General features: G+C 35.3%; 2 protein-coding genes across 2 annotated transcripts; both read right to left on the reverse strand.

Annotated features, from left to right (window-relative positions):
- Positions 1 to 23,108: 23,108 nt before the first annotated feature.
- LOC143558003 (WRKY transcription factor 6-like) lies at positions 23,109 to 25,056 on the reverse strand. Its single transcript, XM_077046934.1, has 4 exons — positions 24,802 to 25,056; positions 24,541 to 24,633; positions 23,952 to 24,368; positions 23,109 to 23,855 (listed from the first exon to the last, which is right to left on the reverse strand). The coding sequence occupies exons 1-4, from the start codon at positions 25,054 to 25,056 to the stop codon at positions 23,124 to 23,126; spliced, it is 1,497 nt and encodes a 498-aa protein (XP_076903049.1). The 3' UTR covers positions 23,109 to 23,123.
- A 25,549-nt stretch (positions 25,057 to 50,605) lies between these two features.
- LOC143557993 (uncharacterized) lies at positions 50,606 to 56,408 on the reverse strand. The gene is made up of 7 exons (XM_077046927.1): positions 56,396 to 56,408; positions 55,381 to 55,551; positions 55,107 to 55,299; positions 54,761 to 55,020; positions 51,428 to 51,441; positions 51,251 to 51,325; positions 50,606 to 50,722 (listed from the first exon to the last, which is right to left on the reverse strand). Exons 2-7 carry the CDS (start codon positions 55,547 to 55,549, stop codon positions 50,606 to 50,608), a joined length of 828 nt encoding a protein of 275 aa, XP_076903042.1. The 5' UTR covers positions 55,550 to 55,551; positions 56,396 to 56,408.
- Positions 56,409 to 72,089: the final 15,681 nt, after the last annotated feature.

Below are 72,089 nucleotides of genomic sequence, written 5' to 3' on the forward strand. Positions count from 1 at the left end.
CTTTGAAAGACCTTAGGGTTATATTGAAGACAAACTTAAATTTAAATGATTGTATACATTTATTTGAATTGTTTTGTAATGTTTGTAAATGTGTGTGTGTATTTGAATTAAAATAATTAATTAGATATTGTTACTTTTATATTATGATAGTATCTTCGAGCTGTGAGCAATCGGATCACGCCCTAGCATTTTCGCCTTAGGTTGGGGTGTGACAATTCAATCCAAGGGAAGCACTTATGCTTACGCCATGGAATGGTAAGAATTTAGTGGGCATGATTACACAAAAATTTTTGCCCTAAATATGAATATGAGCAGATGAAAGAAAAATTTCTAAATTTACAAATGGAAGGATCCGATCTGAAAGAATATAACTCCAGATTCTTTGCATACTCGAGGTTGTTGGTAAATCCCGAGTCAGAGAAAATCAGTCAGTATATTTAGGTTTGAACAACAAGATTAGAGATGTGGTTAAGGCAGCAATGCTGTAACACCCTAGCTAAAGCGGAAATGCCTAAGTGTGACGTACAGATTGTTCAAAACACATGTGACACTATTAAGTGGTAATATTATCATTAATTAATTTACAAGTCAAATACACAAGTTTGTAATAAGGAATACAAAGGAAAATATAAATACAATAACACTTTGTCCGTTTGTTTAAGTAACCTAGGTCTAGTGTCTTCTCCGTGTGTCATCTTCTACTAACACCACCCGTAGCATATGTTTAAAATAATGTCAACTAACTAGATAGTCGGTGAGTTCCCACAGTTTCATATAAATACATAAAAACAGTACAATTCATGAACAAGTGATAAACGAGCAAGTAAGGTCATTTCCAGTTGGTATCAACCAATGTACTCGGATAATTGCGCAAGTAAGGTCCTTTCCAGTTGGTAACAACCAACGTACTCGGATAATGAGGCCTTTTTTCACTCATAACAAAATGGTCCTGAGTGCAAAGGGGAGCGTATGATCATACTTATTGAGTCTGCCATGTGCAAGTAAATTCGAGCAAGTAATTAAGTAACATACAAGTCCATATGGTGAATTGTAGTTTGTAAGCGAAATCATAATACTTTGAATTTGTAATAAAATACACATGCTACCCCCAAAAGTTATAAAAGCGTTAAAAGGGGGTGTGAGAAACTCACCTTGAAATTGCAGATCAACTTGAAATAAAAAGCAAAAGCGCGTTAACGAAACCGAGCAATTGAATCTCACGAACTATAATAAAATAAAGTAAATACGAGAATTTAACGACTAACTAACGGGTTTATAGAAGTTTAAATAATTTACTTTTTGTGATTATATATTATTTTATTAGCTTTCGATGGCAGTTTATAATATATTATTATTTTTAAGTTGTAACAAAATTTAACGATTTTATTAATATTTTAATATTAATTAATTACTAGTTTAATATTGATTTGAGAATTATTATAACATTTAGAAAACACGGATTTAACAATCTAACATTATTCCGAATGTCATTAACGAAATTTTAATTAAAACATTAACTAAATGAAGTTATAATATTAACGATTTTGAGGAACGAAAACAAAAGGTTGGTTTTTAGATGGAAATTGGAAAAATTCAGTTTATAATTAATTTTAGTTAATTTAAAATAATTGTATTTGTTTTAATATGATTTTTTAACAATTTATTTAGTTTATTATACATAAAAGAAAAAAAAATGTTTTTAAAAAATATACAATAAAATCGGCCAAACCCGGGTTCGAACCCGAATCTCCTAGACTACACACAAGTAAGTTAACCATATGAACCATAACATTTGTTGTTTTAAGAATGAAAACGAAAATTTATATATAATACATCAAGATCATCTTCTCCACATGAAACCCTATATTTACGAACTAAAGTTTCAAATTATATATAATACATCAAGATCATCTTCTTCACTTCTCACCCCTTAAGTTTCAAATTAGTTTTAAAATAGAATTTAAATATATTGACGAACTAAATGTGACATTCGTCAATTTTCGATTCGTATTCCTATTTGTAAACCCGGCCCGTTAGGTCGTTTGGATATTTTGTCATTATTATTTTTCATTAATAAAGTATTCCCGACATTTAATGTTCGACTTTCGTTCATTTATTTCTACGTTCAATTATTTATGAAATCTCGAAGTTTATCGATAACCCGGTTGAACGCGTATATAATCCAAAAACCGAAAACTATATAGTTTATAAAGTTTAGGGTTATAAGTGTAAACTTTAAATACTTATTATTAACTTAAAAGATATTAAGTTTCTTTTAAAATGTTTATCAAACTCTAAGGGCTAATTGTGTAACTTTTTATTTAAAATATATTATTATAATCAAACCCCAACCCTACCCAGCCCCACCCCCCTCTCCTGCCCGTTTTTCCGGCCACCGTCGCCGGTGGCGGCGCCGGAGAACCCCAAACACCCTTAAATCCTAGATCTTTGACCCGTAAAAGTTGTTTAACACGTTTTGTCGTAGGTTAACATCGATATCCATTATATTAATTATATCATAACAACTGTAGCCCCGAATTAAACCCGCGATCCCCGCCGAAAAATCCAGAAATCTAACTAATCAAATTAACTCGTGAACGCTCCTCTTACTAGTATAAATAGAAGCATAACCTCAAGCTAAACCCGCTCATTCCCGTTAATCCCCCTCTAATACACTGAGTTATCTGTAATTGGGAGACTTTCTTAAATTTTCCGGCGAGACACTTGTTCTCCGTCAAACAAGAACCTTTCGAGGTAATTAAAATATGCAATATGATAGTTTTCACACGAGGAACAAAACCCCTAACTTAGTTTGATCGCACATGGAGCGGATTCTCCAATTGGAAAACCTAGGGTTTCCAATTGGAGAAGTTGAAGTGAATGTGTGTTTAAAATTAATAATAATCATTTCTTAATTGAATCACTTGCTAGTCCAACTGGTTAACTCGTTACATCGTAAAACATGAGACCCGGGTTTGAAACCCGGGTCAAAGTCTTCTCTTTTTATTAAACTTGCATTGTTATTTTACTTTTAACCATTAAAATCATTAGAAACTGTTATTATATTTAAATAAGGGAAATCAAACATAACCTAATGTTCCTTCTAGCGCAACTGGTTACACACTGAACATGTAAACCTCAAGACCCGGGTTCGAAACCCGGGTCAGTCATATTCCTTTTATTTAATTTTTCAGCTATTTAATTTATCTTTTTAATCAATTAAAAATCAAAATAAATTTACAAAAACCTTTTTAAACGAAATAAAATTATATAAATTAACTATAAAATATACCTCACCATTTCCCACTTAAAAACCCAAGTTTCTCGTTTTCGTAAACCATTATTAAAAATCGCTTATTAATCGTAACGTAAACTTTAATTTTCCAAAAATCGTTTCTATGACTTATAAACGATAGTTCAAGCATTTCGGAAGTATAAACTCCATATTCTCGCCGTTAAGCTATTTACACCTTATTAATAAACAAGTTACCGTTAAACATAAATAATAATATAATAATCAAAGAGTCATAAGTTTTGTAATAAAATTATAATAAAATAATAACTAACTTCTAAAATTATTTATACAATTAGTCAACCATAAACTCCCGTTAGAATAGTCGTTAAAAGTCGTGTTTATTCTTATTTATAGTTCGTACGGATTGACCGCTTCGGTTTCCTTTGACGCCTTCGAGTTATTCTTATTCCTCTTTACTTCAATTACTAAGGTGAGTTTTCACAACCCTTTTTTAAACGCTTTCATATTTTGGGGTGGCATATGTATTTATTATCAAACTTCAAGATTTACAACTTTGCTTACAAACTACAATTCGTATCATGGACTTGTATGCTTACTTGCTTATTTGTTATATACATGGATTTCAAGTGGTTGCCTCAATAAGTATGATCATACGCCCCCCTTTGCACTCAAGTCCATTTGTATCGAGTGGAAAAGGGACCTCATATCCCAGTACGTTGGTAGCCCCAACTGGAAAGGACCTTCGTTTGTTCTTTACACTCAGGTCCATTGCATCGAGTGTAAAGAACCCTTACTCGCGCATTTTACAAGTTTTCATGGAATTGTATGGTTTTTATATTATATATATCAAACTGTGGAAGTCTCACCAGCTATATTTATAGCTGACCGTATTTTATACATATGTTGCAGGTACCGTGATTGGAGGATGAAGAACAAGAAGACGCTTAAAATACCTAGGTTATTTAATAAACGAGACATTTGTTTTTATTATGATTTGATTTCAATCTGTATTCTTCTTTGAACTTGTGTTAGATGATGCTTTAATGAATTAATGTTATTATGGTCACAAAATAGTGTAACGTGTGTTTGAACAATCTGTACGTCACACTCGGGCGTTTCCGCTTAAGCCGGGGTGTTACAGATTGGTATCAGAGCCGTGGCAATAAGATAGGACATTAAACGTAGTGTTCTAGGTAGCTGTAGCTTAATTGTTTAAATTTTTAGATTGCATGATAGAAAATTATGTGGGTCTTTACTTGATTGTTCGAATGAACTTATTACTATTGTACTACTTATTTCATTTACGCCTCATGTACACAAAGCACACACAAGTCCAAGGCTTATGCCTAAAAGCAAAGATTTTCAAAAACTTTCAAATCAATTTTTCTGTGGTGTTCCGATAATTCTTCTGCATAAAGATGACTCGTCATGGCGGGTATATAGTAACTGGAAGGGGGACGTGCTTGTTTCCCGAACTCTTGACACCAAGGTTCATGAAACCTAAGAATAAGCAATGCGCATATATCCAATCAGACGTCGGACCCGGTTACTTACCTGGAGAGTTCGGGAAGAGCATGAAACTTATTAGGCCAAAATGTACCACCCAAACGCCATACGAGTCACCACTTTATGTTTTCAACCGTGATCATGTCCTCTCTGTGATAAGGATATGGTTGCATCCCTTAGGATGTCACACAAGTCACGGTGGTTAATGCTACGTGTGACTCCGACCCTCTATATTTTACAATGTTTTTTAACCGAAAGTCTGTCAAATCGTGGTGATACACGAATACCCAGCTTTTGGTTCGTTTTATTTTCGAAATTTCGATTTTTGTGTTGGAACATAAGAGTTCATGGTGGTTCATGAAAACTTAAGTTCCTCACAACACTTATTATATTTATGGTTTTTATATTGTAAACAAACTTTAACAAAGAATTCTTTTTTTTATATTATGCACTATTCCGAGTCTCACGATTTCCGTTACCCTTGTTCGCAGAATGGCTTCTCGTAACCTTAAGCGTCGATCATCTGGAACCTCTAACCGCAAGATAACTTCCCAGATCACTAAGCACCTAATAGTGGTCCTCCCTAATTCATGACCCAGATGCACCAGACATCATGGCTAACGTTAACCCTCCTCCTCCTCCCCCACCTTCAGCTCCCGTTGTAACCTATAAGAACTTTACCGATGCCAAACCTACCTATTTCGATGGAACTCGAGGTGCCATTGCCCTACTTCAGTGGTACGAAAAAATGGAGAGCGTGTTTTTCCAAATTGAGTGTCCTGATGATAAGCGAACCCGATTCGCTACAGGTATGTTCGAGAAAGGCGCTCTTAAATGGTGGGTCAAGGAAAAGTCGAACCGCGATGATGAAGCTGGCATGGCCTTGCCATGGAACGAATTGAAGGATCTCATGACCCGATAGTTTTGTCCTCCAAATGAGCTTATGAATTTGGAGGCCAAGTTTTGGAACCTTAAACAAGAGGGTGGTGAGCACTCCGCTTACACCTCTCGTTTAAACGAACTTAGTGTATTGGTGCCGCATCTTGTTATCCTTACCTCGCGTGCCATCGAGAAGTACATTAGGGGATTACCGAGACAGATCCAAGACATGTTTTCAGTAGTTTGCCAAAAGAACTTGGTGACGCAATCAATATGACCGCAACATTAACCGATAACCATGTCAAAGCTGGGACTTTGACATTGAAATCAAGACGATCGATAAACCTGCTGCTGAATCAAAAGAAACCAAGCCTGGATCATCCAAACCCGCTTACTCTTCCACCCATCACCGTGAAAGTAAGCGCAAGAACTACGCGCTAAATCAACAAGCCGCACCTCAACCCCAACCCAACCCTGCACCACCTTTCAAGAAACCCTATAATGGACCCTATCCTTTTTGCAACACTTGCCTTCGACATCACTCGGCTAATACCACTTGCCGTCAATGCAACCGTTGTAACCGTTTCGAGCATTTTAGTCCCACTTGTCGTGAAACCACCATAGCGGCTCCCCCGAGGGCTGCTCAATCAAATCCCCGACCCGTGCCATATGTCCAACCCGTTAGCCAAATGCGGGCTTGCTATAATTGTGGTGACCTTGGCCACTTCCGTAATGTGTGTCCACGACTTGTAAATGTGAACTCGCTTCAGTTGGCTCCTGCTCCACAATTTCATCTCCAAGCTTATCAAGCCTACCAAACGATTCAGCCACAAGTTCCTCAATTGTTGGCTAATCAAGCTCCACCAGCGCTAGCTATTCAAGCACCTGCTCCTCAAGAGGGTCAAGCCGTTCAAGTTCCCCAAGATAATCGTTGGCGTGCCTTCATGATGAATGCCCACCAAGCTCAACTAAACGGCGATATGGTGAACGGTACGTTTCTTGTAGACGACCACTTTGCATCCATTTTATTTGATACCGGTGCCGATATGAGTTTTGTATCCTTAGAATTTGAACTGTTACTTGCTAAACCTCGGTCTAAACTTAAGAGCTCGTACACTGTTGAAGTAGTGAATGGTAAATCCGCGACGATCGATTCCATTATTCAAAGTTGCAAGACGAATCTTAATAGCCACACGTTCTCAATCGATCTCATTCCGATGCAGTTGGGGAGTTTCGACATCATAGTAGGCATGGATTTGTTGTCCTCCCACCGTGCCGAAGTTGTTTGCTTTGAGAAGTTCATTCGCATTCCGCTCGACGATGGTCAAACTCTTCGTGTTCGTGGTGAAAAGCCTTCTCCCTTGAGTCTTAACCTCATAACTTGCTCTCAAGCCCATACGTACTTACGCAAGAAGTATGTAGCGTTCGTGGCTCACGTGGTTGAAAAGAAGGAGCAAAAGATTGAAGACATTCCGGTTGTTCGTGAGTATGCCGAAGTGTTTCCCGATGACGTATCTGGTCTTCCTCCCGTTCGTAAAGTTGAATTCCGCATTGATCTCGTGCCTGGTGCAACTCCGATTGCAAGGGCTCCTTACCGTCTCGCACCCTCCGAGATGCAAGAATTGTCTACCCAACTCGAAGAACTTTCGGACAAAGGGTTCATCCGCCCTAGTTTGTCTCCATGGGGCACGCCTGTGCTGTTTGTTAAGAAGAAAGACGGTTGCTTTCGCGTGTGTATCGACTACCGCAAGCTCAACAAGCTTACGGTCAAGAATCGTTACACCTTGCCTCGCATCAACGATCTCTTCGATGAACTTCAAGGAGCTTCTTTCTTCTCCAAGATTGATCTTCGTTCGGGTTATCATCAACTACGCGTGCATGAAGATGATATACCCAAGACCGCCTTTCGGACTCGATATGGACATTACGAGTTTAGGATTGTGCCCTTTGGGTTAACCAATGCACCCGCGGTATTCATGGACCTCATGAACCGCGTATGCAAGCCATACTTAGATAAATTCGTGATTATCTTTATTGATGATATCCTTATATATTCCAAGTCTAAAACTGAGCATACAAAGCACCTTCATTCCATCCTTGATATCTTGAGGAAGGAACAACTTTATGCAAAGTTCTTGAAGTGTGAATTCTGGTTGAACGAAATTCCGTTCTTGGGGCACATAGTAAATGAAAAGGGTATTCACGTTGACCCCACCAAAATCAAAGCCGTTAAGAATTGGAAAACTCCAACTTCTCCTACCGAAGTTCGTTCATTCCTTGGTCTTGCGGGTTATTATCGTCGCTTCATCCTCAATTTTTCCATGATCGCTTTGCCCCTAACCGCCTTGACTCACAAGGATAAGCCTTACGTGTGGGGACCAAAGCAAGATGAAGCATTCCAAACTCTCAAACGTATGCTTTGCGATGCGCCGATCCTTGCTCTCCCCGAGGGCAACGAGGACTTTGCTGTCTATTGCGATGCTTCTAACCAAGGCCTCGGTTGTGTGCTTATGAAACGCGGTAAAGTCATTGCCTACGCTTCACGACAACTTTAAGTTCATGAAAGGAATTACACGACGCATGATCTCGAGCTCGGTGCTGTTGTTTTTGCGTTGAAAATTTGGAGACATTACCTTTATGGCATAAAATGTGTGGTATTCATTGACCACAAGATTCTTCAACACATTTTTGACAAAAAGGATATGAACATGCGGCAATGTCGATGGGCCGAATTACTTAGCGATTACGACTGCGAAATTCACTACCATCCTGGTAAAGCGAATGTTGTATCCGATTCCCTTAGTCGAAAGACCCATGTGAAATCTATATTGCTTCATAGTGTGACCTTTCAAACCAATCTCCAACTCCGAATCTTTGAAGCCCAACATGTCTCGGTCACTGATGGTAATATGCACGACAAAATGTCCTGTGGCGCTGAGCTTCAACTCGAAACTAAGTGTGATGGTTTGTTGTATTACCTTAATTGTTTGTGGGTTCCCAATCATGACGATCTTCGTACTTTCATCATGGACGAAGCTCATAAGTCACGATATTCCATTCATCCCGGTGCGGATAAAATGTATTTCGACTTACGGTCCACATTTTGGTGGCCCGGTATGAAGAAAGACATTGCATTGTACGTCGCAAGGTGCCTTACTTGCGCTAAAGTTAAGGCCGAGCATCAACGACCATCTGGTTTACTCGTGTAACCGCACATCCCGATTTGGAAATGGGAAGATGTGACCATGGATTTCGTATTTAAACTCCCAACCACTCGAAACCGCCACGACGAAATTTGGGTTATTGTTGACCGTTTGACTAAGTCCGCGTGCTTCACTCCGATCAACGAAAGGTTCTCGGTTGATCAACTCGCTCAGATCTATGTTCAACGTATCGTGTGTCGTCGTGGTGTACCCTTGCGTATTATTTCTGACAGTGATAGCCGTTTTACCTCGCATTTTGGTCATCTTTGCAAACTGCGTTGGGAACTCGTATGTATGATATATATAGATATATATATATATCTATATATATCATACACGTATGTATGATATATATAGATATATATATATATCTATATATATCATACATACCTATATATATCATACATACCCATATATACCTCCATATATATATATATATCTATATATATATACCCATATATACCTCCATATATATATATATATCCAAATTACAAAGTAAGCCTATGGGCCATAAGGTAATATATATTAATCAGTCCAATACATGAACTAAGTAAATAGGTCTACTCGCATTCAATTACTACCAAGCCTATTAACATCATCAAGTCTAGACCATATTCAGGTATATAACCTTAAGGAATATAAGACCATAAACGAGTCTACAATATCCTAAGGCATAAAATATAGTTCACAAATAGTTTCATAAATGCACAAATATGAATAAGGCTATGTAATACCATCCAAATAGTTGTAACGAGTAAAATCGCTTAAAATTGTATTTCGGTGTGTATGCTAGCCCAAAACGTAAAAGAGTAAAAAGGGCATCATGAACTCACCTGAATCAACCGAACACCTGCAACGAGCTAGGAAATCCCTAAGTGCACAATCACAAGCAAGGGCCTAGGAAGTTGACGGAGCACGAACTTCAATTATAACAGCCCCGAAAGATGCGAGAAAGAGCAGCCACCGGTTAAGCCTAAAACAAACTTTCTGGAAACTAGACTCAAAGTAGAACATCATGGAATCAAGAATCGATCAAAAACAGTATATTTTTATCGAGTTACAGACCCTACAATAAACGTATACGAATCTGTCAGCAAACTATTATCATCAAAACTCAACCTTAACGACAAATACGCGATGTATAAGGATGGTTTAAGGTGAAAAAGGCTAGAGAGAACATGGGACTCACCTTGAATTGGATTTTTACACCCTTAAGTTGGCTGGAAAAAAAGAAAATCGGATGGTTTGGGGGCTGCTGCTGCTGCCGATCGCAGGACATGGGATCTAGGGTTTTAGGTTTTGATTATAATATAAAATGTTACGTTCTGGCCCTTCCAAGTTGAAAGTTGTGACACTTGAATGAAACTTAAGTAATTCAACTTATGGGTATGACAAGGAGGTCCCCGAAGTAAGCCGGTTCAAACCCGATAAATATACAAAATCTACAACGTGCATGCCGATAAACGAAAATATCGGGTGCTACATACTAATATAATACTTTAAGTCGTAAGAGGGGATGTTTTGGGAAAAAGGATGGAAAAACGGACTTTTAAAACGTATTACAAGGCTCTAAATTAGAAAGATGAAATCCCGGCTTTTTGACCAACATTTATAAACGATCGAGCCGATTAACAAAATTTACGGGCATTACATATATGAAAAGGAAAGAACGAAAGATGGCTTGCGATGATTGTCTTCTTGAAGATGGGTTTTGCGGTATAAACGTTATTATGGTGGCATCGTGATTTATTAATTCGAAAGTCGTTGGCATTGACAAGGAAGGGGAGAATAAATTATTATTGAGATTCATTTAAGTTTGTGAAAATCAATTGTGAAAACATGATACTCAAAGTAAAACAATAATAATTTGCAAAGAAATCCTTAGCTAGTGTCAAAGTTTGCGAAATTTTATAAAACTTTTAGTGTAAAAGATTTTCTGTTGTGTGACGCCCTATAAAACATTATGAGGAAATCGTCAATTAAGTGACTCGTTAAAGATAAAAATTTTGTAGTGACAATATAATAGCCTTACGGGCTTAGGTCTTGTTTGAAGTAAAAGATTTTACTTTATAATTTTAACTCTTGAAAAATATCAAGAATAACCCTTGAAAAATATTATAAGCATAATAATAATAATAATAATAATAATAATAATAATAATAATAATAATAATATTAACAGTTATAAAACTTTTGATAAGTATTTAAAAGCGAAATTAGAGTTATAAAACTTTTGATATTATATTACACTCGGATAATTTGTAACTCGCTTACTTTAATAAACTTTAAACCTTAAGACGTTAAACCCCGGAGTTTCAATAACTGATTAAAATGAGTAAGAAAATGAACGAATGTTATACGTAAATTACCGTGAATGTAATGTTAACGATAAATAATGAACACGTAACGTTAATTCGGTCAATTAACAAATTCAACAAAAATCAACGAATTTAAAATACATTAAACGAAACTTGAGGTATATATAAATATGTATCTTTGTAAACAAAGCCGAAAATTTAAAATGGGTCGGGTTTCCAGGTTTGAAAAGTAACGAATGTTACATTTACACTCAGGTCCATTGTATCGAGTGTAAAGAACCCTTACTTGCGTATTTTACAAGTTTTTATGGAATTGTATGGTTTTTATATTATAATAGATTTTATCCCCTGTATTACGGGGGTTGTTTTACATTATTCGTTTTCAATATTTAGATATGTATATTTGGATTTTAATTTTATTTGTTGTAAGAAATTTAATAATTAATATACTTGAGGTTTGATGATGAAATGGTTTCACAAATAAATTATATGTTATAATCCGGTTTAAAAGCTATCTGGGTTTGGTGATACCCATTACCCATTTATTTTCTTTATTATAAAATTGTTTCTTAATTATAAATAATATATTTTTTTAAATAAAATAGGATATTAATTTTTAGTATATCCCTATTTTATAGGATTTTCATATCAAATATTTGAAAAGATTAATTTTTAATATAATGAGATGTTATAACCCGTTTAAGAGCTATATGGGTTTGGTGAGACCTTACCCGTGAATTCAAGTCAAATGCGTGAGAAGCCTTCATTTACAAATAAAGCAATCTGATGGCTTGAAAGAATGGCAGTTTTACATTTTTCGTTTTTTAATATTTACTTTTTGGATTTTAATTTTCTTTACTATAAGAAAATTAATAATATACTAAGAGTTTGATGATGAAAGGGTTTCATAAAAAAAATGATATGTTATAACCCGTTTAAATGATATATGGATTTGATGACCCATGACCCGCTTATGTTTTTTACTATAAAATTGTTTATTAATTATAAATAATATCTCTTTCTTTTTAAATTGGATATTAAATTTTAGTGTATCCCTATTTTATAGGATTTCCCTATCAAATAATTGATAAGATTAATTTTTAATTTAATGAGATGTTATAACCCGTTTAAGAGCTATCTGGTTGTGGTAAGACCCATACCCATGAATTTGGGTTAAATCAATGAGAGGGCTCCATTTAAAAATCAAGCAATCTGGTGGCTTCCATAAAAGGGGGGAGCGACCACATCGCGACACGTAGGATTTTAGGGTTTTCATTTTTATATATTATAGATATATCAAACTATGGAAGTCTCACCAGCTATATTCATAGCTGACCGTATTTTATACATATGTTACAGGTACCGTGATTAGAGGATGAAGGACTAGAAGACGCTTAGAATACCTAGGTTATTTAATAAACGAGACATTTGTTTTTATTATGATTTGATTTTAATTTGTATTCTTATTTGAACTTGTGTTATATGATACTTTAATGAATTAATGTTATTATGGTCACAAAATAGAGTCACGTGTGTTTGAACAATCTGTACGTCACACTTAGGCGTTTCCGCTTAAGCCGGGGTGTTACACTAAACCCTAAACTTTGAAATGTATTTGAAATGAAATAGAAGTTAAAAGTCTTGGAAAATTTTCATATATTACCCGATTTGTTTGCGAATTGCTTTATATAATTACCCAAAATTTCGTTTATTGGTCGAAAACAATAGAAAATGAACGAACGATGATCGTAAATCGTCGGGAATATAATATTAATGATGAACGAGTAACAAAACTATATCGAAATGACCAACGTGTCGATTTAACAAATGTAACGCAATAACGAAAGAATACATGCAATGAAAATTAATTAATAATATTATAATATGTATATATACAAAACCGAAAATTCAAAATGGGTCGGGTTTTACGGTTTGAAAAGTAATGAATGTTACAAATGCTAACGACAATGGATTCAGCTACCGAGTTAGCTGGAGTCCTAACTAAAGGAATGATGAGAACACAAAAGGAAAAAGGAAAAACAAAAAAAGGTATCTAAGAAGATGGAAGAGAGTCTAAAAGTAAAAAGTGAATCAAAGAAGTGCGATAAGAAAGCAAGAAAGAAGGTGTTCCAACCTCCAATTCCTGAATTCAAGACTTGAAAACGAAGGCATTTAGGGAAATGAGGATTTGAGAAATTTTGCAAATATTGCAGCATTTCTGGTCACTCAACCAAGGATTGCTATACAAAGAATAAAGATATCACATGCTTTGTATGTTGAGAGAAGGAACACATCAAAACAGCATGTCCAAAGTTGAACCAAGTCGGTGGAAGCGGCACCAAGATTGATGGTGGTGCAAGGATAGGAAACGCACGTGCTTTCGTTCTTAACAGTTTTGAAACAGCAGAGATACAAGAGGTTATTACCAGTTCGTTTCCTGTAAATAATACATATGCTAGGGTTTTATTTGATTCTAGCGCAAATCAAAGTTTTACAGATTATAAATTTAGTTGTCTATTAAGTAAACCCTTAAGTAAAGTAAGACCAAACCAAAGAAGTTGAAACGACAAACGAAGAACTAGTCATGATATCCGAAGCATTAGAAAATGGTGAAATTACATTGGCAGGGCATACCACTCCTGTGCGCTTATTTTCCATGGAACTATAAGGATTTGATGTAGTGCTCGGTTTGGATTGGTTAGTTAATAATCAAGCGCGTATCATTTGTCACAAAAAGATTATAGAAATTCATACACTGAAAGGAGAAATGATTCAAAATGAATGAGACAAAAGTGTTGGTTATGTTAGTATAATCTCGATGATTAAAGCTAACAAATGCCTAATAAAATAATGTCTAATGGCATGTGTGATTGAAGAGCCAAAGCAGAAAAAGATCGAGGGCGTGCCAATGGTTAAGGAATATGTAGAAGTATTTCTAGAGGAACTACCATGAATCCCTTCAGATAGAGAAGTGGAGTTTACAATTGATCTGTTGCCTAGTACAGCTCCAATTGTTAAATCCCCATACAGTTTGGCTCCAACAGAATTGCAAGAATTAAAGAAACAGTTGGATGAACTTTTGGAGAAAAAATTCATCGACCAAGTTCTTCACCATGGGGAGCACCAATATTGTTCATGAAGAAGAAGACCGATTAATGAGAATGTGCATGGTTACTGGGCCTTGAACAAAGTAACTATTAAAAATCGATACCCGCTACCAAGAATAGACTATCTCTTTGATCAACTACAAGGAGTGAATTTCTTTTCGAAGATTGATTTACGTCTAGGCTATCATCAACTATCAACTGAAGGTACAAGAAGAAGATATACCCAAAACAGCTTTCAAAACAAGGTATGAACATTATGAATTCACGGTTATGTCGTTTGGACTTACTAATGCTCCAGCCGCATTCATGGATACGATGAATAGAATTTGTAAACCCTATTTAGATAAATTTGTAATCGTACTCATCGACGATAAATAGGAAATTTCCCCCAGATAGCTATTCCATTAACTCGTAATAATTTCAAATACGAGTGGGGAACCAAGCAACAAGAGACAATCGTTATGCTAAGGCAAAAGCTTACAAATGCACCTATATTGGCTTTGCTAGAGGGTATGGAAAACTTTGTGGTATATAGTGACGCATCTCACACAGGATAGGGTTGTGTCTGTAACATTCGCTAATTTTTAGACCCGAAGCCCGGCCCATTTAAAATGCTCAATGTAATTCGAACCTTCAGTTATTATTAATGACTGTTAATTTATTGAATATATATATGATCATTATGTTGTTTATAATTATCATGGTGTTTTATTAATATTGTTATCTAAAGCATTAAATTTAAGTCAATATCAATTCAATTCATTTATGTTTTGATTACAATTCAACTATTATTCTTTCACTAATTATAATTAACTGTATATTTTAAATGATATTCAACTATATTTATTTATTTTGACCAATTCCATGGCTTTTTCCCATGAGGTTCGTCTTTTGACTTGGTTTTGAAGATCTTTAATTCACATAGACTATATTCAAATGTATAATATCTTTACCTTTCATCAATTCTCGGTCAAACCATATAATTTCATCATTAACACATGCTTAAGACATGGCTAAAGACTAGCTTGATCAATTAATTCAGTCAAGCATTGTTATTAACGACTCTTGCACTATAAATTCATGATCTACCTTTGCAAATCCTTTACCACAACCCAATTAACTCTCACTCATGCTCTAGCTCTCTTTTGGTGTTCAAGTCCATGGTTTGACTATTAAAGTCAAAATGTTCAAGTCTTACTCTTTCGTTAATCAATCATCAGGTAATGTTTGTTTTTATTTCTGAAACACAAATTGGTCATAATCTTATTGTCAAACCCAATTGACATTCATGATGACGTATCATCCTTTGTTAATCGGCCCGTCTAACGTTCGGTTATAAAAACTTTATGTTAAAAAAAACTAACTTTTGCAAGCTAATGAACAAGAGTAAACTTTTCTATCATATCACCTCAACTTACCATTTCAAACATGTTAGACACAAACCCGACTCAAACCGAGTTCATGTTCGACCAAAAACAAACCACTTGTTCAAACCGTTTTCTTGAATAATTTTCGGTTAAAAAACGAACTGAACCCATTTAAATTATCTAATAATTAGTATAAACTACTCTATTTCTAAGGCTAAAATAAATCAACTTAAAACCAAATAATTAACCTTTTTCTTTCAACTAATAAAAATATATTTTTAACAAACTTTTTCATCTAAGAATTATAAATCGAACATGTCGACCATCCTTTTTCTTATTGTCTTCAACCTCATTTTGATCCTAGTTATTTATTTATCTAAGGTCGTTCCTTGAATCAAACTTTGTTGGTTCACTCACTCAAAGTCATTTTCGCTTATTTGCTCATCTCGCTTACTTAATGGGTAAGTTTTTCATAACCTCATTTTAGCGCTTTTAATATTTTTATGGCGTAGCATGTCACAAATTTTTTTATCTCATTAGTTATGAAATTGTTTACAAACCGATTCACACATATCGTTCATGTTAATATTATTCTCACATCTTGTTTATGATTATACGTGAATTATGTGCAACGTGTTTACTATTTTTATGGTGGAAGTTATGCAAACGCAAATGCATACACATAGTGGGAGGGTCCGACGGGACGTACCTGCTCCGTCTAACGTTACGACTTCGGTTGTTTACGTAAGGTGGTTCAAATTTCCCCGACTTCTACGGCTTCGGCTAAATGAAGGGAAGGACCACACTATTTGATTTTATTTACATTATGTTTGAATATTTATTGCATGACAATCGTTTAATCGCACATTTTATATATATTTATATACGCAAAAACTTATGAAAGCTCACCAGCATGTGTTGTTGACAAAATATATTATTTTAAATGTGCTGCATGTTGATACGACGAAGTGTCAGGATAAGAAAACTAGTTATACCTTAGGATTATTTCACTGAATAATATTTGTTTCATTTAGATGTAATGTTGTTTGTCTCATTATCAAACTACTTGTGTACTTGCGAAATTATGGAATTAAATAAATATATTGTCACCATTAATAGTGCTACGAGCTTATGAGTAAACTGTACGTTGCACCGGGTATATCCCGCTTAAAGACAGGGTATTACTGATTGGTATAAAAGTCAAGGTGTTACAGTGTCCTTATGCAAGGAAACAAGGTTATAGCTTATGCTTCATGACAACTAAAAGTACACGAAAACAATTATACAACTCACGATCTAGAATAGGTGCCACTATCTCTATGAAGTTGAATTCATTGTGTAAATTGGTCATAAAAGCCTAAAACATATCTTTGATCATAAAGAACTTAATATGCGTCAAAGAAGATGGATGGAAACCCTAAACGATTATAACTGCGAAATAGTCTATAATGAGGGTAAAGCTAATGTGGTAGCCGACACATAAAGTCGATAAGAACATGAAAACCCAAGAGAGTTAGAGCATTAAGATTAGAGGTACAAACAGATCTAATCAAGCAAATAAAGAATGCTCAAAAGAAAGCAATGGAAGAAAATCATATTGCTGAAGAAAAACGAAATGGTACCATTGACTCATTAGTCAAGGGTGAAGATGATATTCTCAGACTAAAGAATAGAGTCTGGGCACCAATCATAGGAAACTTATGAGAAAAGATTGAACAAGCCATAAATCCAAATACATGATGCATCCTAAAGTGAAAAGATGTATCATAATCTTAAAAATGATTATTGACAGATAGGCATGAAGAAAGATATTGCCATCTATGTTGCTAAATGTTTAACTTGCTCTAAAGTTAAAGCAGAACATGAAAAGCTGACAGGTTTACTACAACAACCAACAGGTCTACTAAAAAGCATTCGGGCCATACGTATAGTTGGATCCAAGTTATAAACATGTTACGGATGAAGGCCGTAACATGGCTAGTAAAGAGACTCAGTTGTAGGCATATGTAAAACTACGGTTAACCTGAATAAAAAGACTAGTGTGCTCTGTGGTTATACACTCACATGAAACAATCCCGCTAAGTTTGTAGATATATTAATACAAGTTATGATTAAACGGATTTTAAATTATTGCCAACATAAACTACTTTGTGCATGTTAATGTTATTCACTTGCTTTTAACTGACATATTAATTTAAACAGTTTCAGGTAATCAGTAGTAAGTGACAAGGACAATAGAGTAACAGGGAGACAACTCATTGAAGATATAGAAGGATTTGTGGGCTTATTTTGTTAAACTTCTTGTAAAACATGATTATGTAAAAATAATGTTTTGTATTATCAAGGGTATTTAAATCCTTGTTTATATAAAGAAATATTTTGTCAAAAGAAATTTCCGCTGCAACAAAATAAACTTTGATGTATTTTCAAATCAATACCAACCATTGGCCTACGTCTAGGCCCCTATGGCCGGGTGTGACACAGACTCTCAGTCTCTCAGGGCATGAATAAGCCCGAAAAAGTTGCCCACTGGGTTCATGTCATGGATTGATCCTGGTTAAATTACACCATTAGGGGCATGGATACCATCAACTTGAGGATAAAGGCGAAATGACAAGACTCTATGGTGAGCTCCTGATAGAAAGGAAGGTTACCCCTATCAAAGAGTCGCCTCCTCGGCATATAACACCGATAATTATGGGTGGTAATCTTGGCCCAAGCATTTTAAATGGGCTAATTTAGGTTGCTTTGAAAATTATATGGGTTGGCTTGGGCCAGCTATTTTAACTAAAATAGTCAAAATGGGTCAATTAGAATTCAACCTTATTATTTTCAGGCCAAAATGGGTCGACAAATTTAAAGAAATTGGTCTATGTGGGTTGGTGTCCAAAGGAAATATGGCAGGTTCGGGTCGGAGAGATTTCGGCACAAAAAGCATTTTTGGAGAATGAGTTCAGCTCAGGTTTTGGCTCGAAATGGGTTTCGAGATGACACAAGTTTTCGCTTGGGACAAGTTCGGTTTTGGTTTTGGTTTTGGTTTCGTTTTCGTCGATTTTTCGGTTTTGGCTCATTTATGGAGGTTTTTATTAACAACGACAACAGATGAAACATTTTGCCTTTTTTACCTTTTATGTTTTTTATTTATATTTTGAGATATGATTTTTTTATTGAATATTTTTATAGGTTTTTGATCTTAACAGAAAACCCCTTAAAAATTCAAAAACAAATCATAAAAAAATTATTACTCAAAATATAAATCAAAAACAAAAAATCTAAAAAACTAAAATGTTTCCGCTGTTATACTCGTTTAAAAAAACTGTTATGACATGTTCCGATCCAAACCAAAACAACCTTTTTTTTAATTGACTCATACTTACCCTAACTCAGTTTGACCCAACCCAACCCATTTGCCACCTCTACCGATAATGGTCTTCGCTTTAAAAGCCTAAGTCCGAAGCATATCCCAATCTGGTGAGTCTTATGCATGCCTCAGTCCTCTTTGTGAACTATAGAAATACATGAGACTCACGAATGCTTGAACCATCGTCATGGGATTCTTATCTACTCGACATAATGATACATGTCTAAGTTAGCCATGAACTAGACACGTTTATTATTATCAATGTGTTTTATTTGTTTGTTTTTTAAGTCATGTTAGTGGTTAGTTTATTATGTTAGTGGGATATGCATTATAGCCATGCTCTCCTAATTAGTTGCATCACCTTAAATGTTTTGCATCTTTGTATGCCTATTTAAGGGCTTTATCATTGAGTATTAAATTAAGAAGAAAATTATGAAGTAAAATGTCTTGTTCTTTCTCTTATTTCTCTGGAGCTTGATCCACTCAACGGATTAACTATCTTGGGAGATTGACCATCTCGAATTGGTTCTATCACATAATCTGCACAACATCATCAATGAAAAACAAATCATAAAAGAATATGGTTTGATCCTGTACGACTCGTATAGAAGCTATACTAGTTGCACGACTTTTTGAGGCTCTTAACAAAATGCTTCGTTTAGGATATACAAGACATTCTTTAAGAACTATATGACTCGTACCATTTTGCTCATGTATCCTACACCCCTAGGTCTAACTAAAACACTATTAAAAATAAATTTTAAGACAAAACTAACAATAATTGAGATAAGAAACCAAAATCATACATGGTGACAAAGAAAACAACCAGAAAAATATGAGAATGTGAGCTGGGGCAAGGATGCGAGTGTTCGAATTTGGAAAGGGACGGTTTTTTGCTTGGGTCGTTTATTCGAATCTGACAAGAAACTGTTTTTTGCTTTTTATTTCATTTTTTTACAAGTATTGTAATTTGACAATTTCAATCCCTAAGTAATTACTTTAATAATTACTTTCAAAAAGTTTAATAACTTAGTTGAATATTTCAAAAGGGGTAGCGGCGCAGCTTGTTGCCCGCTTGCCTTCTGTTTTGATGTAATCTAAACATTTATATAAAAAAAATTCAGAAAAAAGTAAAATTTATGGACTATATAATTTGATTTGGTGCAACTGTTAAAAAAAATTAAATAAACTAATAACAATTAATTTTTCATAAGAATAATAATTAATTTTATAAATATTGATTTTAAATAATCCAAACTATGGCCTATTGGTAAATATCAGTCCCAACTTTACACTTGCCTGCTGACCGTCCCAACTATTGATGTATTTGTTTTTAATGGGCCATGACTAACGGATGTTAACTCCGTTAGTGATTTGCTGACGTGGACCTTCTTCTCCGGCCGGAAACCTGCAACTTGCCTCCATTCTCTCTAATATCGTCACACCGTCTCCCTCCTTCTTCAAAAGACATCGGAAATTAGAAAATGAAGTAGATTTCATCTTCTTTCATGGCCAAACCCGATTTTATTTTCAAAAATTTGAAATCAATGTTACACGATTTACAAAATAAGCATAAGGCTTTTGTTAAGAAAATAAAAACGAGTCGAATGATGTGTCAATTACCTCGAATGGTGCACGATTGACGAGGGTGGACTTCGCCGGAGACAACAATGGCGGCACGTCGGTTAGGTTTCAAATGAGGGGAAAGATAGAGAGAGATGGTGTAACGATATTAGAGAGAATGGAGGCGAGTTGCAGGTTTCCGGCAAGTTTCCGGCTGGAGAAGAAGATCCACGTCAGCAAATCACTAACGGAGTTAACATCCGTTAGTCGCGGCCCGTTAAAAACAAATATATCAATAGTTGAGACGGTCAATAGGCAAGTGCAAAGTTTGGACTGATATTTACCCATAAGCCATAGTTGAGATTATTTAAAACCAATATTCCTTAATTTTAATAAAATGAGGCATTCTGCTTTTATCAATGATTCTGCATAAATTTTATTCTAAGTTGTTTTTGTTTTATATGCACATCAGTCAATATAGAGAACTAATCAAATTTATTTAGTTAATTTTATTATTCGACTAAATAATTTTTAAAACTCAAAACTTGAATTATATCATCATCATCGTACTCAGTAAATCTCACCAATAGCAAATCTATGGTAGGGTCTGAGTATGGTAAGAAGTAGACAGCCTTACCTCTACCCCGTAGGAATAGAGAGGCTGCTTCCAGTGATACCCACGGCTCGATAGTAGTTTTGCATCAAGCATTGGACATAAGTCACATAACACTCAACCATCGGGACACCAGCCGATTGGTGCATGTACCCTTTCGGCTATCAACGCCACCACATGATGGTTGATTAACCTTCCGTCACTTTTAACGTTATTTTCACGAGATTAGTAAAATAACGTCAAAATTAGTGTAATTTCACTTTTGTCCACCCGAGTGTTAACTCATATATACATTATATTTACGCACCGCAAATAGAGCGTCAAAACTTGAATTATAGCATTCCCAAAATGGCAAATTAGATATGTTATACACATCACTTACTACGTAATAAATTAAATCGATAATAACTGAGTTTCAGCTGTGTTTCCGCCGCAACGTACGTACCTCCGGCGTAACACATGGGTTTTAAGCAACGGTTCTAAATCGATAGTATATTGTAATATGTTTTTTAAATTTAAAGTTTTCAAATTATCAAAAATTTAAAATTATGTAACTTATAGAACGAGAAAAGCCGCAAGACTAATTTTTCAAATAAATAATGCAGAGTTTTAGAAGAAAAAGAAATCATCATTTTAAATAATGTAATTTAAATATTAACTAATTATGAGCTGGATTCGGAAGAAATCAATTACGTGTCAAACAAACCAACCAACAAATTTGGCCGAAGTTGTTGACTCCAACTTGAATCTTTTAAAACCTTTTCCTTTTATCTATAAAAGAGCTTGTGACCATTCGACTTCTTCAACTTGAATTTTGTTTCTTGTTGGGATTTTCAACTTGGTTTGGCAAATACATTAAATGGAAAACAGACCTTTTATATCAATCAATAATAATAAAAATAGATACGAGTTTCTAAGTCCAAATATATATTATCCTATTTAAGCGGGTTTGATGCTATCCATTACCTATTTATTTCTTTATTATAAAATTGTTTTTTAATTATAAACAATATATTTTTTTAAAAAATAAAATAAGATATTAATTTTTAGTATATTCAAATCAAATATTTGATGAGATTATTTTTTAATATAATGAGATGTTATAACCCGTTTAAGAGCTATCTGGGTTTGATGAGATCTTTACCCGTGAATTCGGGTCAAATACGTGAGATATCTTCATTTACAAATAAAGTAATCTGATGGCTTGAAAGAATGGTTGTTTTACATTTTTCGTTTTTTAATATTTATTTTTTGGATTTTAATTTTCTTTATTGTAAGAAAGTTAATAATATACTTAGGGTTTAATGATGAAAGAGTTTCATAAATAAATGATATGTAATAACCCATTTAAAAGCTATCTGGATTTGGTGACCCATAACCCGCCTGTGTTTTTTACTATAAAATTGTTTATTAATTATAAATAATATCTTTTTTTTAAATGGATATTAAATTTTAGTATATTCCTATTTTGTAGAAATTTTCATATCAAATCATTGGTAAGATTAATTTTTAATTTAATGAGATGTTATAACCCGTTTAAGAGTTATCTGGTTTTGATAAGACTCATACCTATGAATTTGGATTAAATCAATGAGAGGCCTCCATTTAAAAATCAAGAAATCTGGTGGCTCTCATAAAAATGGAGAGCGACCACGTCGTGACAAATAGAATTTTTGGGTTTTTTTTTATATATATTATAGATTATAAAAAAGTATATTTAAAAAAAACCCATTTTTAAGGTAACCTTGATGTGCAAAATCTTGAAATATACAAGTATTTGATAACTATTTTAGGCATATTTCCACGTGGAAAAGGGGAGAAAAAGTAACGTTATTACATAATAAAAAATAAAAGAGTGAATTAAAATAAAATTGCAATTGTAAGTACTCACAAAAACGAAAAAGAAGAAAAGAATTTTGATGTATGCAATCTTCAATTCCCATGAAAATTGCTAGTCGATCTTGTGATTGTTGACAATGGGGTTGGTGGCGGCCGAGGCCGCGGTATGTGATGCACCAGTGTTGCCACCACTCATGATAGAAGAGATTGCAGCCGCAAGGGCTGCGGTGAAGTTCGGGTCTGCTGTGATGGCTGCTGTAGCCGCACTAAGAGAATCGGCTAACGACCCATTGTTGTATTGAGGTGGCGCGGCTTGTGACAATTGTAGACCCGAGAATCTTGATTGGTTGTAGCGGGCGACATTGTCATCAGCCGCTACCGATTGTAGCGGCAATGCCGCCAAAAACTGGCCTTGGTTCGGCACTTGAATATGAGTAGGGCTATTGCTTCTTTGGTATTGATTCGGGTTATGGGTTAGGTCTAGAGTAACGGTTGGGAATGGAGCGGATGCGGATATCGTGGCTATGCTCGTTGAGCTCGGTAGAATGGACCGAGCTAATATGTTTTGGTTCATCAAGCTGTCGGTACTCGACACCGACCCGGAAAGTAGCATGCTCGCGGCTGCTGACGTGGTGGACGCCATCGCCAATGCGGCTGGTGGTAAGGGGTGGTTGTGGGTGCCTTCATAAGTAGTTATCAACACGGTTTGGTCATCTACGCATCTTTGAACTTGCTTTCTAACCGGGCAACCGACCGCCATCGTGCATCGGTAGTATGCCCGCGGGCACGGGTTCCCTTTCGCCATCTTTTGACCATATTTTCGCCATTGACATCCATCAGTAATCTGTCACATAGATATCAAACAACTTTTTAATATTTATTAACCAAAACTATTTTAAACTATGTAACATAAAAAAATTAATATAACGAAACTAATTACCATGGATGCTTCTGAACGAGCCCGAACCGAGACTCGAGCTTTACGCATGGCGGATTCATTCGGCTGCTCAATGATCTTTGCATCATTCAACTTTGGTACCTTGTTGGAAACCCAAGCATCCGAATCCGGGGTATTCTCACGACCGTTTCTTTTACCATTTTTCGACAATCCAATCGCGTTTGGAGTCGAACCTGATTGAGTTCTTTCTTCCGATGACGAATCATGACCTGATCCGATGAGTTGTTTCGGAGCGATTTGGGGATCATGATGTTCAACCTTCTGAGTTTGTTGCTTTTGCATTTCATTTGCCGCATGTATTTTCAAAGCCGTGTAATTATGGGTCACTTGTGAAAGCATCCCTCTTAACCTTTGATTCTCACTATTCATCTTTTCTAGCTCCAATTGTAATATTTTCAACTGAAAAATCAACCACAGATTTGTAAATTAATTCATTATAATGATTTTTATTACTGGTTTTCACTATATTAATTATAGAGTATTTAAAACAAATTAATGTTTGTATCAGATCATATTCAAAGTTTATGGAATCAAAACTTATATCAAAGAAAATAAAATTACAAATCTTTACCTTATTTTTTCCTTGTTTATCTTCACTTGATGATGAGCCTCCATCATCCACAGATGATTGATCACTGTTGGTTGTGAGTAGATGAAGACCTGTCTATATAATATTCAAAAACACATAATTAGGTCTCTAAATTATATATAATATATTTGTTTTTAAATTTTCTTATTATATTCATCTTGTTAAACAAACTCAGATATGGGATCTCATAATTTAGAAAATCATATGTATATATGCTGCCAAAATAAAGAAACAGTAGTTTACATTTACAATATCTGAATCAGTCCCATGAGAAGTCATTTCATTCTTGACAACATGAATCTGATGATGATGATGATGATCAATAATATCATTAGGCTTGCACGTGTTGAAAAAGTCAACCTCGCTGACATCATTCCGATCATCCGCCGTGGGAGACGGCGGTGAGACGGCGGAATACACAGAAGAAGTCTTGACCGGAGACAACAAATCCATCGGCTCAGAAGTGTCTAAGGTTAATCCCCATCCAGCTTTGCCCATATATATGTATGAAACCAACAATTAATAATAATATTACAGAAAGAAAGTATATGTGTGTGTATGTATAGAATAGAAGATAGGTTTAGTTTATGCAAGTGTTTGAATGGTAGATGAAGAGGGATATTTATAAATATAAAGAAATGAAAGAGAGAAGGTGAAGAAGACCATAAGTTTGACTTTTTCTTGTTATTATTAAGGTGCTGTTTGTTTTTCAGAGGTAAAATATCAGAAGACTGCGAAACCACATCTGCCAACATCTGTAGCAGAAGAGGTGGACCAAAACTCTGCAGTCTGCAACAAAAAGACTGTTTGTTTTTTAATATCTGCAAACTGCTAAAATAAGCTGAAATTTAAATAATTAAAGAAAAATAAGTAGTATAAACGATGATGGTTCGGGTGAAATATATGACTCAAAAATCTTCAAATACCATCATCTATAAATATCAAAAGAAACTAAAACTTGAAATTCATCAATGATTTAATAATCACTATAAAGAGGCTCAGACCTATCGAAACATTGGTGCAAAAGGTTCAAAGTGCCATGGCTGCAAGGGTACCTGCCATCCTGCATTTTTGCCACGCCAGGCACATATCCTGAGCTGATGTTAACTCGAACAACATTAGATCATCACAGCCACAAACCTGATTTCATATTTCAAACAACCATCCAAAAAACCCAAATCAAATGTCAATCGACATCGACAGAGGCGGCAACCGGCGTCAGAAACCGTGGATTTAAAAGCCATCACTTCCCCACACCGGAGTACAGCCACCACACCGAATCCGGTAACAATCAGAGGTCATAAACCCTAGATTTAACAACCGTAATTTCCCAACATCGGAGAGCTGCCACCACCACACGATCGCTGCCTAGGGTTCGTAAATCAAACCCGGTAACAATCGGCGATGATGGCGGCAATCGATAGAAAAACACAGCCATAAACAAAGATTATGGTGACAACAAATGAAAAGAATAAAATGAAGAGTGAAGAATTGCTGGTGGAGTCATCAGTAGCAACTTGGCTCATCACTTCTGGGAGAAGAGGTTAAAGAAGTAATAATACCAACACTTCTGGGAGAAGAGGGCGCGCAGACGTTTTTTAATGAAACGTCTTCGAAAAAACAAACACACTGCAGAGCCCAACGTCTGCGCACCCTCTTCTCAGTGCAGACAAAAGAGGTGGAGAAGTCCTTCTGAGGAAAAACAAACAGCATCTAAGTGTGTGTGGGACCCAGAAGAGAGGAAGCATTTGGCGGACCTGACGACCACGTTTACAGATCTCAAATGTTGACTTTTGACTCCTTCATTTCATCATCAGCTGGTAAACTCCATGGAAGACGCTCATGTTTTCATTTTTCTACGCTTATTATTATTATTATTATTATTATTATTATACAAGCAAAAGTATTGTGTATTTTAATTTCGTACACACCACGATAATACATAATATTATAAGCATCATGCTAATTTTAAAAAAAGAAGAGCGTTAAAAATAGTAAGCATTAAATTTAAATAGTGTTTGGATTAGATATAAATAGAAAAAAACATGTGGATTTGTGTGAAGTGAAGAAAAAGTCTGCACGGCGTCAAAATCGTAATTAAACTTAATAGACTAATTACGTTACAATAATTTGTAAGCTAGCGTGTTAATTATCACGTTAAATATTTACAACTAACGTAATAACTATTACGTTAGTTATAAATATGTAATGTAATAGTTATTACGTTAGTTATAAATATGTAATGTAATTATGATTACGCTATATAGCATAATTACGATATCTAAAAAAATGCCATAGCTTTTTTTACCCCTTTGATTCATTTGCATCGCACCGAATTTTTGATTTGCACCTAATCCGGGCCATACATAAGTATTGGTAAGGATGTTTTAGAGTTTGAAAGAAAATGAGTGTTTTTATGCATTCGCGACTGACTGAGTATGTTTTTCAGTGCATTTCATTGGTCATGATCTTAAATTATTAAATATACTATTTATAATTTGAACAAAGGAGGTTGAATACTGTTTTTAATTATTAAAGTTTCGTTCAAATTATAGAGAGAATGAATGGACTTTATGTATATTTGTATGTCATTTTCATTAGTTAGGCATCCCATAAATATCATCGAAACTTATACAGGCATTATAATCAATTCATTTGGTTGGTTTATATAAAGACACGTATTATACGAAATGCTAACTTAAGATTGTAAGAATTAGTCACTGGGGCGTACTTAATGCAAGACTAAATTTGAAGTAAAATCCCTTAACAACATAAATGACTATCTATACCTAGTGATAACCAGTGTTGATAAGATGTCAGAGAACAAAAAGAGAGGGTTTGGTGGTTACATAATCCTATTATGCATCGCATAGTAAGTAAAATATAAATACAAGTCATATTAAAGATAAACAATAACATGTTTTAAAGAAAAGACTCAAACATTGGGAAAACACTGTTATTTAAAGATTTAAACAAACTTAAAAATTTGCAATGATATCGATTACAATATTTTTTGAAAGAGTTCATCACACGTGAGCTAGTGTATAATAATATAATGCGTAAAAGAAATCAATTTGTTAGGTCTTGTTTCCTATGAATTTTGTAGCTTTCGTTTCAAAAAAGATAACAATATCATTTTGTACCAATTTTCAAACTTCTGTTAGAAGTGTCTTGTGACTTTGATGGAACTGAAACATTGTGTTCACGAAAAATCCATGTGTTTCTTAGATGCGTCAAATCATCAACAAATTCATTTCCTCATAAAAGGAAATAGCTTCTTACAAAAATGATTCTAATACTTGTTTATATTCAATAGGTTAGGTTAAACCATTCAGTGATCAAGCTAAATGTTTGTAATAAAATTTAGTTGAACCAAAAACAACGTTTAAAACACGGACTGAAATTAATAAGCTCAAACATGTCTCATTTGTTTATTTTTGTCAAAGATATGAACCTTAATCTGAACTACTGAAACGATGTAACTCAAACACAACATTCACCCACCATGTAACTCAAATACAACATGCATAACCCTTTTAGACAAACAGGGTGGGTTGTAAATTGGTTGTAACCAGATTGTAAAGACTAAACTAATACATGATATATACAAATTTACGAGTTGTAAGTATATAGTGTAATTAAGTTGGTGTGATAAGCCTATAAAATTTGTATTATGCAGTATCTTTAATCAAGTTGACAGATTAACACGTTTAATTTAATACGACTAAATATGATTTTTATATTAAATGAATTAGACATGTAAAATTAAACACAGGATATGTCTGTTAAACGGATTGGACTAAACAGTCTAAATATTTATTATTTTCGTTTTCTTTTAAGTATATTTAATAATATATCAAAATAAATAATGAGAAAGAAAGAAAAGTATCAAAGTATGTTGAAGACTAAACCATACTTTTAGACGGTTGTTTTACTTCAGTCCCTTGAATGGAAATCCAATAATGCGACCTTTATATAAGGCAGGCAAGCTATTTTCTTTCTTAATTGGTCTTAACGTTTAGTATCCGGTTTCTAGTTGTGGTCTAAAAAAAGAGAACCAACTTTAATTAGACTTTACTCTATCCGGGCCGAGAAAGCATCAAGTCGTTCTAAAATTAGTAATAATACAAGCCAAACCAATTTGACTCGAAATTTCCCAGGAGCCAATGGCGATCAAGTTCTAAATAAACGAGCTATCTTCAAAACGCCACTCTAGCATGTATACGACTATACGAGCCATCAAGCTTGAGTTTATAACAAGTTAATTTATACGAGTTGGCAAACAAGTTGCGACACAAACTATTTAAACACATTTACCTTGTATACTATGTCATGTTAAGGATGTATTGGTTTGGACATACATTTTACACAAAATTGCATTGGTCGTAAACAAAATGATTGTATGAGTTAAGTGAATGATCTTATTGTAACGTTCGTTGTGCGCTCTTTAAGCGAATACAACTTGATCTATAACATGCTAAAATAGTAAAATTATTTAACTAGTTCTTTCTTGAAATTTTGTTTCTTTGTTCCATAGAAGTCATGATATAGTTGAATTGAAATTTTGTGTTATCAAATATACAAATACACACATATATATATATATATATATTGGAGATGGTTCAGGAGAGAAATAAGATTATTGTGAGAAATGTGAGAAATAAATATAGGTCACTAGTGTTATTTTATATTTTAAATGCTTAAAGATAAATGAAGAAAGTATTAATGCATGTCCTCTTTTCAATTAATATAACTAATAAATATATTAGTTATCTATTCAATTAATATAACCAATCAAATTATTATAATTGAAAAATAATAAGAATTCATTTATTTTTATAACTTATTATTTCTCTCTTGAATTTCTATTCTATACAAGTACAATTTATTCATATATTAAAAAAATTTTCTATCCAAAACAAATTTCTTCCAACTTAATATATTAATATCCATTAACACGTAGTTACATTATGATGAATAGTACAAAAAACTATCTTACACTTGTTTGCATTAAATATCAACAAAAAAGTACACAACCTACACAAAAACATATAACATGCACTTGTTCTAATAATAAGAAAACATATAACTCCACACACGAAAAACATATAACCGACACACAAAATTCAGCATTAATAAACTACGCACGCACACGAAAACGTATAACCTACACACAAAAAACATATAACCTACACTCGAAAATTTTATACTACACAAATACAATATATTCATATATTAAATTTTTTTTTATCCAAAACCAATTTCTTCCAACTCAATATATCAATATCAATCAATATGTAGGTACATTGTGATGAATAATACAAAAAACTATCTTGCATATGTTACTATGTTAACATTAAATGTTAATAAAAAATATAAAACCTAAACAAAAACATATAACATACACTTGTTCTAAGAATAAAAAAAACATATTACTTACACACGAAAATCATATAACCTACACACGTATAGGATATGTGTATCCATAATTAAAGAGTGATTCATTATGATTATATTAGTTGTATTAATTTGAATAGAGAGAATGCATTTATTGTTGCATTTATATTTTTTTTCATTTATTTTTAGACATTTAAAACCTAATATAAAACTAGTGGTCCATGTTCATTTATCATATTTCTCACAGAAATTTCATTTCTCTTATGAACTTAAACATATATATATATATATATAGGATTATGTTTGAATAAAAACTCACTTGAGTTGTGAAAACTCTAGAAACTCATTCTCAATCACATGTTTTTAATTAAAGATTAAAACTTGTGGTCCACAGTTAAAGTTAATAAAAAAATGTAAAAGTTAATTTACATTTTCTCTCTCATGAAAATATATATAAAAATTAGTAAAAAAATAGCAAAACATTTTTTTTATGTTTTCGATGTTTTGTATTAAATGTAACAATATATATTACATGTAACAAAAAAAACGATGTTACATATGGTTTTCACGGGTTTTCACAATTCAATTGAGTTTTCGGTCTATGCTTCCTCTATATATATATATGTATATATGTATGTATATGTATGTATGTGAGTGCAGTTTAGATGAAAATGGCTTTCGACCGTAATTATCACCTGGTTATTATTTATTAATAACAGGTTATTTAATCATATATCTATGACTAATGTAGATGTCTCTCTTTTGTTTTTTATTCAACCCACATGTAATCAAAATTCAATACCTCTAGCTAGCCATGTATTTCTCCATCCCTTCGTTATCGAATCCAGTTCGGAATTCACATTTGTTTACATGTAGGCAACTAAAGCTTCAAAAAGACTTAAATAATATGTGAAGAGTCTGGTGGTCTTCTAAAGTGCGCTATAATATGAAGAGTGATGGTCATTCTGAACCGCGCTATAATGTGAAGAATATGTTCATTTTTTTCACTATTCAAATAATACAAGCCAAGTATTTGGTTTTAATCGGGTACTAAATCAATATTTTAATATTTTGTTCAAAAAGAAGCATTTGTTAAGTCCAAATTTAACACTTACTAAGGAATTTTTATTGCAGTATGGAAAAAAATTTCTATTAAAAAAAGACCTATAGGGAATTAAGGATGCTAATTATGCTAAATATCGTTAACAACCACAATCTAATCTATTGTTTTGCTTTTGGTGTCATTTAGTGCATCTCCTTACCCTTTTTGGCATTAACAAATATGCTAATTGAAATTCTCAAGAGGATCAGAAAAGCAAATGAGGTGGGATATATGGTCTTTTTTTCATTAGAAATTTACAAAGCTAGATAGACGCTCACTCGGATATTGCTCGTTTGGGTCCGGTTTGTAAACAAGCCAAACAAGAGCAAAGGAACGCTTAGTTCGATTTAGTTCGGTTGGATCAAATTATTTTTTAATTTTATATTATATATATTATACATTTTTGTAAAACCACTTTGTGATTTCCGTCACTAGATGGAGATTGTGGGAAATGAGATCCTACATCTTAAAATACCATATTTATTAGCTACAAATGGGACGTCACTATTTAGCTAGCTACAAATTTTTATATATAAATATTTGCTACGGAAATGTCTGCTATGGATTTTTAGCTACGAAAATACTTGCTACAAATGTTTTGCTACATAAATGTTTGCTGCTAATTTTGCTATGATTTGCCTACGGTTTAAAACCATTACGTTATGGTGTTGCTAAATATGTTTTTGCTAATCTAGCTACGGATATTAAAGGGTATTCATTACGGATTTTATAAGGTTTTTGCTACACATCTAGCTATCAGTTTTGTCCAAAATTTTTCATAAATTCTTTATTTACTTTATTTTCTGCCTATGCCCTATGAACATTAAATCCAAATCTTAATAAATATATTCAAATCACACCAAAATAAGTATTCAAATCTAATCTAACTACATATTAAAGCAACAACATGATTTTTCCACATGGAATCATTCTAGGGCTTCCACATAGGATGAGCAGTTTCCTATTTTTATTTTGTAAAATTTTGAAAAATAAATTATTGTGTGATACAAGTCTCGAACCCAAGACCTCGTATTTCAAATTAAAGATGCTTACCAACTCCACTTAAGTAGTTATTGTGTTGAATTTCTTGACTTCTAAATGATATATTGTTAATTCACTTATAATTAATGTATTATATATAACAATTTTTTATTTTTGTTATATTTTTCACCCGTGTAAAACACGGGCTCTAACCTAGTTAATTAATAGAACAAAAACAACCTAACGCACACAAATTTAACACAATAAAGATTGAAATTATACAAAAGAAACACATCATGTGTATTTGATAGTTAATAAATTAAATAAAAACAAATAAAATTATGATTTGTGCTCATGTGCTATACGGGCGGGGCATAATACATGTCTAATTCTTAAATTGAGTTATATATGCTCTCGTACATTTCCGGCGGGATTTTTTGTGCCCTTCTGACAGTTGACTGTTCGACGGCAAGGGTATTTTAGTAAATAAATAAATGATATAATAATAATAAATGCATATGGGTCCACCCAACCTACACTTCTTCATCTTCAGCCGGTCTCCAAAACACTCCCTCAACCCTCAATAGAAAACCCAAAACCCTTCGCCAGAAAATGCTTCCATCTCTTTGGTGACCTCCAAACCCTCCATCCTCTCTAATCACCACCACCTGCACTTCACCCACCACCTAACCAACCCCCACCCCCCCCCCCGCGCCTCCCGCCCAACTATTTGACTACAAATCCAAACTCAATACCTAATTCAATAAATCCAAAATCCTTAAAATTGCCATTGTGGGGTTCGGTAATTTCGGCCAATTCTTAGCTAAAACCTTTGTCATACATGGTCACACTGTTCTTGCCCAGCCACTCTCGAAGCCGTCCGATTACTCGTTTTACCGGCGACTTATTCGTTTTTCGGACAACTAGTTCGTTTCCAGCAAGGGTTGACGAAAACAAACAAGAATAATTCAAAACTACTTCCTAACAAAATGGGAAACAACGTTAAAGGAAACATGGGAAACAAACATGATTTCCATTATTTTAGCACACCATAACATATGGTAATTGATATAATGCTAAATATACATGTTTTCCCCTGTAGAGTTTATATAATATTTTATTAGTTTTCGTTTAGAATTTGTATAATACTAACTTATTTGTGTCGTGTAGGTTTCGGGACTAAAAAGAGGTTAAAAAGAGCAAGAAACGGTGCTTAACGAGTTAAAGCCAAGAACTGGGACGAACCAGGATTTAACCGGACCGGACCAGCACACGAACCGAGGAATATAAGCAGGACACGTCATGTAGCCTAAGTGAAAGACTTAGTCGCGCGACGCGGCGTTTTCACAGTGCATGTTTTATGTTTGTTCTTTGCGCGACGTCCCATGTTCAGCTCATATATGCTCCTCGCGCGACGCGAGGAGCTTGTTTTCCAAAAGTTTGGTCGTCTGATGGGTTTTGATCATCTAATCTTCTATATAAACATCGCTATAATAACCCTAAATATAGCACACGTTTACCGGTCGATTTTGGAGAGTCTTAGAGCCTAGGATTGCAAGTATTGAAGGTTTTGAAGGCTAGGAATCACAGGGTGAAGTCCTTATCGATCGGGATCGAAGACCACGGATTTTATCACCCTAATTCTTTCGTTTTCTGTTTTTCTTATGATGTTCACCATGAATTCTTTTCTTGTTTTATTTGGTTCAGTTATGCTAGGTTAAACTCTTTAGACCACCTAGGTTTATGATGAACTTGTGATGACATTTGATTTTAGTTTGGATTTTGCTTTTTTTTATGTCTTTATGATTAAGTAAGAGGCCTATTGTTATTCATTCGATGCATATGTGTGCTTATGATTGTTTCATAGAGTTTCATTGTTTCATAGAGTCTTTGGTGATTGTTTCATATAATAGGATTCTGTTAAGTCATTGATATAACGTTAAATATATATAATTTCCATGTATATTTTATTTAATATTTTATTAGTTTTTGTTCGGTTTTATGTAAGATTTGTATACTACTAACATATTTGTATATTGTAGGTTCCGGGACTTGATCGTAACTAAAAAGGGCGAAAAACAAGCTAAAACAAGCCAAAACGGAGAATCGGAGTATCAGGAAACGAACCGGAACGCATCAGAATCGAACCGGACCGGGCCAGTCAGCCCTTTTCTCCATAGACACGCCATGCCACCCGACCCACAGGGGCATGTGGTGGCCGCGTGGCACGAGGACCCCATATTTCCAAAACTTTCTACGAATTTTCAGTTTTTGGGCCTTGAAAACCTATAAAACACCCCTAAGCATACCCTGAAAGAGCCAGACGAATTTCGAGATTACCCGGGCTTAGGATTGTTATTTAGCGGGTTTGAAGGCTAGGAATCATCCGGTGAAGTGCTTATTATTTGAAGACGAAGATCATGGGTTTTATCATTTATTTTTTTCTGTTTTCGTTTATTTTCACCGTGATTTTTTGAACATGATTTTGTTTGAATTTGAAATGATTGGCTAAACGTTATAAATTATCTAGGTGTGATGAACCTTTGTTGACGTTTGATATTGACTTGGAAATTATTTAACGTTATGGTTTTATGAACTAGTAAAAGATTTATTATATTGAGTTGATACATATGGATACTTAGGATTGTTTGATAAGTTTTATTATTCCATAGTTGCCTTGGTTATTATTTGTCATGCGACAGATTGCTATTAGGTCATCTACTTTGTGTTTTTGACTATTTTATGATTGATTTGCAATAAGATCATAAGAATAATATTATCAAATAAACTTAAGTGTACCGCTAACCTAAATAGTTGTAAGGTGCTAGGTTATTGATAGGTATTTGTTGATCAAGATTGCTAGATTTAGTTCTTCGTAAGGAGTCCGTCTATGTTTGATTGGTTAATTTTGTCTATCGAGTCCATTAAATATATTAAATTTCCTTTGATTTCTGAGCTGTAAGGTAGGATTTCGTTTAAATGAACTAGTTCATAATTAATTAGGTGACCTTAGGAAACTTAATTTTTAAAACTGGTGTGCGTTAAAACTTATTAGAAACCCATAGGTGTCTTCTTGAGAAGGGTCAGGGGTCCTGTTCGGGTTTTCTTCTAAGCGTCTATATTACGTCCCAGTTCCGTAACTATATATTTTCCCGATTAATTGACAACTGAAACTTAGGGGATTCTAGCCTAGGTAGTTTTTCATTATTATTTGATTAAAATCAACAAACTTGTCTTTCGTTTAATTTACTCGTTTTTATTAATTAGTTTTTAATAATAGTTTAAAATTAGTATTTTAATAAAAACCCCCTTTAAACAAATATAAACAAATAAGTTGTGTCTGTAGTTGACTCTAATTAGCTAGTTTACGAAATTTAAAGAGTCTCATGGGTTCGATATCCGGACTTACTTAGCTGTACTAGAGTCGACCGGTTCGCTTGCGTTAGTAGTTTTAGTTAAGTTAAGAGTCTAGAAATATTACTTAGTGTCTTGATTAGCGTAATTTAGTTAATAATTTTAGCACATCAGTCATCTACTATGTGTTTTTGACTAGTTTGTGGTTAATATGTATTAAAACCATAGAAACAATAATAATTAATCAAGTAGACTTAAGTGTGCTGCTACTCTGAATAGCTCTAAGGTGGTAGATTATGTGATAGATCTTGATTGATAAATCGCTAGATTTAGTTCTCTGTCGGAGTCCGTCTAGGTTTGGTTTATTTGCCTTGTCTATCTAATCGAGTGAATTCTTTAAACTACCTTTGATTTCTGCGTTTTAATAAGAAAGTCTAATTAAACATGTATTTTTAATAACTTATTAGGGTTCCATAGGTGTCTTCTTGAGAAGGGTCGAGAGCCCTGTTCGGTTTCCCATTAAGTGAATACTTTAAGATCCTGGTTCCATAATATAGCATTTTCCAACTATTTGATAATTAACACATTAGGGATTCTTTCCAGGTGGTTACTTGTCATTATCTGAATTAAATCCGAGTCTAAAGTTAAGTCGTGTCTAGTTTTATTAAATATTTTTAATTAGTTTAGTTTTTTCTTTTTAGTAACCCCTCACCCTCTAAAATAATATAACATAAATAGTCATGTCAGTTAGTTGCGTCTAGTTAGCTAGTTAGCTAATTTAAAGGGTCACGTGGGTTTGATATTCGGACTGGCTTAGTTGTATTAGAGTCGACCAGTACACTTGTCGTTTGGTAATTTTAGTTAAGTTAAGAGTCTAAAAATTTAACTTAGTGTCTAGATTAGCGTAATTTTAGTTAATAAATTTATAATTACTTTTAGCACATCAATAATTTAAAAGAAAATAAACGTTGACACATTCCAACTATGTTTTACCGGTTGAAGCTTGTAATCTAAGGATTTGGTGGGTTTTAAATGTTTACAAATTTTGATCAAACGTAGAAAGCAGAAACATGTTGTATGCTTGTTTTAGAGAGAAAATAAGGTGGAAGAGATGACGATGGTGGTGGTGCTCAGGGTGACGGTTTCAGTGGTGGTGCTCGGGGGTGACAATGGTGGTGCTCGGGTGACGGTAATGGTGCTCAGGGAAGATGAAGTGATGAAAGTGGTGTTTGTAATTTGGGGAAGTAAGTAAACTCTAATTGGAAATTGGGGAAATGAAGTGATGAAAATGGTAATATATGTTTCCTATTCTGTAACTACACCAAATACCAGCTCAGTTCACATGGTAGGCTTTGTGAGTTGATAAACCTGCGGTCTAGGGTTTGAATCTCATCCTTTACATTATTTTGGGAGATTATTTTTAGTGAAAATAATGATTTGTGCCCCTATATTATTGAAGGTCAACGAGTCAACAGAAGGTTTAGAGGGTAATAAGGTCATTTTAGCACTTTTTGGATGGGTCAACGCATAGTCAAGTGATGGAAGGGCACAAAAAAGCCCGTCGAAAAAGTACGAGGGCATATATCACTCAATTTAAGAATCGGACATGCATTATGCCTCGTCCATATAGCATAGGGGCACTGACAGTCGGGTATTTTGTATATATTACTTCATATGAGTTTTTGCATTTCAGGTCATTGATCGTTAAAGATGCTAAACTAGAGACTTGTACGAGCAAGGAATGAAGACCTGGGATGACCAGCACGCAAAACGATGAAGAAAATAAAAGTCTGTTGATGCGGAGACTCATCGCATACGTGACGGGGTGAAATGAAGGCCATCGCGTAACGTGATGGAATTAAAGATTAAAATAAGTTTACCGTGGTCCATCGTGATACGCGATGAACATATGAAAACCCTATCGCGGCACGCGATGGGTTGCAGAATCGGGAAAGTTAGGGTTTTGTAACACCCTGGCTAAATCGGAAACGCCTGAGTGTGACGTACAGATTGCTCAAACACACGTTACACTATTAGGTGACCATAATAACATTATTTCATTTAAATCTTCATGTAACACAAGTTTATCAAATAAGACAAGTTGTAGACAAATAAATAAACGAAATGATAAGTTGTTCTTTGAATATCCTATAAGCATGCTATGTATCTTATAACCTTCATCCTCGTATCTCTACACCTGTAGCATATGTATAAAATAAAGTCGGCTATGAACATAGCCGGTGAGATTACCACAATTTGATATATATGTAAAAATCATTCAATTCCATGAAACTTGTGAAATGAGTACATAAGGGTTCTTTACACTCGATGCAATGGACCTGAGTGTAAAGAACAAATGAAGGTCCTTTCCAGTTGGGGCTACCAACGTACTCGAATATGAGGCCCTCTTTCCACTCAATACAAATGGACCTGAGTGCAAGGGGGGAGGGTATGATCATACTTATTGAGGCAACCACTTGAAATCCACGTATATAACAAACAAGCAAGTAAGCACACAAGTCCATGATATGAATTGTAGTTTGTAAGCAAAGTTGTAATTATTGAGGTTTGATAGGATACATATACTACCCCCAAAATATGAAAACGTTTAAAGAGGGGGTGTGAGAAAACTCAACTTGAAATTGAAGATAAACATTGCAATGAAAACCGAAAGCATGATGACGAAACTGAAGCGATTGAATCTCACGAACTATAAATAATAACGAAGATACAAAATCAAGGACTAGCTACCGGGATCAATAAAGTTAGAGCAATTTGGTTTTAGGGTTAAAGCAATATTTTATTACTTTATAGCATTATAATATTATTTTAAGTTTTAATGGAATTTTATTGATTTATATTATTTAAATATTATAACTAATGTTATTAAAAGACTTATGGGATATACAAGGCACAAATTTTATCTCGCAAAAAAAATAATTTTGTTATTGGATTAAACTAACGAATTATATCTAATGAATTATAGTTAACGAATTAAAACAAATGAATTAAAGTTAATGGACGAATCTTAATCACGAGAGTAATACTAAGTTGTATATTATATTGTTTACGGAAATATGATGTTAACGATATATTTTATTTTGAAAACAAAAGTTTTAACGAATTATAACATTTAACAAACAATAAATACATAAATGTTTTACGAGTTTAAACGAAACTTGACGGGTTTGAAAGATTAGTTGTTAGGTGAAAAGGATAAAATTAATTTACTTAACTTAAAAAGATTTTTATTGGATTTAATGATTTAATAATATGTTTATTTTGATTTATTAATTAAGAAAGAGGTTAAAAAACATACAAAGATTATGCAACGACCTGGGTTCGAACACGAGTCTAACAAATATTGGACCTGCGACTTAACCAGCTGCTCTAGCTGGCTTGCTGTAGTGGAAACAGAAAAGAAAAATATATAGCTTAGTTATCTGGATCATCTTCTTCAACATAAACCCTAACCTTTGATTCTATTAATTCATTCCGCGTTTGATGAAATTAGTTTAGGGGTTTGTTTTATATGTTAATCTCGAATGAAAACCATATAAGTATTACCTCTAGAGTTGCAGGAAATAAAGAGAATGAGGACGGTCGGAGTTTGATCGGAATACTCTGGGTTACTGTTTCTAAGAGTACTTTGCTGTTAATTTGTGTTTGGTGTGGGTTTAAGCTTATGAGATTGGTCTATTTATACTACCAATTGAGTCAATTACAAGTTAATGTTGATGATTTGATCGCGGCGTAATACCCGGAGATAGTTATGAATTTCCCAGAGATTACTAGGCGTTATGATGTAATTAATATATCAATTACAAGTTAAAGTTGATGGTTATGGTCATTGATATAACTGCTTCTAAGAGTACTTTGTTGTTAATTTGTGTTAAAGTTGACGGAGAATGAGGATGGCCGGAGTTTGATCGGAATACTCTGGGTTATTGCTTCTAAGAGTACTTTGCTGTTAATTTGTGTTTGGTGTGGGTTTAAGCTTATGAGATTGGTCTATTTATGCTACCAATGGAGTCAATTACAAGTTAATGTTGATGATTTGATCGCGGTGTAACACCCGGTGATGGTTATGAATTTCCCGGAGATTACGAGGCGTTATGATGTAATTAATATGTCAATTACGAGTTAAAGTTGACGGTTATGGTCGTTGATATAAACAAAATGGTTAAACGGCAAGTGACGGGGCTTTTTGGACTTCACCGAAGACGAATTCTGGTGGCCGGAATCGTTGACTGGAAAAACGGGGTACAAGGGGGCTAGGGCTGGGTTAATTATAATATTTTAAAATGTTACACAATCAGTCCCTGAAGTTTAAGATTACTTTAAAACATATATTAATCTATAACTACATAATGATCCTTGAACTTTTGAATGTCTTAAATCTTGTTAATGATATATATATTTTTGGATTGTTTACATGTTATGCCCGAATAATGCAACTCGTATAAATAGAAACTTTGAGTCCCGTAGATTCGTTGTTTGAACAAAATAAACAAAAAAATGAACGAACGATGAACATAAATTCGCGTGTATATTAACGATGAATGTTAAACACGAATAAAAATTAAACGACGAAACGGGTTGGTTTAACAGATACGAGTACAAAATTTCAAATTTAAATAAACGTTAATGAATACCACATGAAACGAAACTTGAGAATATCGTAATACATGTATATATATATATATATATATATATATATATATATATAAACAAAACCGAAAATTCAAAATGGTGGGTTGGATTTTTGGGTTTGAAAATCAACGAATGTTATAGGTTTGAAGTTATATTATGTTTTGACGACCCTATTCTCAACTATCACGTTCCAAAGCAGTTCCAAAGCCTATCAAGACCATTTCCATCCCTCTAAAGCATCTAAAGATCATCCACATGGCCTACATTATCAGAATTGAAGATCTTTCTATGTCGAGGCGCGGCTAATCCTCTCGAATCATACCCGAGATGTAGAGTATTGTGTTTTATAGTTTTTCTCATTTGATAAGAACGAATGATTTGTAATAATTTTTTATTAATCTATGAGTATTGATGTCTAATATTACTATGCATTCAGTCGATTTAGGGTTATTTCGACCAGAACGATTTATTTGTCAGTTGTTATGATAATTGATTATAGGGTTGTTTTGACTAGTTTGAATATGATGAAGCATACAATTGCCCTTAGTTGAGTCACACTGGCAAGGCTTGTTTGTAACCAGTGTCGTGTATTAGCGATTATTGATGCCTGAGGTTTAACTGGTTAGTCAATCTGATTTGGTCATTGATGATTAACGTGTTAAGTGAATTTGAGATTACTGCTTATTTATTTGCTTGAACCCCGAGTGTGATTTGTCTTTGTTTATTGATTGAACTTTGCTCAGTTTACTTGCTATTAAATCTATCTTTTGCTAGTGTGATCAGCGCTCATACTGTTTACTTCATAATTTGAATTTGAGAAATTGATTATGCATTAAATTGACCACATACTCCTGGTAGATACGATATCTGACTTACCCTATCTGCTTAAGTTAATTAGGTTTTTCGTGACTCGAACGACGGTCATCAGACACAAATCATAATTTTCTATTAATATTTCTAGTAGTTTTCATAGTTTCGTTTTCTATAGGTTTCCTACCAGGGAAAAAGAAATTTGGGTTCCTAAATTGACTGAAGACGAGTTTATTTAAATTCAAAATTGACGTCGCAAAATCTTTATTTCTAACAAAGACATAATTGAATATTATTATATACAAATTTAATTTCCTAATATTAAAGACTAACTATAATGTTGAAATAAGTTGCACATTTCTAATTTCCCCCAAGAATGGACTAAATTTGTGAGGTCACATAAAGTCGTCAAAAAATACAAAAAAACCTTCTTTATTTATTTTATTGTTTCTGGTAACGACTTTAGATACTTCGTATATTTTTGAACTTCGAATAAATTAATTTCTATTTTCAAGACCGTTTCCGAGGATTTAAATACCTCAGTCTAGCCGAAATAAAAAGGTCCGTGAGCCTTAACGAATAACAAAATATATAAGCTAATTTTTATAAACGACGATTAATATTATAAAAATAAATATAAAAAATATATAATAGGAAAATTGGAAATAAATAATCTCACCTTTTGTGTATTGGCTGATAATAATCTCATATTTAAAAATTACTAGCAATGGTCCCACATTTTAACTATTTTTGTCTCACTGGTCCTCCGTTAAAAAATACTTAACGTCGTTATGTTTTTCCTAGTTTCAAACCGATGTTTTAGGGCTTTTGATCGGAAGAATGATACGAGCCGATCGATGTAAAACTTATCTCAAAATGGTGATCCAAACGATGAAACAATATTTCAATTCGGGCGCTTGAATTTCCAATTAACAAAAATCAAGCCATTTGAATCACCGTTTTGAAATAAGTTTTACATCAGTTGACTCATATCGTTCTTCCGATCAAAAGCCCTAAAACATCGGTTTGAAACTAGGGAAAAAACATAACGACGTTAAGTATTTTTTTTAACGGAGGATCAGTGAGACAAAAATAGTTAAAAGGTGGGACCATTGCTAGTGATTTTTAAAGGTGAGATTATTATCGACCAATACACAAAATGTGGGATTATTTATTTCCAATTTTCCTATATAATATGAATGTAATACCAAAATTTTCGAATCCCTAAAACTTAATGCTTATACGAGTTATTAATACAAAGTTGATTAAAATTAATATAGTTATTTTAATATAAACTTAATTTTTTAAAATTGTTTAAGGATTTTAAATGGTATGTTGAAATAAAAGTTAAGGGTGAGGTATAACTAAATCAAAACTAAAAGGGATGAGTATGTAAATAATAGATTTAATTATTAAATAAAGAGCATGTTATATTTTGTCATTACTTGAAAGTTGAAACTTGATTTTGTTGTCATCTTCTTCACCAAGAGTATTTTCTGGCAAAATTATCCGGTTAATCTATTTTTCCGTGACTTTTAAACACCAAAATTAACGACAGATTCGACCAATTGACGACGTCGTTTGACTTAGAAACTTTTATATATCAAACATATATATGCATAAAATGTTTGGCCCCCCGAAACTTACATGCGCCGACCGGGGGTGCGGCTCGCACACCCCCCGGCCCGACCCTGTCTATTTTAACATCACTATGTTTCATTATTATTATTTTTTCGCATCAAATACGAGTATGCATCAAATATGAGTATTTAAAATGGGATGTTATATACAAACACAACCCCCCATATGTCTGTACATGCCTATACAACTCGTATAGACATGTACAAGTCGTATAGATCACACATGACTGACAAGTGTATGGAGGGAACAATGAGACAACTTTTTACAGCAATATGCAACTCGTATAGGCATATACGACTCGTATAGACCCTAATCTCTTGTATAGTTTTTCGTGGCCCTATATGTCTTGTATAGGCCCTATACGCTTCGTATAGTTATTCGTGGATGAACAATATGATTCGTATAGGTCTTATATGACTCGTATAGCTTTGCGTGGGTAAACTATATGCCTCGTAATGCCTATACGCCTCGTATATGCCATAATATCTCATTCTTGTTCAAGATTTTTCAAATTTTTCGCGTTCACTCATACACACGCTATACGACTCGTATAGGTTTTTGTCAACGTCATTTAGCACCATCATCAATTGACTTGCTTTAACCATCATTTCCATCATCAATTGACTTGTTTTTTACCATCATTTTCATCATCAAACGACTTGTTTTTAACCAACCTCTCCATTATCAAACCACTATACTTTTTACAACTTTTAATTAATTAGAAAAAAATTAAAAAAACAAAAAATAATTGTGTCTATACGAGCAATATAGGCCTATACGAGGCACAAGAAACAAAAACTAAAATATGTCGACACAAACTGACACAATTTAAGGCCTATACGACTTGTATAGGGCCTATGCTGGTGTCTAGATGACCAAGGTAGTGTCTAGATAATCTGGGTCTTTTCTCGGATTTTTTTATTTGTTATCTATTTTTGATCTTGTGATGAAAATTGTTCTCCCACTAGTCAATACAATTTATTTTGTTTTTTAAAGAATAAGGTTTCTTGTGTTATATTTATTCCCATGTAGTAGTAGATTAGTAGTGAGTTAAACATATTTAAAATGTTTGAGTACTTTCGTAAAGAAGAAATATAATCTAAAGTACTAATTTCATTATTTTATTGACTTAATATGACCTATTTTGCTTTCTAATTTCCTAACAAAACAAATTTTTGGTTAAAATCCAAAGATATAAATTCAATAATGGTGTCAAAACTGAAGTACAAAATGTCAACAATTTTGAAACCACGAAGCAAATACACCAAAAACCAATTCAAGATTGAAGGAGAGTTGACTGAGATTTATGTTGACCATAAACCAAAAACCATGTGGATTACTTGAATATGAGAGAAAAACAAGGCATATTTGGTAGATTGGCTGCCATTGGACCACTAAATTCATTATTCAACCAATCACAATAAATACTTAAAAAAAATTTCTCTCGTAAAAAAAATATATGTATATATAAAGTAACTTTTTGATGGTTCGTTAGGTATGAAGGAATGAAAGACGGAATGAAATGACCCATTGTGACGGAAGAAAATAAGTGTGTTTGATTGATCAAATGAATGAAATGATCTATTACTTAGTTCATTCCATTCCCTCTAAAATACTCAAATTTCATTTCATCGACTCACCATGTTTTTTTTATTACATTATTCTTTTACCCTACATCAACTCCACCACCCTCCCATCACCACCACCCACCACCATCAACACCCACCAACCGCCGCCGCCACCCACTACCACCACCAACCACCATCATTGCCGGCCACCGCCGTCGTTACCGCAACCACCACCCACCGCCACCAATCATCGCCATCAGTGCTACCGCCCACCACCGCCAACAACCATCGCCCCCATCTCTCACCACCACTGCACGCCGCCACCATCTCTCTCCCCCCTCCCCCACCATCATCAATCGTCGCCACTGCCCACTGTCGCTACCGCCACCAACCACCACCACAACTTGCCACCTCCACTGTTACCCCCACTACCCACCTCAAACCACCATTATCTCTCATCGCCCACCACCACCCGCCATCGCCAACCACCATCACCGCCCACTACTGCCAATGCCACACCCAACACCTACTTCCCTCCACCACCGCCACTAACTATCATTTTAATTTTAGATTTCCTTTTTCTCTTGCCTACCAAACAATACAAAGTAATGATTCGTTTCATTCCCATGTGATTACCAAACATCTCATTGGAATGGTAATAAATCATTTTATTCCTTTGTCCATTCTATTATCACATTTATTTCATTGTTTCGTCCATTTCATTACCTCATACCAAACAGACCCTTAGAGTTATCATCACTAATGTTTCATGCGGGCCATGTTACAAGTCTACTGGTTAGACGGGTTTTAAAATTAAATTGAGTTATGCTATAAATTGCATAATAAAATAATAATATATAACTAATTTGTAATAAAATATGAAACTAATTCATATTTTTGGTATAAATCCGAAACGTTAACAAAATACGGTATTTGTAGTAAACAAAATATAAAAATTGAAGTAGAAAGAAGATTTTTTTTAAAAAAGAAAAAGATATCAATAAACTTCAATAAGCGGATCGAACCGTCGGCCCTATATGTAACTAATCTGTCCAAACAAAGACGATTTAGAATAACTCAACCGGCTCACCTGTGTGGGCAGTTCATAGTCCGGCACGCTAGTCCGGTTCAATTTTAAAATTATTAGTCATCTCACAGTTTTATGTTTAATTATAAATATGCATGTTATATACCAACTTATTTTTCTCAATTATTTCATATTGTAATTGTAGTTTTTCCATTATTTCATATTGGACGGATATTCGGGAGGCGACACTGATATCCATTTGATTACCAAACTCATTACCCCCATTAAAAGTGAATACATTAATTAATATATTATATAGTTGTTGCCATGTTGGGATCGAAGTGTTTTGTGAATTGATAATCGAAACAAAACAATTAAATCATAAGTAAATTCAAACACAAACACTATCAAAGTCAAGATGAAATCATATTTAATTACTTTACGCTTAAATTTATTACACAATGCAAAAGAGAAACTCTCCCTAAAATGAATACCTCTCTCATTAACTATGTGTAAAATTACGATGAACAATTATGATTGCAATGTTGATGGAGAGTACAACATAAACACACACATAGATATATAGAGACGTTTCCTGTTATCATCATGATAATGACCTCTAACGCTCTAACACAATTGTGATAGTGACATCTTCAATTGTTAGAGTAAATTACCGAATAAGATCACTTAATCAATTGATAATTGAAATGCTTATGTGCAAAGAATCAACTGATAAATGTACCTGTTGCTTGCATGTCAATAGTTCTGCTTTAAGTTCTTGAAACTTCAACCCTTTTGCATCTTCACTCTCTTGATCATCAGTCTATCCTCCTCATTCTTTAAAGCATCAGTTCTTGCGTCTTCAATCCTTTGTCAGGGATAGAGTTCATACTTGTATAGATTATTGGCTTTAGCTGTTTATACGTCTTCAATCCTTTGTCAAGGATAGAGTCCATACTTGTATAGGTTATTGGTAGGGCTGTCACTTTTACCCGAAACCCAACCCGAGAAAACCCGTATATGAACCAGAACTAACCCAACCTGAGAAACCCGAACCCGAGAAAGGCTAACCCAATCCCGAACCGAAGTAATTTGGGTTGGTTCTTGGGTCCGAATTCTAGGTTTCGGGTCAGCCTGAAAAACTTGAATAAACTTTTAGTTTTAAAACCACATATATTTTTAGGTGTTATAGGCTAAGCTTTAGCCGCTGACATTATCAAAATTTACTCCAAATCGACTATTCTCATTCCACCTATTATGAATCGATTGTTATTGTTTATTAATGTTTCAATTTATGACTAAAAACAAATATAAATCCAACACCCTAATCATGACATATTGAAGATGATTATGTCGGTCTTATTTATTATGGTTGAATTTTGTTAAATTTTACCTTTTTTAGGATGTTTTATCGGTTTATTTTTGTTTTGTTATTGGTTTATTTGCATTACGGGAGTAAAAAAGAATATGTTACATTTAAATTTACCAATGTATTTTTTTTTCCTAGGATACTCGAAACTCGATTAACCCAACCAGAAAAAACCCAAACCCGAGCCCGAAGAAACCGTGAGAGATTTGGTGGGTTTCAAGTCTGGATTTAAAATTTGAAACCCAAAGAACCCGACCCAAAAAACCTGAAACCCGAAAAACAAACCCGAAGAACACCCCTAATGTGGACTGAACAAAATGAAACCGAATTCACCCTCAAATCAAGACTAAGAACCGAATCGATATGCTTATTTGGTCTGTTCTTGGATAGTTCATGTCGGTATCCCGATTATATAATTCAACCTGAATTTTGTTTTGCTTTGGCTTGAAAAGGTCTTAATCTACTTGTAGGTTTTTCTGAGACTTTATGAAAGTAGTAAAATGGTTTCAATTCGAAATACATTGTTGAGAGTGGTTCATATACACATGAATAGTAAAATACTTAAGCACCTATCCTCTCTTTTGTAGCTCCTTAATCTATTGGTTAATTTTTAATGGTTTCTCTTTTATTCAATGTTGGTCAACTTTTGGTAACACTAAATTTTATAAATATTAAATAGTGTTTATTTCACTAAATTTAAAACAAGTCAATTGTAGGTATTTAGGACCATTCTAGATTTAGGACCACGTTATGGAGTAAGTATAAAGAAATAAAAAAACTAGTGGTAGACAGCAATTTTGAAAATTGAAACACAACAATATCACTTCAACAAAGAAAAGAAAACATAGGAAATCAGATATAAAAAATAATGTATGATTACTAAGGAAGATGGTTCGCAGTTGATTGCGATGTTTTCTAAAGAAGAAATTAAAAAAGTTGTTTTTGATTGCAAATGGGGATCGAGCCCCCGGTCCGGATGGCTTCAATTTTAAGTTTATTAAACAGTTTTGGGATCTGTTTGAGGCTGGTTTTGTTAGACATTATTAATAGAGGATGCAGCCCGTCTTTTATTACTCTGATTCCTAAGTGTAAGGATCCTCAAAATTTAAACGAGTACAGGCCGATAAATTTGGTAGGAGTTATAAACAAGGTGATCTCCAAGGTTTTAGCGAACCTTTTAAAGAAGGTGTTGGGTTCGGTGATTTCTGAATACCAATCTGCCTTTTTGGAAGGGAAGGTTATTTTGGATGGGCCGCTTATTGTGAATGAGTTAATGTCTTAGGCGAATAAGGTCAAGTATAAATCTTTTTTCTTGAAGATTGATTTTGAAAAGGCGTACGGTAACGTTAATTGGCAGTTTTTAGTGTCGATTATGGCCCAAATGGGATTCCCAGATCTTTGGTGTAAATAGGTTTTAGGGAGTTTAACCTCAGCCCGCTCTTCGGTTTGGTTAACGGGTCTCCGGCCTTTGAGTTTCAATGTTCCAAAGGTATGAGGCAAGGCGATCCTTTATCACCTTTTCTATTTCTCTTTGTCATGGAAGCTTTTTCTAGTATGATTTTAAAAGCTGTGGAAGGTGGGATTTTTAATGGCTTCCAATCTCCGAGGCGGGGTCCGTTGGTTTCCCATATTTTGTATGCGGATGATGCCATGATAATTGGAGAGTGGACTGGGCCAAACTTAGCAAATGTTGCTAGACTTTTGAGATGCTTCCATATGTGCTCTGGTCTTAAGATAAATTTGCAAAAGTCAACGCTATTTGGTTGCAATGTTGGCGAGTTGGAGATTGGCAACATGGCGAGTGTGCTCGGGTGCCAGGTTGGTAGAATTCCGTTCTTACACCTTGGTATTCTTGTGGGAGCCAATATGAATAAAGTGCATAATTGGAATGGGATAATTGAAGTGTTTGAGAAAAGATTAGCTTTATGGAAATCTCACTCTTTGTCTATTTGTGGGAGAGTCACACTGATTAAGTCGGTTTTGGAAAGTTTATCGGTTTATTATTTCTCCCTTTTCAAAGTTCCGTGTAAAGTGGTCGAGACTCTTGAAGGAATTATAAAAAGATTTTTGTGGGGAGGTTCTGACAATGCTAGAAAGATTCATTGGGTTGCTTGGGAAAGGGTGGCTCTTCCGAAAGACGGGGGGGGGGGGGGGATTGGGCATTAGTAAACTTAGAGATGTGAATAATGCCTTGGTGGTGAAGTGGCTCTGGAGATTCAAGACAGATACAAAGGGTTGTGGAAGCGAGTCATAGAGTCTATTCACTCGTACGGTTCTGATTGGGACGCGATTCCAGGTAAAAAAGGGAATACAGGGGTTTGGTTAAATATTTCCAAAGTTGTTAAAAATTTAAAATTGGATGGGAAGAAAGTGGCTGACTACATTTGAGGCAAAGTTGGAGATGGTAAAGAGGTGGGTTTTTGGGCTGATGTTTGGATAGGGAATTCAAGTTTAAAGGAAAAGTTACCAAACCTATTCAAACTGGAAAGAGATAAGTATTGTAAAGTTAGTGATCGTTTTTGGAGAGAAGGAAATCAGTTCGGTTGGGCTTGGGATTGGTCAACCCCAAATTCGCAGATTGAAAAGGAAGAATGGGAAAGGTGTTTCCAACTCATTAATGCTGCTGGTTGGTATGGGGGTTCAGATTTTTGGGAATGGGTGGGAGATAAGGCAGGAAATTTCTCGGTTAATTCGGTTAAGAATTTGTTTATTCAAAGCCGAGATAATAGTAATAACTATAAGATGAGATGGAGCAAATGGGTCCCTGCGAAGTGTAATATTCATGTCTGGAGGGCGGAGATGAACAGGATTCCAACTATGTTGGAACTTGAAAAAAGGAATATCCCAATCGCAAATCGCTTGTGTATGTTGTGCGAGTCTAGTTGGGAGTCGGCGGACCATATATTTACGGGTTGCGTGATTGTGGCGGTTGTTTGGGAAAATATAAGACGGTGATGTAAGATCCCTCCTATTTTTGTCTTCTCGGTTAGAGACTTGCTTGACATCTCCGATTTTGTGGGCGTAGAAGCGAGTATAAAGGATGTCATTCATGGGATAATTATTATTACGTGTTGGAGAATTTGGAAAATGAGAAATGAGAGATTGTTCGAAGGAAAAAAGGTGAAGATCGAAGAGATAATATGTGATATAAAGTCCTTAGGATTCCTTTGGTTTAAAAATCGATCTAAATGTAATGTTGTAGATTGGTCGAGTTGGTGTACTTTTAAGTTTAAGTAGTTGGTTTCTGGTTGGTGGGCGCCCTCTGGGTTGTGGAGGGGGTTTTGTTTTTCTGCGGTTTTTCTTTCGTGCCGCTTGTTCACATAAATTTTACCATTAAAAAAAAATACGTCAAAGTCATAAGTCATATGTACTTACTTAAGGCCTTTTATCATACTTTAATAACAACTAAACAAACCATATAAATATAGAAAACATATTAAACCAACACAAAAATATTTAACATAATTTTTTACCAAATTATTAAGCATTCATATTGTCTACATAAAAAGTTAATAATTACACAACCACAAAACCAAACGAAGACATAAGCATGTTCTAATTATATTAGTCCATCATCAGGTTCTTCAACATTCCACCAAAAGAAAGTCATTTTGCTTCACAACCTGAGAAACAAAATAAACCATAGCATCCTGATTAAATATACAACTAAAATCTTAACGTATTTTATAATGAGTTTCAATTCAATATTAATAAAGTTGTTAAATACAACTATAATATCTATAGGATTATTTAATCCCAGTATAACTTAATGCTATCATTCTAGAAAAAAACAATATACATGTATAATATAAACAGCTTTGCATATCTATTATATGTGTTAACTTTAACATAAAATGCAAAAGGCAAGTAAATACATGTTGTAATATAAACATATCATCTATACCATCTGCACTGTATTAAAATTACCTATAATTACTTAAGCTAATATACCAATTAATAATATATCATCAAAACGCAGAACTAAATAATTATTAAAATGAAAAACAAAATTTACAATACTTTATGTATATTACATGTATTCTTATGTATTAAAAGTATACTAATAATTCAATTTTCTTCAACAACTAAACATTATAAATGGAGACTCATAAGTAATTTAACTAAGTTATTGAAAGTGTGTTACCTTATGCTTCATCTTCATAATCAAAATCTTGTGGAAGATCATCAAAATCAGATTCATAGTTCACACATCCTAATAACCATTTAGGCTTATTACTAACTTCATGTTCTAATTCAAAATGCTGCAGCATTAATAAAAAAAATCAAATAGCATATACAAATATATATTTACATTTAAAATGAGGTGCATACCTAGTGTGGACCTCAAACTAATCTCTTTATCAATTATTGAACGAAATGAAGTTAACTTGAAACCAAACATACAATCATCAAAGTCTTGACATGGATTGACATGGGTGTTTGGATCGAAGACCAACTTGTTTGGACAATCAATGACTTTATAGTTGGAACCATTTAAAACAACGCTAGGATTCATAATTGTCAGAGTCGCGTTTTCGTTCAAAAACCTTTTGAAACGAAAAATGTCTGGTTTAAAAACTGTAGCTTGCATTCAATTCTCCTTTTATGAAATAAGAATATAATGAAAAGAAACACGTGCAAATAATTATTGAAAAGAGACTAAAGAGTATTAATTATTACAGAAAAACAAAATATAAAATAATTAGGAACTTACATATTAGCATCTCAATCAAGAAGTCCTCGTTTGCGTGCTTGTTATTCTCGATGGACCAAATTCTCAAAAATCTAACCTTAACAATTGATGGAGAGGTTTTGAGAACATCAATTTCATTTAACATTGTAAACCTTTGAACCTCTATTGTAAGCTGTTTTAATAACATGATGAAAGACTTTAGTGAAAAATGATGAAAGCCTTTAGTAAAATAACTTCGTTTGAATATAAAGTTTATAAATAAGGGATGAAAAACTTGCATTGTAGAAGCTTCAAAGTCAAAAGATTGTTATGAATGTGTAGAATACATCTTTGAATGACTGTTATATAGTAAATACAGAGATGGTTATTCTTGTTAAACCTCATCATAAGTTTAAAAACAATTTTATTTTAATGTAACAATAAATAGAATCAATTTAAATACATCACCTACTTAATATTCCGGAGGTTGATTTTTGGAAATACCAAAAATTACACTCATTGAATAATATTAAAGTAATTTAATCATAAATAGAATATTATGATTTAATCATAAATAAGATATCTGTATAGGTGGTATAATTTAATCATAAATAGAATATTAATTTCAATATTTATTAATTAACAATCCGAAACTTAATTTTTTAAACTAACAAAAATTACACTCGCTGATTAATATTAAAATAATAAATTAAGTTTTTAAAATGGTGTTTTAGAAAAGACCCACCCAAATTATAGACAATTCCTATAGTACTTAAATTATTTTAGGAATTATTAAACCTCATAAGTTTAGAAACCATAAATACATCACCTACCCAATATTCCGAAGGTTGATTTTTGGAAATACCAAAAATTACACTCACTGAATAATATTAAAGTAAGATATTTGTATAGGTGGTATAATTTAATCATAAATAGAATATTAATTTCAATATTTATTAATTAATAATCCAAAACTTAATTTTTGAAACTAACAAAAATTACACTCGGTGATTAATATTAAAATAATAAATTAAGTTTTTAAAATGATGTTTTAGAAAAGACCCACCCAAATTATAGACAATTCCTAAAATACTTAAATTATAATCTAATTATAGATTTGAAATTTGAAATTCAAAAATTTAAATATTTAGTAACATAATAGGACTATGAAGATAATATTTACTGAGTTTGACTAAATGTTTGAAATTATATAAATTTCCTCACAAACTAAGTTTGACTTTCATTATTGTTTTAGAAGTAACTGAGTTGACTTTTATTATTATTTTATAAATTTTTAATTACATATGATTTAATTAGAAATAATAAACACAAAAATGAATCATAGTAAACAAATCAGAATCATAGTTAACACTTTATTATATGAAAAAATAAAGAATTTTATTATATAAATTTCTAATTATATATGATCTAATTAGAAATAACGAACACAAAAATGAAACATAGTAAATAAACTAGAATCATAGTTAAACACTTTATTATATGAAAAAAAAATAAAGTATTTAATTATATAAATTTCTTATTATATATGAAATAACTAACATGGTTAATGTTACAAACTGATATGAAACTAACATGGAATTAAGGACAGTATATTGAAAAACTCTCAAATTAACATACCAAGAGATAGAAGATGGAGACGAATACATGTTAAAACGTTTTGGTGTAACATCGATTGAACATGGAGCGATTGAAGATGTATCATACACTGTATTTAAGGGTTATTTGAGAAATTCATAAAGGGGTTTCTCAATTGTTTTGATAAATGACAGATTGAACATGGATGGAAGTTAGACGGTTGTAAACAATGGAGAAGAGGGACATCGGGGAAACAATTGGGCAGCATAAGACAATTAGGGTTTAGATGTTGAGAACTATGATGTATATATGTGTGAACCCTCGGGTGGGCAATTAGGGTTTAGATGTTGGACAGCATAAGCCCTGCTTGCGGTGCGCACATATGATGTATATATGCGTGAACCCTCGGGTGGGCAAAAGTGAAATTGCACTAATTTTGACGTTATTTTACTAATCTCGTGAAAATAACGTTAAAAGTGACGGACGGTTAATCAGGCATCATGTAGTGGCGTTGATAGCCGAAAGACAAGGGTACATGCACCGATCAGCCGGTGTCCCGATGATTGAGTGCTATGTGCCTTATGTCCAAGGCTTGATGCAAAACTACTATCGAGCCGGGGGTCTCACCGGAAGCAGCCTCTCTATCCTTATGGGGTAGAGGTAAGGCTGTCTACATCTTACCCTCCTCAGACCCTACCATAGCTTTGCTATTGGTGGGATATACTGAGTACGATGATGATGATGATGATGATGATGATGTTGAGAACTATGAACGGGGATGTATTAAATGGGAATTGGGTCATCGGGTCATAACAAAAAGACGGGTCACATGTGTTTCATAATATGTTGATATAAATTTAATGGGTAATATGTGGAAAGTAGATATATGAAAAGTTGATGACATGGAACCCTGTGTGGACAACCTAGGTAAGTGACATGTGTACATATTGTGTTGCTTTAATAGATTAGTAGTATTACTTGAAAAAACAAAAACAAGTTACGAGTAATGTGTACGGACAAATCATGAGTATTTTTACAACCGATGTTGCTTCTTTCTTTTTGTGTTTCCTTTCCAGGAAACAGATTCGTTTCCAGGAAAATTTCGGGTTAGGGCACGGGTTGTGTATGGGGAACGAATTCGGGCATGGGTGGAGTTTGGTGTGTGTTTCCTTTCCAGGAAACAGATTCGTTTCCAGGAAAATTTCGGGTTAGGGCACGGGTTGTGTATGGGGAACGAATTCGGGCATGGGTGGAGTTTGGTGGTTTACGGTAGTCTCTATTTCTAATCGGCAAAACTGTAAAATGCTTCGTTTAGGTCGGACCGGTCAGTTTCCAGTTAGAATATCTGTTACTTTTAAATGATTATAAAACATTATAATTTGTAGTCTTCATCAGTTCATAGACTACAAACATAAATGGACTTGTTTTGGTATGTAAATATTTGACATTTTGTCAAATCTTGCTACATACATTACAATCTTGACCTTTTGCCTTTTAGGTGAAAATTTTGTTGACCGTCCACCCTGAAGCCGAATTAAAAAGTATCACCGTTCGCAGCATTCCAAAGTATGTTGTACATATTCTTTACATGATTGATGATACGATACAGATTCAAGGTACTAGCTATTACGGTTTCTGAAACTCTTCCATCGTATGACATCTCGATATGTGTTTCCGAAAAGTCAGTCACATTGTGGTTATTGTGAAACAGTGTCATAAGAAGAGACCAGCACCTCATAAGCCCTTCACGCTCCTACCAAAACCAGATGTAATGCATCTACATATGATGCTATATCATCATACCATAAAAATGAAAAATAAGAAAAGAATATTAAGTAATGGGTTAAGAGGCCCTTATCTCAGAGTTACATCCATTGCATTTCACACGAAAGCATGTTCACAGAATCAAGCAGGCAACCCTTAAAACCGGAAGAAAAATATCGTTTTCAAAATATGCAAACGGTTCATATATCCTATCTTGATTGTACAAAGCCTCTATCTATCAGATGGTCTTGCTACTTGCGATGCTTACTTCTTTTCTCCTCCTTTTTCTTCTTCTTTTTTTCATCAACAGACGACTTGTGCCTTTTGCGATCATGCTTGCTTCTTTTGGCCTTTCTCTCTCTTTCTTCACTAGACTCGTCATCTGAATTGAGATTATGAGGCTTTTCGGGACCAAGAACAGCACGTCTGCTTTCTCTATACCCCATGTCGATATACCCTTCAGAATCAGGAAGGTATGGGCCTGTCTCATCCATCCTCGAACCGACGGTACCCCTACCTCGTTTGGCCCTGCCACAATCAAACAAGTGAGACTGGTCACATACACACGCACGCACATGAAAGGAAAGCAGAGGAGATAGACAGTAAGTACTTACCTTGAGTGCAAGAATTCCTCAATCTCGTTGTCCCTGAGTTCACCTTTGATCGCGCTGTTGCTTGATGAAGCATAATCCTCAACCCTTCTAGTACTTTTCGGTTTTGAGCCACTATCTTTTTTAGACCTATTATCCATTTCCTTCTCCTTTTCACGTGCCCGCCACATCTCATTTACTTCCACAGCACGATTAGCTGAAAAACATATCACGTTTAAGTCAGACTTCCTGAATGTTTCATTTGAAAAGCCAAAGAATTATTTTTTATATAACTTACATTGTTGCACACCAAGAACAGTTGCAGTGAGGAACCGTGAGTTTGGCCTAACCCTCACATTAGGAGGATGCAGATATGCATCTATTCCATCTCTTGCAGCCAGCCGCCTCAATTCTGCTGCTTCTTTCATCAGAACTGCAGCTATTCTATTTTCAGTCTCGAGATCCATCTCTGTATGTTTATAACATATATTTATCAACTTACCACGCAATGCAGAAGGACTAATAGTTAGTCGAAAAGAGGCACAGTATATATAGTTAACAGTATTCATCCGATATCAGCCAAATGCCCATTAATCTTTAACACACTCATGCTATCAGCAAATTATAATCAAAATAATCCACACTAACCAAAAGAGACCGCCAGCAGTATGATGTTAGTATCCAAGTCTTTAAAAAACTCATTTCAATGCTTCTATATATTAAATACTGATATTAATTTCTCCATTCTAATAGACAAAACACTAGATAAAAAAAACTCTACTAGAGGTGCAAAAAAACCAATACCCAAACCTGGCCGAACCCTACCCATAGGGTATGACTTTCAGTGCTGAAAACCCTTACACGATATACACCAGCTAATACCCGAAAACTGGTTCAAGTTATAACTGAAACCCGGGTTTTTAACCTACCCGAAAAATACCCAAAAAAAAGTGCTTAACCCCTTAAAAAAAAACCCGAGCTATACTTGAAAAATACCACAAAAAGTGTGGCCCCTTATAAACCCGATCTATACCTGAAAAATAACCCAAGAAGTGCAACCTCTTAAAAAGAACCCCGATCTATACCCGAAAATAGGGTTTTTTTTATACGGGTATTGGTATTGAAATGTTGAATAATCAAAGTGATGAAGCAACTGAAATGAAATAATTGAAACACTTAATCAATTGAAAATACTTGCTCCTAACTAATTCACTTTTGTAAATTAGAAAACTCTAAAATCAATTGTAAGTAGGATAGATCTAGACCTTAGCTTAGATAGGGTAAAAGATGATGAAAATAATAACAAAAGTAACCTGATTGATTATTCAGATGACGATCGATGTCAAGAGAAGAGAAGAAACAAGGCTGAGGCGACACAACGATTATTATTGTTATTCTGTTTCTAGCGGCTTCTCTTCCTTCTTCCGTTTTGCAAATCCAACTATTTTTCCCTTTTTATTATTATTACTAGATGTTATCCCACGGGATTGTTTTACATTATTCGTTTTCAATATTTATATATTTATATTTGAATTTTAATTTTATTTATTGTAAGAAAGTTAATAATTAATTTTTAGCTATATAGGTTTGGTGAAACCTTTACCCGTGAATTCGAGTCAAATGCGTGAGAAGCCTTCATTTACAAATAAAGCAATATGATGGCTTGAGAGAATGGTTGTTTTACATTTTTTGTTTTTTAATATTTACTTTTTGGATTTTAATTTTCTTTATTATAAGAAAGTTAATAATATACTTAGCGTTTGATGATAAATTGGTTTAATAAAAAATGATATGTTATAACCCGTTTAAAAGCTATCTGGATTTAGTGACCATGACCCGCTTATGTTTTTACTATAAAATTGTTCATTAATTATAAATAATATCTTTTTCTTTTTAAATTCACAAAAAAAAAAAATTGGATATTAAATTTTAGTATATCCCTATTTTATAGGATTTTCTTATCAAATAATTGGTAAGATTAATTTTTAATTTAATGAGATGTTATAACCCGTTTAAGAGCTATCTTGTTTTGGTAAGACACATAGCCATGAATTTGGGTTAAATCAATGAGAGGCCTCCATTTAAAAATCAAGCAATCTTGTGGCTTTCATAAAAGGGGGAAGCGACCACATCGCGACACGTAGGATTTTAGGGGTTTCATTTATATATATTATAGATTACTACTAGATTTAGAACTCGTGTATTACATGGGATTATCAGTGTGCAAATTAATACAATGAATTATTTGAAATTCCGAAAAAAACTAAATGTTAAACATAAGAACATAATTATGTAAAAAAAACGTATTACAATTTGAGAAAGGTAAAAACGATTACTTGGCAATTTCTTGAAGGAAAGTGTTTTAAAACCGGTTCGTACCGTCAGGTATTTTGGGAGGTTTGCTAGAGCATCGTACCAGTGGTTTTTTTTTAAATGCCGGTATAAACCGGCAAACCGGTTTTACACCAAGAGTTTTTTGATATTTCGCTGCTCATATTTTTTAAAATGACTTTTAACCTATCAATTAACATTGAAACGAATAAACTTTTGGATTATTTTTTGAAAATCGAGCGGTTTTCTTTTATTTTTTTTGATTATGGATTAACTTTTGAATTATATTTTATTAAGGAACTAGGTTATTGACCCGTGTACGACACGTGCGGAAATATAAAAATCGTCAATTAAACAGATGTATACTTTCAAACGACAACATATTTTTTGAGACGACATCATGAGTTATAATATTTACAAGTCATATTAAGGAATCATATATTTATAGGCTATTTTTTGAGTTGAAGTTGCATTTATATGAAATTACAAAGTAAACTATTCAACCGGTTGTATAATTTTTTTGCCAAATCCAGTAGGAGTTAAAAACCAATTTTTAAAACATTGGTCATAAGCATGGAAATAAAGTGGATGCAGCTAATCTCTCTAAAATAAACATTTCGTTAAATAAAATAAGTCACCAAAAGGACTGATGATCTCAACCACGCAATACATTTTCTCTTGCATTGGGCTTATTGTAAGCATACATTTTTTGTTGTGTATTGTTTATAAAATAAGATTTAATATGACACAAAGATAAAGTTCGATATTTAAACAATACGTGAATGCAAGAAGTCGACTCACAAGATGTGGCAAGTATATGTTTCAAATTTGTAAATACTAACACTTCAATCTCATCGATGGCATTACCCCAATTACCATGCCCAGGGCCTTCACGTTTTTACCCATTATTACAAACAATAAGACATAATTAAAACATATGACCATTTATTAATTTTTATCAATTTAGTAAAAAAAAAGTTACAAATAAAAAAGCTCACATGCGGCCAATGTCACTGTTGCGTTAAAGTTTTAAAAGTTTGAAAACAAAAGAAGTTGATTATGAGTCTATTAAAACATCGATTTTTATTGGAATGTTTGATATGTAATTGCATAATAAATCAAAAGAAAATACTTGTATATGAAAACTTATAATAAATACATTGATCAATTGCAAAAGTGATATTCTTAGTTCAAATTGTATATTTATATATAAGGCGGATTAAAGAAGAGTTCGTAAAAACAATTTGAATTTTGTTATATTAAATAAATATTGGGTTGATAAGCTGTTGATGCCGCAAATACATTAAATTTATTTTTTTTCTTTTGTGATTTAAATCTTTTTGTAACATATGAGAAGATTTTTTAAATTAGAAAATATATATGTATACATATTTTTGTTGATATGTCATAAAATATAGATGTTTAGAAAAGTTATGATATTAGGGGAAAAGATTTAATTATTAAATGAAATATAATATAAGAAATCGTATATTATTATTATTATTATTGGTGCATTCTTTTTTATATTATTATTATAAATTAAAATTGAAATTTGTTAAATATTTCAATTCCATTTTTAGTTTTATATTTTCTCATATAAATTACAATAAACATTATTTGTTTTATTAAGAATTATCTAATTTTAGAATATATAATCTTTATTTATATGGAAAGTTCCTAGAATGCATATAAAAATATATTAGGAATTTGAGCAGGAAAAATTAGCCAATAATAAATATGAGACTGCCACATCATCCTCATTATTTTCTTTTATTAGTATAGGTAGATTATTATTATTATTTACGTGAATGTTTAATTGAAAGTCGATTCCAAATATGAAACTACTACGAGTTAATTAACCAACGGCAACGTGTCGTGGTCTCGGTTTTAACTAATAACTCGTCGTCTCAATAATCTAACAGGTCATCGACGACGAGATAGCTGGAAACTTGAATTAGGAGGGACATATTTGAAATCTTCTTCAATAAATGGGTCATTTTGGGAATTTCGCCTTATATTAAACACACATCTACTTTTTTTTTCTCTCTTATTATATATAACTAAATTTGTTTTGTTAATTTTTTTCTCTTACACACAACTTTATTTTTTGGGTTTCTCTTTCGGTTAACGCCTGAACCCAGGGTGCCACTACGGTTGGGTTTACATGTGTAACATAGTTCATAAACTTCAATTAGAATATAAGCGGGAAATGAAAAACATGTTATTACAATACTTGTCCAACTCTAACTTGATTAGAGATCTTTAATAGAAACATATTTGTCCATAACTAATAACAAAATAGATAAATGTCAATGCCAGCATAGCCCACTCAAACGACGCCTTTCCCACAATGTCATCTAGAATGACCTAGACTTTACCTTATATACATACTAAAAGTCGGTGTTGGTTAGTGAGTTCTAGCTTTATATTACTACAAATAAAAATGGATTTAAACTATTAAGCATACTGCATTACTATTATACACTTTAAACTTTAACATAATTGTAAGTGGTATGTCACAAGGACATACATTCCAACCTTCTTTTTATGCATTAGTGAGTTTATTGTTCGTACAAGTTTGCACTATGACATTTTCATGAATGATCATCATCATTTCAACTATAACACCAATTTTACTTGTGGCAAGTCACAAAGACATTGTCCTATCTACGACCTCATAGCCCATAGGTAACCCGCCTATACTCAGATTCTTCCGATCGAAAGCTATCGTTTATTCATTATAACAATTGAACTCTTCTAGAAGGAAGCTATCATACATCCACTATGACAATTTGTAGTAGAAGGGATTATATCTTTTCTTTAACAATCGTTACCCTTATTATATACTTCCAAAAAATTGTCACTGAAGAAACACTAGATTAACCCTCGGCCTAATCACTTAGCCCTTAGGTTAACACTTAGTCTTTCCCACGGGGGTTGAGAATAATCCGGCAGTTCTGAGTAGCTTCACCTACACAAACAGAAGGAGAGGGTGGGGGTTGTAACACCCCGACCAAAGGCGGATTATACATCGGGGCGCCACATATTGTTTCATTACTCGTGACACTATTGGGTGTCAATATTTAATAAATACATTCATTCGCGCACGCGCAGGGTAAACATAGATCATTAAAAATCAATATATTATAAATCAAAATATTCGAACAGCAATAACTTGTCTTGATACATTTTAATCTAGGTCCAAAAGTAAAAACGTCCTACGTGTCCACAAGCTTCAGAACAGCTACAGCAAACCTGAACATGTGTTAAAATAAACGTCAAACACTTGCGTGTTGGTGAGAAATCAAGTTTAATACAATACATAGATAACAATAAATCTGCGCGCAACATGTGTATGTCTGGTTTTCAACAAGGGTGTAATCTGATCGGGACCAACTCTAAGATTCATAGACTGCCAGTGCTCACAATTGAGCTCACAAACAAGACAAACTGTGCATGTGTAAACAAAAGAGAAAATCATAAACGATAGTTCTCCCGTGTTCATCTAATGGTACCATGAGAACTGCGGAATAGACCGACAAGACGGTTAATGATCCACACATACAAATAAACAGCCAAGTCTACGTCCTCAACACATGGGATACTGCGCGACTAAAGTTCATAAACAGTTTAAGACTAAGTTTGTATGAACACATGAACATCCCAAAACATTAAAAGCAAAAAGGGATTAGGTACGAGATTACTCACTTGATAAACGATGCGGTGTAAGATAAAGCAAGAACCAACTTTAAACAAGCACAAGTTAACCTATAAATAAGATTATTGTTTTAATGAATTGATTTAAGTCTTGATTATAAGTTAGCATAATTAATAAGTAAATTATTATATATAATATATTACCGGAAAAGCAGGGCAGAACAGGGAGGAAGACGGAGGCAGAGAGGAAGACGGCAGAGAGAGCAAGGAGGAGGTTAAATTAAGTGTTTGTGTGTGATGTGTTAGGAAAAATAATATTGTTATTTATAGAGAAACCCTAGGAGACATGAATCCAGAAAAAGGGGAAAAGATCTCCAAAAAGTAAAAGATTCCAAAAGCAAAAGATATCAAAAGATATGGCAGCTGCAGGGGGCAAAGGAAAAGCTGACAGGGAACAGTAAAAGGCATGGGCGGGTCAGATAAAGGTACTGGTCAAGCATGGAAAAAGCAGATCTCAAAAGATAATGTCAGTCACTTTTTCTGCCAACCAATGGGGTTGGTGCGCATGCTGCGCCGAAAGTAACTTTTCAGACATAAAGCAGATTAGGTCAACAGCACAAAAGCAAACGGCTAGATTAAACAGAAGAAAACTCAAAGGGTTTAGCGCGAGAAGGCTGACACAGGTCAAGAGAGCGCGAGCGCGAAGGCAGACAGAACTAACCTTAACGCGTCGCGGAAAGAACTACATTTCTAAGCGCGCCGCGGGAAGAATCACATTTCTTAGCGCGCCGCGGGAGGAACTAAATTCCTAGCGCGCCGCGGGAAGAACTATAATTCTTCGCGCGTCGAGGGATGAACTACGATTCTTAGCGCGCTGCGAGAAGAACTACAAATCCTTAGCCCGTCGCGGGAAGAACTACCGTTCTTAGCGCGCTGCGAGAAGAATTACAATTCTTAGCGCGCTGCGAGAAGAGTTCGTCTCGCGTATCGCTGAAACAGGTGGTCTTCACGCAGGCTTCCTTGTAAAGAGTCTGGCGCGTGGAGCTGCGCAGACAACCTTAGGCGGGAAGGAACAAAGGACAGAGGTTCAAGGCTTATGGGCGGGACGGCGACAAGAGGGAAAAGAAGGCGGAAAGAGAGAAGAGAGACGGGACGGCGGGAAGGAAAAGAGAGAGAGGCGGGAAGGAAAAGAGAGAGAGGCGGGAAGGAAAAGTATATTATTATTATTAAAAGTAAAATATAAGTATAAATAAATATCAAATCATAAAAGAAAGAGATCGGGTCAGAGAAACGGGTACCTGGGTCGGGTCGGATCGGGGCAGATGTTACAGTCTCCCCTACTTTAAGAAATTTCGTCCCGAAATTTATCTCGAAGTAGGTGGCGCAGAGAACAGGTGCGGGTACTTGATCTTCATTTGATCTTCCCTTTCCCATGTAAACTCGGCTCCGCGCCTGGACTCCCAGCGAACTTTCACGATAGGGATGCGACTGCGCTTGGTTTGCTTAACCTCGCGATCCAAAATCTCAACAGGCTTCTCAACGAAATGCATAGTTTCATCAACTTGGACTTCATCAAGTGGAATGTGAAGGTTCTCGTCAGCTAAACACTTCTTGAGATTGGATACATGGAACGTTGGATGCACATTACTGAGCGCGGGCGGCAGGTCAAGTCTGTAGGCAACTTTTCCTACACGCGCGAGAATCTTAAATGGTCCAACATATCGAGGAGCAAGCTTACCTTTCTTCCCAAAGCGGACAACACCCTTCCAGGGCGACACCTTGAGGAGAACAAGATCACCAACTTGAAATTCGAGAGGCTTCCGCCTACGATCTGCGTAACTCTTCTGTCGGCTTCTGGCAGTCAGCAGATGATCACGGATCTTGGCGATTTTATCGGTTGTCTCTTGAACAAGTTCGGGTCCTGTGATTTGAGTTTCACCCACTTCGCTCCAACAAATCGGGGAGCGGCACTTACGACCGTAAAGTGCTTCAAATGGGGCCATACCGATACTGGAATGATAGCTGTTATTATAAGAGAACTCAATCAAAGGCAGGTGTGAATCCCAATTACCTCCAAAATCAAGAACACTCGATCGGAGCATATCCTCAAGAGTTTGAATAGTTCGCTCAGACTGACCGTCAGTCTGAGGATGATATGCCGTACTCATGTCCAAGCGAGTTCCTAACGCAGATTGGAGAGATTTCCAAAAGCGAGATATAAAACGGCCATCGCGATCGGATATGATGCTCAAAGGAGTACCATGGCGGCAGACAATTTCCTTGACATAAAGCTGCGCGAGTTGCTCAACACGGTAGTTTTCACGAATGGGCAGAAAGTGAGCAGACTTAGTCAAACGATCCACTATTACCCAAATGCTATCATGTTTGCTTGCTGTCAAAGGTAACTTGGTAATAAAGTCCATCGCTACACATTCCCATTTCCATGTAGGAATTTCTGGTTGTTCGAGCAAACCAGATGGGCGTTGGTGTTCAGCTTTTACTTTAGAACAAGTCAGGCATTTAGCTACGAACACAGCAATATCCTTTTTCATACCGGGCCACCAATAAGTAATGCGCAAATCCTTGTACATCTTATCAGCGCCGGGATGAATAGAATACCGAGATTTGTGCGCTTCACTCAGGATATCAGCGCGAAGATTCTCATCAAAGGGAATCCAGATGCGATTAAGATAGCAGAGAATTCCACTCAGATTGGGCACAAAATGCGCTTCCGCGCCACACGCTAACTCGGCGCGAAGGTTACCATTACTGATGGATGCGCGCTGTGCGTCACGAATACGCGATTCAAGGTTGCTTTGAATCGGCGCGAAGTGAAGCTGGGTGTGCGGCAAGATACAGTTAAGCTGGCAGGGTTTACGGCTGAGCGCATCGGCTACCACATTAGCCTTACCAGGATGATACCGGATCTCACAATCGTAATTGCTGATGAGTTCGTTCCATCGGCGTTGCCTCATGTTGAGTTCCTTTTGATCAAAGATATGCTGAAGGCTTTTATGGTCAGTGTAGAGGATACACTTAGTACCATAAAGGTAGTGTCTCCAGATCTTCAAGGCAAATACGACTGCACCAAGTTCGAGATCGTGAGTCGTACAATTCTTTTCATGAACCTTAAGTTGCCTTGATGCGTAAGCGATAACCTTGCCTCGTTGCATAAGAACACAACCGAGACCTTGGTTGGATGCATCGCAATACACGAAAAAATCTTCATTACCCTCAGGTAACGCAAGGACAGGAGCTTCACACAACAAACGCTTGAGCGTTAGAAAGGCTTCTTCTTGCTTCGAGCCCCAAATATACGGTTTACCTTTGTGCGTTAGAGCTGTTAAAGGCAAAGCGATCTTCGAGAAGTTCGAAATAAATCGCCGGTAGTAACCAGCTAAGCCCAAGAAGGAACGGATTTCGGTAGGAGTGGATGGCGTGATCCAGTTCTTGATTGCTTCAATCTTGGATGGGTCGACATGGATACCCATCTTGTTCACAACATGGCCAAGAAACTGTACTTCATCATACCAGAATTCACACTTGGAGAGCTTGGCAAAGAGCTGCTCGGCTCTAAGCTTTTGCAATACCAATCGGAGATGTTGCTCATGCTCAGCCTTGGTCTTAGAATAAATCAGAACGTCATCGATAAACACAATCACGAATTTATCCAAGAAAGGCCTACACACCCGATTCATTAGATCCATGAAAACGGCGGGTGCGTTGGTTAAACCGAAGGACATGACCAAGAATTCAAAATGGCCATAACGAGTTCGAAAAGCAGTCTTCGGAACATCTTCATCGCGGATGCGCAACTGGTGATAGCCAGAGCGGAGATCAATCTTGGAAAAACAAGAGGCACCTTGGAGTTGATCAAAGAGGTCGTCAATACGCGGTAAGGGATACCGGTTTTTAATGGTGAGTTTGTTCAACTCGCGGTAATCAATACACATGCGAAACGATCCATCTTTCTTTTTAACGAACAACACCGGAGCACCCCAGGGCGAAGAGCTAGGGCGAATGAATCCTTTAGCTGTCAACTCTTGAAGTTGGCTTGCCAATTCTTGCATCTCAGCGGGCGCAAGACGGTAAGGAGATTTAGCTACGGGGGAAGCACCAGGGACAAGATCAACACGAAACTCGACTTCACGAGCGGGAGGGATACCAGGAAGATCATCAGGAAAAACTTCAGGGAAATCACGCACAACAGGGATATCGCGAAGCTTCTTCTTTTCTTCAGCAGGTTTAACCACATGGGCTAAGAATGCAATACACCTTTTCCGCATGAGCCTTCGGGCTTCGGCGCAAGACATAAGTTTAAGACCGCGGGAGGGTTTCTCGCCGTAGATATGAAGATCACCATTTTCTCGAGGTATGCGAATCATCTTCTTGGCGCAAATAACTTCGGCGCGATTATGCGTAAGCCAGTCCATACCAATGATAACATCAAAGCTTCCAAGAGGCATAGGGATGAGGTCAATCAGAAAATCGTTTTCGTTAAGGTTAAGCGTGCAATCTTTAATCACTGAGTTTATTAAAATAATTTCACCATTAGCCAATTCAACTGAAAAATCTTCTTTTAAGTTATCGCGCGGTCGCGCAAGCTTCTGCTCGAGGGCGCGAGAGATAAAACTTCGATCGGCGCCAGTATCAAAAAGTACAGAAGCATAAAATCCGTTAAGCAAAAATGTACCATTAACTACGTCATTATTCGCTTGCGCTTGGTGCGCGGTTATATTAAAAGCTCGTCCACGCGTCACTTGGTTTGAAATCTGGTTCACCGGATTCGCTTGTGTGATTTGCACTTGTAGTCTCGGGCACGCGTTCCGGAAATGACTGGGATCACCGCAGTTAAAGCACGATCTGGGTCGTGGGTTTTGGTAGGTTGGTTGTGGGTTCTGCGGGTAGACTGGTGGTGTTGGCGCAATTGGATTGGCGGGAAGGACTCTGCAGTTTTCTGCAAGGTGACCAGCGCGGCCACATCGGGTACAAAGTCGACATGGGACTTGAGGTGGGTGGTGGAGTCTACAGGTTGGGCAAAAGGGGTGATTTCCTGTGTAAGGTTTCTTAGGTGGCGGGGCAGGGAGTGCGGGATTGGTTAAGGCATAGTTGTGGACTACAGGAGGTGTTGGGTAGGTTGACAGTGGGTTAGGCGCGTAAACTGGAGGTTGATAAATGGGTTGCTGGACAATGGGCGGGTTGGTAAGCGCATAGGCTTTGCGCCTGCGCTTGAGGTTGTTACGGTTTGAGGGTTCTGGTTTGGTTTCTGTTGGTTCAGGGGCAGTCTTGGTGGGTTTGGTTTTCTCAGCTCCCCGCAGGAACAGGGTTCCTGCTCTGACATGGTTGTCGCTGAGCACAGCGGCCAACTCAATGGCGTCAGAGAGGGTTACTGGGTTTCTGGCCCATACAGAATCTTGAATTTCCATGGGGAGACCCCCAAGGAATTTCTCTATGGCTCGGCGGGAAGGGGTAACAAGGTGAGGGACAAGCAGGCTTAGTTCATGGAAGCGCGTCGCGTACTCGCGCGCTTCACCACTGTACTGCTTAAGATTCCAAAATTCCTCCTCCAGGCGCTTAACTTCGTTGGGAGGGCAGAATTCTCGCGTAAGAATTTCCTTGAATTCCTCCCATGTCATGCTAGAAGCAGCCTCTGCGCCACGCGCATGAGCTACTCCATTCCACCATGTAAGCGCTCTGGATTCCAGGACACTGGAAGCATATAGGGTTCGTCTGTCTGAGGGGCATTGGGTGTGGAGGAAAGTGTTTTCTATCTTCTCAAGCCACTGGAGCATCACGGTGGCTCCTTCAAGACCTGTGAACTTTGGAGGGTTACCCGCGTTAAAGGATTTAATGTTGTAACCAGAGGTGTTGGTATTGTTTTGGCTCAAAGCTTGGGCTATTGCGGCGGCCATTTCCTGGGAACGTTGCTGTCTACGCATGCGCGAGGCTTCTCTTCTCTGAAATCGGCGAGATAGCGGAGGCATTCTATAAAAGTTTTAATTTTAGTTAATATCTTGAATTTTAGCGCAAAGTTTTAACTTTATAAAGCTTGGTTTCGCAGGGTTAGATACTATCAAAAGTTAAAGTAGATTAAATGACCCTAAATGCAGACTTAATAAAGGTAACAAATTCGAATCAAGAATCGACAATTCATGTATCACCATGACTTTCCGAATTCCCAATTTAAAATATACGAGCAAACGAGTATTGGAGATTGACGATTCATGTATCACCATGACTTTTCAATCTTCAATATAAAACATACAAGAAAATGAGTATTGGAGGTTGACAATTCATGTATCACCATGACTTTTCAAGTCTCCAACCTCATAACATAATCGTAAATGGAAATTGAAAATCAACTATTCATGTATCACCATGACTTTTCGGATTTTCAAATCCAACAAACGAACATGTAAGTAAAATCAATAAAAATCGAAATTCAACAAAAATCGAAATATCGCGAAATAAAACATAAAATCATATACTGCGCAAGCGCGAGCATATTCATAAATAACGAGTAATTAACAATAAGCGCGCAAACATGAGATTTCTCTCATGCGCGAGAAGGGACTCTTAGGTATTCTAGGTCGTTACGTCTAACCACCTATCCTAAAGTCAACGAGCTCTGATACCAATCTGTAACACCCCGACCAAAGGCGGATTATACATCGGGGCGCCACATATTGTTTCATTACTCGTGACACTATTGGGTGTCAATATTTAATAAATACATTCATTCGCGCACGCGCAGGGTAAACATAGATCATTAAAAATCAATATATTATAAATCAAAATATTCGAACAGCAATAACTTGTCTTGATACATTTTAATCTAGGTCCAAAAGTAAAAACGTCCTACGTGTCCACAAGCTTCAGAACAGCTACAACAAACCTGAACATGTGTTAAAATAAACGTCAAACACTTGCGTGTTGGTGAGAAATCAAGTTTAATACAATACATAGATAACAATAAATCTGCGCGCAACATGTGTATGTCTGGTTTTCAACAAGGGTGTAATCTGATCGGGACCAACTCTAAGATTCATAGACTGCCAGTGCTCACAATTGAGCTCACAAACAAGACAAACTGTGCATGTGTAAACAAAAGAGAAAATCATAAACGATAGTTCTCCCGTGTTCATCTAATGGTACCATGAGAACTGCGGAATAGACCGACAAGACGGTTAATGATCCACACATACAAATAAACAGCCAAGTCTACGTCCTCAACACATGGGATACTGCGCGACTAAAGTTCATAAACAGTTTAAGACTAAGTTTGTATGAACACATGAACATCCCAAAACATTAAAAGCAAAAAGGGATTAGGTACGAGATTACTCACTTGATAAACGATGCGGTGTAAGATAAAGCAAGAACCAACTTTAAACAAGCACAAGTTAACCTATAAATAAGATTATTGTTTTAATGAATTGATTTAAGTCTTGATTATAAGTTAGCATAATTAATAAGTAAATTATTATATATAATATATTACCGGAAAAGCAGGGCAGAACAGGGAGGAAGACGGAGGCAGAGAGGAAGACGGCAGAGAGAGCAAGGAGGAGGTTAAATTAAGTGTTTGTGTGTGATGTGTTAGGAAAAATAATATTGTTATTTATAGAGAAACCCTAGGAGACATGAATCCAGAAAAAGGGGAAAAGATCTCCAAAAAGTAAAAGATTCCAAAAGCAAAAGATATCAAAAGATATGGCAGCTGCAGGGGGCAAAGGAAAAGCTGACAGGGAACAGTAAAAGGCATGGGCGGGTCAGATAAAGGTACTGGTCAAGCATGGAAAAAGCAGATCTCAAAAGATAATGTCAGTCACTTTTTCTGCCAACCAATGGGGTTGGTGCGCATGCTGCGCCGAAAGTAACTTTTCAGACATAAAGCAGATTAGGTCAACAGCACAAAAGCAAACGGCTAGATTAAACAGAAGAAAACTCAAAGGGTTTAGCGCGAGAAGGCTGACACAGGTCAAGAGAGCGCGAGCGCGAAGGCAGACAGAACTAACCTTAACGCGTCGCGGAAAGAACTACATTTCTAAGCGCGCCGCGGGAAGAATCACATTTCTTAGCGCGCCGCGGGAGGAACTAAATTCCTAGCGCGCCGCGGGAAGAACTATAATTCTTCGCGCGTCGAGGGATGAACTACGATTCTTAGCGCGCTGCGAGAAGAACTACAAATCCTTAGCCCGTCGCGGGAAGAACTACCGTTCTTAGCGCGCTGCGAGAAGAATTACAATTCTTAGCGCGCTGCGAGAAGAGTTCGTCTCGCGTATCGCTGAAACAGGTGGTCTTCACGCAGGCTTCCTTGTAAAGAGTCTGGCGCGTGGAGCTGCGCAGACAACCTTAGGCGGGAAGGAACAAAGGACAGAGGTTCAAGGCTTATGGGCGGGACGGCGACAAGAGGGAAAAGAAGGCGGAAAGAGAGAAGAGAGACGGGACGGCGGGAAGGAAAAGAGAGAGAGGCGGGAAGGAAAAGAGAGAGAGGCGGGAAGGAAAAGTATATTATTATTATTAAAAGTAAAATATAAGTATAAATAAATATCAAATCATAAAAGAAAGAGATCGGGTCAGAGAAACGGGTACCTGGGTCGGGTCGGATCGGGGCAGATGTTACAGGGGTGGGGGTCTTCTCGTAACCACCATCTAGCATAAGAATCAGTATAGGAGACTGAATAAATAATAAATGTAAGTTATCACGAAGCACTATTGAATGTTCTCGCGGGAGAGTCCAGATATCATTTTACCGTAGGAGGTTGGTTGGTATTTATAGGCGGATTGTAAGGCCCCGAACCCGGTGACCCTACTTTAGCGTCGGATTTACTCATAAACACAGTTCTTCAAATCAGAGTTTATTAAAACTTTTCGCGGAATATAAAACATCAATCATTTGTTACAAAACATTAAATCTTTTCTTTGATACCATAACACAAAACTTTATATTTAAAATATTTTTACTTCTTTCTTCAGATGCCAGCCGTTCAATCCATGCCGTGTGTCATCCTCATGCTAACTCTATAATCAGCTCACCTGCGTGCATACTAAAAGTCAGCTAAGCTGAGTGAGTTCTAGTTAATCGAACGCCATACAATACATACACATACATACATATCCGTAGATACATATCCATACTTCACTAGTTACCCTTCTGTTCTACATACATACTTGCTACCATACATACATACATATCTACAATCACTAACCTCAGTCTACCGAGAGTACGTTCATAGTTCACCGTCTATACCTGTACTCAAGGTCGTGAACACGTACAAGGTTCGCAGTCCTTACCTATGTTCACCATTTATGGTACGTACAAGGATCGCGGTCCTTCCCTATACCATAGTACATCCACAACACGTACAAGGTTCGCAGTCCTTCCCTATGTTGCAACCTAATTCATAGCACGTACGAGGTTCGCAGTCCTCCCCTATGCTACAAAATCAGCACGTATAAGGTTCACAGTCCTTTCCTATGCTGAAATACATCCACAACACGTACAAGGTTCGCAGTCCTTCCCTATGTTGCAACCTAATTCATAGCACGTACGAGGTTCGCAGTCCTCCCCTATGCTACAAAATCAGCACGTATAAGGTTCACAGTCCTTTCCTATGCTGAAATACATCCACAACACGTACAAGGTTCGCAGTCCTTCCCTATGTTGCAACCTAATTCATAGCACGTACGAGGTTCGCAGTCCTCCCCTATGCTACAAATACAGCACGTATAAGGTTCATAGTCCTGTCCTATGCTGACGCCTATCTACATTACGTATAAGGTTCGCAGTCCTTATCTACGTTTACATATATCATCTACTTCACGTATAAGGCTCGCAGTCCTTAACTACGCCATTACCAGCCGAGTCTATGTCCGACAGAAGCTAGAGGGATTTGCCATCCTAACTTACTATGTCGAACGTAGAACTCACATGCCATTCGTGTACCTATATACACATACTTACATTATAACATAAGAACACTCTAGGCATTCTTTACCTCATTCATTTAACAACCATACCCCTTGTCGTTACGTGCACTATCCGAAGATCGTTCACGCCCCGACAAGTATTCATTTGAAATATTCATACATCTTCGATATATAATATTCGTACCTTTATTTTAACCTGACAGTACGCGCAATATCCGAAGATCGTTCGCGTACCGACAAACAATCATTCATATCTATCACACATATCACATATGACATACACTTATCACTTAGGATAAATGTATTAACAACACATCGAGTATGCACACAGCCCCGAAAACATAACAAGGAATGGGGCTAGAAACTCACCTGAACTCTGCTTCTTTCTTCTGATAGCTGTAAATCCCTTCTTTAACTGAGCTCGGCTGACTGTACAAGTTACACGTATCAATACTCGCCTGATCTAATCTGGTGGCCTAGTATTAGCTTACTTTTACTTATCGCTTTTAATTTATTTCCTAATCGAACTTGGCTTTAGGCGAAGTTAAACCTCAGGCGAACTTAGCTCTAGGCGAAGTTAAACCTCAGGCGAACTTAGCTCTAGGCGAAGTTAAACCTCAGGCGAACTTAGCTCTAGGCGAAGTTAAACCTTAGGCGAACTTAGCTTTAGGCGAAGTTAAACCTCAGGCGAACTTATCATCAGGCGAACTTAAACCTCAGGCGAACTTGTCATCAGGCGAACTTAGCTTGCAGGCGAAGTTCATCAGGCGAACTTAGCTTGCAGGCGAAGTTCATCGCTTGAAGGCGAAGTTGCCCAGATGAAGGCGAAGTTGCCCAGATGTCCGCTGTTTCGGTTTCTGATCAACATTTCGGGCGATTTTAACACCCATGTTAAGGTTCAATACCACCCACAACACTTCCCGACCATTTTCGGTCGTTTATACACTAAAAGCTCGGATCTTTAAACCTCCAAGATCAAGAATCATACCTTTTGAGCTTGTTTGGATCTCGTTTATCTTGGTATCACCACTAATCTTTCTCTCTTACCCGGACCTCGCTCGATCCTTCCTTCTTTCTCGGCCCGGC

Source organism: Bidens hawaiensis, unplaced genomic scaffold, assembly GCF_021521415.1.
Source record: "Bidens hawaiensis isolate Kalapana, Puna unplaced genomic scaffold, B.hawaiensis_p1.1 tig00019313_1, whole genome shotgun sequence".
Classification (NCBI taxonomy): Eukaryota; Viridiplantae; Streptophyta; class Magnoliopsida; order Asterales; family Asteraceae; genus Bidens; species Bidens hawaiensis.

Bases quoted from the DNA above. Each gene is read 5' to 3' on its own strand.
- LOC143557993 (XM_077046927.1), bottom strand. From the start codon at position 55,549: ATGGATCTCGAGACTGAAAATAGAATAGCTGCAGTTCTGATGAAAGAA. The intron at 55,021-55,106 runs GTAAGTACTTAC...TGATTGTGGCAG, and splicing joins GAGGAATTCTTGCACTCAAG to GGCCAAACGAGGTAGGGGTA. The intron at 50,723-51,250 runs GTTAGATTTTTG...TTAATGCTGCAG, and splicing joins CCTCTCCATCAATTGTTAAG to CATTTTGAATTAGAACATGA.
- LOC143558003 (XM_077046934.1), bottom strand. From the start codon at position 25,056: ATGGGCAAAGCTGGATGGGGATTAACCTTAGACACTTCTGAGCCGATG. The intron at 24,634-24,801 runs GTAAACTACTGT...AATATTATATAG, and splicing joins CTGATTCAGATATTGTAAAT to ACAGGTCTTCATCTACTCAC. The intron at 23,856-23,951 runs GTAATTAGTTTC...TCTATGTGACAG, and splicing joins CTCGTTCAGAAGCATCCATG to ATTACTGATGGATGTCAATG.